General features: G+C 31.5%; 2 protein-coding genes across 2 annotated transcripts in view; both read left to right on the top strand.

Moving 5' to 3' along the window:
- LOC130976130 (oxysterol-binding protein-related protein 4C-like) overlaps positions 1 to 2,814 on the top strand; it is a 7,614-nt gene extending 4,800 nt beyond the window's left edge. The window contains exons 4-7 of the mRNA XM_057900896.1: positions 546 to 642; positions 1,147 to 1,441; positions 1,545 to 1,647; positions 2,450 to 2,814. Coding sequence (XP_057756879.1) covers positions 546 to 642; positions 1,147 to 1,441; positions 1,545 to 1,647; positions 2,450 to 2,701 — 747 coding nt within the window. The 3' untranslated portion in view covers positions 2,702 to 2,814. The remainder of the gene's footprint in view (positions 1 to 545; positions 643 to 1,146; positions 1,442 to 1,544; positions 1,648 to 2,449) is intronic.
- A 30,552-nt stretch (positions 2,815 to 33,366) lies between these two features.
- On the top strand, positions 33,367 to 43,093 carry LOC130976914 (oxysterol-binding protein-related protein 4C-like). The gene is made up of 7 exons (XM_057901867.1): positions 33,367 to 33,569; positions 39,782 to 39,925; positions 40,547 to 40,792; positions 40,889 to 40,985; positions 41,258 to 41,549; positions 42,053 to 42,155; positions 42,746 to 43,093. Exons 1-7 carry the CDS (start codon positions 33,567 to 33,569, stop codon positions 42,995 to 42,997), a joined length of 1,137 nt encoding a protein of 378 aa, XP_057757850.1. The 5' UTR covers positions 33,367 to 33,566; the 3' UTR covers positions 42,998 to 43,093.
- The last annotated feature ends 28,996 nt before the right edge of the window (positions 43,094 to 72,089 follow it).

Genomic DNA, 72,089 nt, shown 5'->3' with positions numbered 1-72,089 from the left:
TGCAGGTGGAGTTGTTTTTTTCCTCCTAATTAAATTTTGAGAATTTTTGTCATTTCAAGCTAAATGCAAAAAAAAAAAGAAAAAAAATCACTTATTGTAAAATCATTAAATTTGAAATATCAAAGATTTTATTTTTCTAAATATTTAACAACTGTGCCAAAATCTTTTTTTTTAGGATATCTTTCTATTTTTGGTGAAATTTGTGACTTGTGAGATGAAATTAATCTTTTGCCATCATTGTGGTGTTCTTTCTTTACTTTCAAAAATCATTCCGTCCGAAACTAAATTTTTTAGGAGGCAAATGATAGTTTACTCAAAAAATTATTAATGTTCATTGGATATCTAGATAAACTGTGTTTTATCTATTAGAATGACAATTATGACTATTTTTTATAATGGGATACATATTTCTCTTTGAAATGTAAGTATTCTATGAAAATGTACTAATAATATTCTTAAAAAATTGAGCGTTAATTATAATGTACCATCCAAGGGTTACTATAGAACAGAACACAACCTTTTATTTGTTGTTTTCATGTGTGCAGGTTTCTCACCACCCTCCAGTAACTGCCCTTCATGCAACAGATGAAAAAGAAAACATAGAAATAATATGGTGCCAGCGACCTATCCCAAAATTTTATGGTATTAATTATCCCATGATAAAGAACAAATATCATTTAGCTACACCAAAATGAATTATAACGTCACAACAATAAGTTTTTCCCATGTTTTGAACTTTGCCATGGCAAAAATAATTAACCTTATTTCTTTCACATTAATGACTAACTGAATGTCATTAAAGAATTAATCAAATTAAGGGACAAAATTTTTCACATCAGACATTTGCTTGACTTTAAATTTTTTATTTTTATTTTTTATTTTTTAATATGTCAAAACAGGGAATTAAATCTATCCATGTCAAAATGTCAAGATTTTTAACATTTGTTAGACAATTAGTTCTCTCAGCTTTTTAATCAAGTGCTATGAATTTGATAATTTCAAGCAAACAATAAAGTTTACTAGGAACTCACAATGCCTGAATTTGGTCATAACTTTGGCATTATTCTATAGTTTTACTAAGTTCTTAACAAATTAAAAATGTTAATTAAGTCACATAGATTCATCACAAATGTAACAAATATGCAGGAACATCAATTGAAGCTCAAGTACATGGTAAACGGCAATTGAAGCTTTTGAATCATGGAGAAACATATGAAATGAATTGTCCTCATCTTTTATTCAGAATAATTCCAGTTCCTGCTGTTGATTGGATTGGCAAAATTAATATAAAATGCATAGAGACAGGACTTGAAGCTGATTTATCTTACAAATCAACTCCTTCTTTTCTTGGATTTGGTGGAAATCAGAAAGTGGTCAAAGGGAAGATCTTTAATTCATCAACTTTGAATGTTCTGTATGAAGTTGATGGTCATTGGAATAGGTATTATATTGTCTTTAAAATTTTTCACTTATCGATTCTCAAACAATTAATTTTATTCTATGTTTAGATTTATGCTAATTTCATAACCATTTTGATGGTGCAGTACAATAAAAGTAAAGGATACAAATAACGGAAAAGTGAAAGTGATATATGATGCAAAAGAAGTCATTAATGGGCTGCAAACACCAATTGTTAAGGATGCAGAGGTAACATATATAAGACTATTCTCTACCCCTATTTCTCTTCACTATGATAATATTGCATGTTATTTGTCTCGTAAGATTCACATTGTATAGGCAACACCTGAAAATGAGTTTTATAAGATCTTATACTTTTTCATCATACTAGCTAGTTTTTGTGGTAATAATTCTCCCAAGAACTTATAATTCATTACATAGCATTTTAATTTTTACATATTGAACGACCACAAAAACAATTAAATTTTCTTTCCTTTTTTTTATTCTTTTTCTTTTCATATCTTGTTTTTCTAAAGAAAAATATAGAAACTTAGGTTACAAATTTCTTAAACTATAAAGCTAATCACAAAAACATCAAACGATAATATAGTGTTTTTAGATAGTGATTTAAATAATAATATGTCACGTTTTTTTAAGATTTAATTATTCTATTAGTTCTTATAGTTTTATCGAATATTTAATTAGGTTTTATACTTTTATTCTTTTCAATTAAGTCCCTATATCATATAATATTTTATAACTAAGTGTCTACTGTGATAAAGACGTTAAAATTAACGGAATATTTTGTTAAACTATATAGAATATTCAGTCAAATATTAGGTATATTCGTTTTGTTTAAAGGAATATTTCGTTAACTCCAGTATTTTTGTCACGGTAAGAATTTAATTACAAAATTTGATATGATATAGAAACTCAATCAAAACAAAATATATAAAGAAATAATTAAAAATTCAATAAAACTATAGGACCATAGAATAATTAAACCTTTTCTTAAATATGTATGACATGAGACTGTGTTGTTTATGATCAGAATGTGTGGCCAACCGAATCGGCTTATGTTTGGAGTGAAGTGAGTGAAGCCATAATGAAGAAAGAATGGGAGAAAGCAAGAGAAGCAAAGCATGCAGTGGAAGAGAGACAAAGGGAACTCTTAAGAGAAAGAGAGTCAAAGGGTCAAACATGGATTCCTAACCATTTTTTGGTGTCTAATACCAAAGAACATGGCTGGGACTGTTCACCTATACATAACTTTGTATCAAATGCCCCCATCATAGCACAATAATCTTCACTAAAATTTATATTCTAAAGTCTGTGTATATATTATATATCTTAATCTTTTTCAAGCATTCAGTACAACTTTTTCCATTATATAAAGAATAAATAGGTATTTGATTATTTTTCATAAGATCACATTTATTTGGATGATCTTTTAATAAAAGATCTTTTTTGAGTTATTTTTTTAAAAAATTTTATAAAAAAATAAAAATAATCTCAAAAAATATTTTTATTTTTTTAGTATTTTTATTTTTATTACTAAAAATTTAACAAATACATTAAAAAATATAAAAAAATCTTTTTTCGTTAAAAAAATATTTTTTTTTATCAATTTTAATGTTATCCAAACAAGCACCACATAAGTCTTTAACCAAAATTGTACTTATAAATTGTTGATTATTAAAAAAATAAATTATATTGATTTTTTTTTTTTGTTAACAATAGAACGAGGCTCAATTTTTTTAATATTGCAAAGAGATGTATGTTTTTCATCGTTATTTTGTCATTTATGAGTTTAACATTAGTATGAAAAAAAGTTTTACTTTTTAGAAGATGGAAAATATCATTGGCATTTTATTATTATTTTTTTAATCGATTAAATACAACATGTCAATGCCATTTTGTAAAGAAATTATTTTAAAAAAATTAAAATTAAAAATGGCAAAGCCATTTTATGTTTTGGTATATTTTTTCTAAACCGAAAAATAGAATATAGTAATATCGTTTTGGTGTGCGAGAATTTAAACTGTGGATGGAGAAATTGGGTGTGGTGGACATTTCATTAAGAAGGGGGACGTAGGTATATTTAGAGAAGTGGGAAGAACGCTAGTAAAATTGATAGATTCTGTTTGGATTTACACTGAATTTAAAAACTTTCTGCTCTAAAGGTAAAGGCGCTGAAGTGCCCTAAGTCCAATCACATTTCAATTATTCTAGAAGAGGAGTTAGTGGATTGAGGTCCTAAACCTTTTAGGTTCTTTGATGTGTGGTTCTCTCATCCATAATTCAAGAAGATGTTCATCCAAGAATGGAGGACAATGGAGGGTAGTAGCGTGGCAGAAAAAATGAAAAACATGAAGGGTCCAATCAAAGCATGGAATAAGAAAAAGTTTCGCCGATCAAGTCTTTTGAGGACTAGATTGAGAAGAGTGAGAAAGAATTGGAAGATGGAATAAAAGAAGAAGAAAATTTGGTAAGAAGAGAGGCTTTGAAAAGTCAAGTGAAGCTATGGTACAAGAGGAAAGCGGATTATTGGAAGCAACAATCAAAAAATAAATTCATAAAGGATGTCGACAAAAATACCAAGTACTTTCATGTGAAGGCTACTATTAGGCAAAGAAAAAGTAGGATTGAAGAGGTCAAGGAGGGAGGAAGAATGGTGAAGGATCCAACAAGGATAAAGCAAATAGCAAGAAGATACTTTCGAGACTTATACTCATAGAAACTGATGCCAGATATATTGTTTCAAAATGGTATTGTAAAGAAAATTAAAGTAGAGCAAGCAGCAAAAATAGAAGATATTTTATCTTTTGAGGAGATAAAATCAGCAGTTTAAGATTGTGAATCAACAAGAGCACCAGGGTTTGATGGATACAATTTAGGATTTATAAAGAGGATGTGGGAGAAAATTGGGGGGGGAGGGGAGGGGGAGTTTACGGAGATGGTTAAAAAATTCTTTATAGAAGCAAGAATGCTGAGAGAAGTCAATACCACATGGGTGACGTTGGCGGCAAAACCAGGAGGCGACAGTGAAATTAAGGATCTAAGACCAATTATCATGGTTGGTAGCATGTATAAAGTTGTATCAAAGGTGCTTGTGGCGTGACTGAGACCACTTCTGGGTGATTTGGTTGAAGAGCAAACTGCATTTGTACAAAAACGTCAGATACTTGATGGAGCCATGATAACTTGTGAGACGATTGCATGGTTGAAAAGGAAGAAATCGGCCGGGACTGTAGTTAAATTAGACTTTAGAAAAGCTTATGACTCGGTAAGATAGAGTTTTGTCGATCATGTGTTAAAAAGAATGGGATTCGAGGTGATGTGGAGAAGGTGGATACAAGAATTGTTTGAAACAGTAACAATGTCGGTTATGATAAATGACTCCCCAACTAAGCTATTTAGGATGGAAAGGAGACTTAGACAAGAGGATCTAATGTCACGCTTCCTTTTTGTTTTTGTTGTGGAGGTGTTAAACAAGCTTATTGACTGTGAATGAGGAACGCATATGATAGAAAGGTTGGAGGTGGGCAAAAGAAAAGTGTCGCTTACACACCTTCAATTTGTGGATGACATGATCGTATTCTGTCTACCTAGCCTAAAAATTCAAAGGAGGTATATGAGAATATTGAAGTGTTTCGGCACGATGTCCGGATTGGAGATAAGCTTTGATAAATCAACCATCATTCTAGTAAATTGTGAGGAAGAAATAGTGCTGAAAATGAGAATGGCTATAAGATGTAAGGTTGGAGAGCTACCAATTCCTTACCTTGGTATCCCATTAGGAGCAAGCCCAAGAAGAGTAAGTATGTGGAAGCCAGTTCTAGACAAAATTAAGAAAAAACTAAGGAGTTGGAAAAGCAAGCTTGTTGTCAAAGGCGGATAGGGCAGTTATCATAAAATCGGTGATCAATAGCTTTTTCATATATTTTCTTGGGCTATTCAAGATGCCGAAAAAAGTGAAAAAGAAGATTATATCAATATAATCTAGCTTTCTCTAGGGGGTTAAAAAGGGAAGAAAAGTAATGCCAACAATCAAATGGAGCGTCATACAAAAATCAAAGAAGCATGGAAGATTGGGTGTAGGGGACATGACAATAAAGAATGCAATAATGTTATTTAAATGGTGGTGGAGATTTTCTGATGAGAATAATTATTTGTGAAAAAAGGTAGTTAGCTCATGCTATAATGTTGATACATACACGAAGGTGGCTGAACATGATGGCAAAGGCTCGAATGGGCCTTGAAAAGATATAGTGAATATTGCAAAGAATAGTGAGATATGAAGAAAAATAAGTAAAGTTGGATGAAAATTGTGGGTAGGAGATGGTTGAATGATAAGATTTTGGGAGGATTTGTGGATTGGGGACAAAACTTTAAAAGAAAGGTTCCCTAGGCTGTTCAATGTGTCAAACATGAATGGGAGTAAGATCTATGACTGTGGTGTATGGAAAGGGTTAACCTGGGTGTGGAACTTCCAATGGCGAAGAAAATTCTTTGAGAGAAAAAAATACAAATGATAGAATTACAAAATATATTGGATAATGTATTTCTTTGTGCAGGTTACAGTGATAGCTTGGTGTGGACATTTGGATTAAATGAAAAGTACACCACAAAGTCATTAACTGACTGATAAACCACTATTTTATGGTTTATAATGTGTTTAATTGTGTGAATTTATCATGATCTTTATCCACTTATTCATATAATTAGCATGCATTTATATTTCATTCCTAAAATTATTACATGATTGAAAACTTACTTCCTAGAGACTTTTAATTAGGTATTTTAATTCTCCTTTATCCCATTCGATGCCGTGATCTGTATGTTAAGTGTTTCAGGCTTTATAGGGCATGAATGAATTGGAGATTGGAAAGGAAGTTTGCAAAAATAGAAGGAATACAAGAAATTAAGGAGATGACCAGCGAGAAGTGACGCGGCCGCATGGCTCACGCGACCGTGCGAAAGAGAGGAAATTGCAGTGACGCGGCCGCATGGCTCACGCGACCGCGCGGATCGGAAAAGCATAAGTGACGCGGAGGCATGGACGACGCGCCCGCGTGGGAAAGCAAAATGCCGAATGACGCGTCCGCATGAATGACGCGACCGCATGGCGTGCGTGATCTGCAGAATTTCAGAAGTCGCTGGCAGAGTTTTTGGACCGGATTTCAACCCAGTCTTCGGTCCAGAAACACAGACTAGAGCCAGGGAATATGTAGAAACAGAGAAGAACAATTCATTCCACATAATTTTTAGTTTTAGATCTGAGTTGGCTTCTCCCCTAGGTTTTTATCACTTGACATTCATAATTAGGATTTTTGGAAGATTTTGCTTTTTAACTTTTGAGAAGAGGCCACCTCCGATACTAGTCATTATACTTTGCTATTTACTTTTTACTTATTCTTCCATATCATTATATTCTCTAGAGTTGACATTGTATTGTTTTCACAAGTTATTAATATAGAATAATATTTTTATTTAATCCCTTTTCATCTTTTATTTATCATGTCTTCCTTTAATTCCTTTTTATATGTTATGAGTTCTACATTCACAATGAGCGAGTAGTTTCCTAACTTGATGGGGAGTTAATTGAAAGGAACCATTGAGTTGGGATGCTTGAAAGGATAATTATAATTGGGTTCATTGTTGGAATGCCCTCTATTCACAGACAATAATCCTTTTCAATGAGCGGATTGTGACTTGTGAATAGAAACAACATTCCAACGTGTTTGACTCTCCCTTATCTAGTAAGGGGTAACTAAACAGAGCAACATTCAATTATCAATTAATCTTGAGAGTACTTCAACAAGAATAGGGCTTTCAACTAATCTACTCCCAGTCAAGGCTTTTATTTAGAATTAATTAAATTCTCTATTTTAATTTCCTGTTTATCAACTCAACCATTTTTTAAAACACCTGATTGATAAAATAGCACATCTCTCTGCAACTCGTTGGGAGACGACCTGGGATTCATACTCCCAGTATTTTAATTTTAATCTTTGTGACAACCCTTTTTTAAATTGATAAGCGGATTTTCGGCTGGTTAAGGACTGTACTTGCAACGTATCTCTATTAATAATTTCTTAACTTGCCAGTTTCCGCCACGTCAATTTTTGGTGCCGTTGCCGGGGAGTTGCAACAGTGTGCTAATTTATTGATTGGTATTTATTTTATTGCAATTTTTTCTTTTTATTTTGTCACTATGAGCTGTACGTTTCTTTCGTTAAATGACGCGTTCACTTCCTGATCCAAGCTTGCCAGTATTTGATCCTGAGATTGAAAGAACTCTTTCACATATAAGACAAGCTTGGCGTCGGCAAGTCCTCTCTGAGGACAAACCTGAAACGTCATTTAATGGAGAAACAAGCTCCCTCTCTACTGATCCAGTTGATTTACGTGCAGGCGACATGGCAGCGCCAAGGAGAGTCACTATCCAGGAGGAAGGTGCCCTAATTTTACACTACAACCATTCCAGGCACACCATCCAGCAGTGGCTGTGGATTTCGAAATAAAGTCTTCGCTACTCAACTTGATGCCCAAGTTTCATGGCTTACCTGCTCAAGAGCCTATCAAGCACCTTAGGGACTTTCAGACCGCTTGTTCTACTGTTAAGCGTGATGGCACTGATGAAATATCCATTCTGTTAAAAGCCTTCCCATTCTCTCTTGAGGGAAAGGCAAGAGAGTGGTACTACACTCAACCCGGAACAACTGTTTCCAACTGGGATACGCTCAGAAGAGAATTTTTGGAGAAATTCTTCCCAGCTGAGGTTGCTGATAAACTGAGGAAAGACATGTCCATGATCGTTCAGGATGAATCTGAAACTCTTTATGAATACTTGGAATGCTTCAATAATCTTCGAGAGGCATGTCTCCACCATATGATTGACAAGATAGTATTGCTCGGCTACTTTACACAAGGCATGAGATCTCAAGATAGAACCACATTGGAAGGTACTAGCAATGGGTCTATGAAAAAGTACAAGACTACGGAAGAAGCATGGCAATTAATCAGCGACTTAGCTGAATCTACTAGGAATCACAGGTAGAAACAAAGTCAGTCAAGAGCTGTTGCAGAGGTATCCACTAGCAAAGAGACTGCTGCTATAGCTCAGAGCTTATGTGAAATGACTAACTTGCTGAAGCAGATGCAACTGAATCAACAACAGCCTCAGCAAGTTCAGCCTTCTCCACCACAGCACAGCCAGCAGTTGGTTCCACAAAGAATATGCGGAATCTGTGCAGATTACAGTCATTATACTGATGAGTGTTCGCAACTCCAACCAGAAGACCATACTGTAGCAGCCACTCATAACTTCTATGACCGCCCCAATCAAGGGTACAATCAAGGTGGCAGCTATAACCAAGGATGGCAGGATAACTCTAACCAAGGTTGGAGAGATAATTCTAACCAGGGTTTGAGGGACAATCACAACAGAGGAGGCAGAGATAACAATGGAAATCAGAGGTGGAATAACAATAACAACTTCAGGCAGCAGAATCAGAATCAAGCCTACAGAGCACCTCATCTAAGACAGTCTCAAGCATCTTAGCAGCCCTCTCAGATCACTTATCCCTCTTCATCTCCTAATGATGAGTTACTACAATCTATTGATCAGAGACAACAGGCCATGGAAAACAACTTTACTGCTACTTTGAATGGTCTGACTTCTACTTTGCAAGCCCTTGTCTCACAGATTGGATCAATGACCAACTTCAACAACCAGTCCTCAAGCTCTGGTGGACTCCCCTCTCAACCATTATCCAATCCAAAGGGTGGTATTAACGCCATCACCCTAAGGTCCGGAACCACATTGCAAGAGAGGAATCAAGAAGAGTCAAACCCATCAGAACACGCCTCAGCTGAAGAGGTAGTGGAATCAGAAGATGTTGAGGAAGAAACTGATATATAGGACATGGCTGAGGAAGAAGACACTAAATCACAGGAAGAAGCACCAAAGGGCGCAGACGCTGCAGCAAACGCCATTCCTATTCCATTTCCACAACTCGCAAAGAAGCCCAAGAAGCAGTTAGAACCTGATCCCAAAATGGTAGAAATATTCAAAAAGGTTGAGGTAACTGTTCCCATTTTTGATGTCATTCAATAGGTACCTAAATATGCAAAGTTTCTAAAAGATTTGCATACATAAAGACAAAATTAATGAATTAGAAACTATTCCTTTAGGAAGTTCTATATCTACTTTAATGGGAAATATACCTGAAAAATGTAGTGACCCAGGCCCATGCATGGTTAACTGTACCATTGGAGGTGTGATATTTTCTGACTGCATGTGTGATTTAGGAGCATGTGTTAGTATAATGCCCTTATCTGTATATGATATTTTGAGGCTCCCTCCCTTAAAAAGGTCGGCAGCTCGTTTTATGTTAGCAGATAAAAGTATTATTACAGTGGCTGGAGTTGCTGAAGATGTATTAGTGGGCATTAAAGGTCTCACTTTTTCCATTGATTTTTACATCCTGGAGATGCCCCAACATGACTCAGAGAAGCCATCATCAATCCTACTCGGAAGACCTTTCTTGAAGACCTCAAAGTTCAAATTAGATGCTTTCTCAGGAACATACTCTTTTGAAATAGACGGCCGAGTAGTAAGCTTCAATATGAATGGAGTTATGAAATACCCTCCAGAAGATCACTCTATCCTCCAGTGTGATATCATAGATGAAACCGTAGCTGAAGTTTACCTAGAGGAGTTTGAAGAGAAGTACATAGGATAAGGTCCAAGTGTGGGGACATTCCCAGAGGACAATGAAAGTACTCTACCACTGCCACCAGCTCCAGATAATTTAGAGCCTGACCATGAATAGAAGTCAGAGTTGAAAGCTCTCCCTCCACACCTCAAATATGCTTACCTTGAAGACAAGCAGAAGTTTTCAGTTATCATTGCACGGGACCTCACTTCTCAACAGGAAGAGCAACTACTTAGTATGCTAAGGAGGCACAAGAAAGCAATTGGGTGGAGTTTAGCAGACATAGTAGGTATCAACCCTCACGTTTGTGAGCACAGAATCTTTTTAGAAGAAGGAGCAAGACCTGTTCGTCAACCCCAAAGAAGACTGAACCCCACTATCTTAGAGGTTGTCAAGAAGGAAGTGACCAGACTACTAGAGGCAGATATTATCTACCCCATTTCAGACAGTGAATGGGTGAGCCCAGTACAAGTGGTACCCAAGAAGTCTGGAGTCACTATAGTAAAGAATGAGCATGGAGAGCTCATAGCTACCAGAGTTCAGAATGCCTGGAGGGTCTGCATTGATTACAGGCGTCTCAACCAAGCCACTCGTAAGGATCACTACCCTCTTCCATTCATTGATCAAATGCTGGATCGCCTGTCAGGTAAATCACATTATTGCTTTTTAGATGGTTATACAGGATATTTCCAGATTCATATAGCTCCTGAGGATCAAGAAAAGACTACTTTTACCTGTCCTTTTAGGACCTATGCTTACAAGAGAATGCCCAAATTGTGCAATGCACCAGCTACTTTCCAAAGGTGCATGATGAGTCTTTTCTCTAATCTTATCGAGGACTGTATGGAAGTTTTTATGGATGATTTCAGTGTTTATGGTGATTCTTTTAGCCTTTGCTTGGATAGTCTATCTAGAGTATTAGATAGATGGGTCAGTACAAACCTTGTATTGAATTTCAAAAAATGTCATTTTATGGTTAAACAAGGTATTGTGCTGGGACATGTTGTATCTAATACTGGCATTTCTGTAGATCCAGCAAAGGTGGATGTTATTTCTGGTTTACCTTACCCCTCTTCTGTGAGGGAAGTCCATTCGTTCCTTGGACATGCAGGTTTTTACCGAAGATTCATCAAGGACTTTAGTAAGGTAGTACTTCCCCTATCTAGATTACTACAGAAGGATATTGAATTCGAGTTTAGTGAGGATTGTAAACAAGCGTTTGATAAGCTGAAAACTGCCCTGACTCAAGCTCCAATTGTGAGAGGACCGGACTGGAGCCAGCCATTTGAAATCATGTGCGATGCTTCCAACTATGCAGTAGGAGCGGCGTTGGCTCAACGTGAAGGTAAGGATCCTTTCGTTATTGCTTATGCGTCTAAAACTTTAGACGCCGCTCAGTCCAATTACACTACTACTGAAAAAGAGCTTCTTGCTATTGTTTTTTCTCTGGATAAATTCCGAGCCTATTTAGGGGACAAAAATTACCCCAATGTTGAGTTAAGAATTCAAAGGTCAATGCATGTATGATAGAATTAAAATAAACAGTTGATACATGAGTATGGAATGTGAAAGAGAATTCTGGGTAGCTAGGTAGGAACTCCATAGTTATATAAAATATATAGGTTATGTTAGAGTTTGAGTTAATTAAAGATTCAATTTATAAGCTCACTTAACCATATATGTATCCTTACCATTACCTTGGCCCCGTTACAACCTTGAAAAGACCTCATGATGTTGCATTGGTATATTAAATGTTGTTGATTGATTAGGAAAAGAACAAAATTTAGGGAGCATGATTAGAGAAGGAAAGAGTGATTACCCAATACACTGGAGAGATTAGAATATACATACATCATCAGTGAGCGTTCAATGCTTAAAATTCTATGTTTTCTGCTTTCATGAGCTACCTTCTTGCATTTTTATCTGTTCTTACTGTATGAGAATTGAATTAGTGGAGCTTAATTTGTAATTTTTTTGAAGAGCTTATTTATTCTTGATCAAGTGGACAAGAATCATATAGTTGCATTCACATATATAGGTTGCATTGCATTACATGAGTTTTTACATGTTCCTACTCATTTATTTATCTCCTTCAACTAAACATGAGGACATGGTAATGTTTAAGTGTGGGGAGGTTGATAAACCACTATTTTATGGTTTATAATGTGTTTAATTGTGTGGTTTTATCATGATCTTTACCCACTTATTCATATAATTAGCATGCATTTATATTTCCTTCCTAAAATTATTACATGATTGAAAACTTACTTCCTAGAGACTTTTAATTAGGTATTTTAATTCTCCTTTATCCCATTCGATGCCGTGATCTGTGTGTTAAGTGTTTCAGGCTTTATAGGGCATGAATGAATTGGAGATTGGAAAGGAAATTTGCAAAAATGGAAGGAATACAAGAAATTAAGGAGATGACCAGCGAGAAGTGACGCGGCCGAATGGCTCACGCGACGGCGCGAAAGAGAGGAAATCGTAGTGACGCGGCCGCATGGCTCACGCGACCGTGCAGATCGGAAAAGCATAAGTGACGTGGAGGCATGGACGACGTGCCCGCGTGGGAAAGCAAAATGCCGAATGACGCGTCCGCATAAATGACGCGACCGCGTGGCGTGCGCGATCTGCAGAATTTCAAAAGTCGCTGGCAGAGTTTTTAGGCCGGATTTCAACCCAGTCTTTGGCCCAGAAACACAGACTAGAGCCAGGAAACATACAGAAACAGAGAAGAACAATTCATTCCACATAATTTTTAGTTTTAGATCTGAGTTGGCTCCTCCCCTAGATTTTTATCACTTGACATTCATAATTAGGATTTTTGGAAGATTTTGCTTTTTAGCTTTTGAGAAGAGGCAACCTCCGGTACTAGTCATTATACTTTGCTATTTACTTTTTACTTATTCTTCCATATCATTATTTTCTCTAGAGTTGACATTGGATTGTTTTCACAAGTTATTAATATAGAATAATATTTTTATTTAATCCTTTTTCATCTTTTATTTATCATGTCTTCCTTTAATTCCTTTTTATATGTTATGAGTTCTACATTCACAATGAGCGAGTAGTTTCCTAACTTGATGGGGAGTTGATTGAAAGGAACCCTTGAGTTGGGATGCTTGAAAGGATAATTATAATTGGGTTCATTGTTGGAATGCCCTCTATTCACAGACACTAATCCTTTTCAATGAGCGGATTGGGACTTGTGAACAGAAATAGCATTCCAACGTGTTTGACTCTCCCTTACCTAGTAAGGGGTAACTAAACAAGGCAACCTTCAATTATCAATTAATCTTGAGAGTACTTCAACAAGAATAGGGCTTCCAACTAATCTACTCCCAGTCAAGGCTTTTATTTAGAATTAATTAAATTCTCTATTTTAATTTCCTGTTTATCAACTCAACCATTTTTGAAAACACCTGATTGATAAAATAGCACATCTCTCTGCAACTCGTTGGGAGACGACCTGGGATTCATACTCCCAGTATTTTAATTTTAATCTTTGTGACAACCCTTTTTAAATTGATAAGCAGATTTTCGACTAGTTAAGGACTGTACTTGCAACGTATCTCTATTAATAATTTCTTAACTTGCCAGTTTTCGCCACGTCAATGACATTGCAACAGGAAAAATATATGGCGAGCCTACAATGAAGTATGTGTTTGACAATATTTGGCAAGGAGTGGTTCCACCAAGAGTAGAAATATTGTCGTGGTTCGTGATCTTGGGAGCCTTAAATACAAAGGATATCCTCTTGAGGAGATGTATCATAAATCAAGGTGATAAAATGTGCGTGATGTGCGGTGATAAATCAGAAACGATGAACCATTTGTTCTTGCATTGTAACTATGCTCTAAATATATGGTGGGATACTTTGTATTAGAAAAATGTATGTTGAATAGGTAGTAGAGAGATAAAAACTTAGTTTGAATATTGGATGTCTCAGAATGTAGATATGAGAAAAACAAAGAGAATGGATAATTTATTTTTTTAATATTATATGAGTTGTATAGAAGTGTAGAAATAAAGTGATATTTGGAAAGAAAATAATACCTTAGAATAGTGCATGGAACAGATTCAGGGACTGGTGGTGCAATGGAAAAGGAAGAAAAAAAAGATTAAGATTGATAGATTGATGAGATTTGAGAAAAGGGAGGAGAGAAAATTGATATGGTGGCAATGTGTCAAATATATGTCCAATACTAATATATATATATAGTTGGAGGATATATAAGAAATTATGCAGGTCAAGTAAAATGTTATATGAAAATCTTGTATCTAAATATTCAAGAGGTGAGGCGGTACTTAAAGGTATGCAAGGAGCTACACAAATTTTACTTGAAGAGTTTGACGCGGGAGAAGAAGAGTTAAAAATGATCATTGATTACAAAGCTATTGTTGACTGGATTAAAGGAAAGGAAGAAACAAACTGGGAACTAAGGTTCTAGAGAAATAAAACAAAGTGCATGAAGCATTTATTTCATATTATTCATCTTGAATACAAGGTGGAAGGATGCTTCAAGGAAAGAAGCAATTGAGAACAAAATGACGACAGAAAAGATTGAAGCGTGGAAAACATGGAATGATGTCCAACATTGATACATTACTTGACTTGAATTGTATTATATGGTGATATATTATTGTAGTACAGGTATTATGGAAGGTATTGGCATATAGGAGGCTAATTGTCTTTGACGGCAATGTCGAAGGAGATCAATTAGCTAAATATATGTCACCTCATAAACTCTTTTTCCCTTTTGCGTCGAGCTTGTAACACAAATGATCAGAAAAAAAAACGACAAATACTTCCAGCGCACAGTAATTCTAGACTTGTCAGTAAATAATGTTGTACCAAATAATAACATTATGTGAGATTTTACATATACTTTTTAAATTGCTCGGTCTGTCAAATGTTGGCGCCGCTTTAGTTGGCGGAACCATAACAGCATGATTCCGCTTCCTCTATGGTCGTGCGGTCCAGGAGCAAAACCAAATTAGTTCTTAGACTCGATTTCTAATTCGCTTGTACCGTGGTCAGTAGATCCAGTCACCGGAAAATCATGAGTCCAGAGTCCAAAGATCATAGCGACATCCTCTAAAGTAATCATACACTCACTATGTGAAAGATGAAAAGTGTTCGTCTCAGGATGTCACCTTTCAACTAATGTTTTTACAGTTAGACTATAAGTTATCATCCTTTCAATATGAGATATATGAAAAAATCAGCTCTCTCTCAGTTGTTCTTCCACTCTGACATTATATGAGTATACTTGGTTTAAGTGTCTATTGTGTAGATTTTTTGAACTCTAAAAACAAAAATTATAATTAACTGTCAACAATTACAAATTACTATGACTAATAATATAAATTAGTATTCATATTAATTACTAACTCCTAAGTTTAGTAAGAACTATAATTAAGAACTACTAAATTATTACAAACCACATAATTAAATAATTATTAACCATTGTTATACAAAATTTACTTATATATAAAAGATGTTGAAAATATTCTACAATATAATTTTCAATACGTGTGATGTCATGTTTTCTCATTTTCGTCTTTCTTTAATTTTATAATAAAAAAAATTATACGAACAATTAATAATAATAACTCAATTCTATTTATAATCGCTATCAAAACATATACTAAAAAAATTAATAAAAAAATCTATTTTTTCTAATACTTATGCAAAATAAAACTAAAATTACTAAAAATGTATACTAATTATTGTTAACAATAACAATTAATAACAATACTATTTTTTAACAAATATTAAAATTAAAACTAACTAATAATTAATAATATTATTGTTTCTGTAAACATAGCTAATAACATATGCTGCTAATAAAGTAATATTGTTGTTTATGTAATTATTAGTGATTAATATTTTTTATAATTACATATTTAAAATAAAATATAATTTACTAAAAATATATCCTAGAACTTAATAATAATAATAATAATAATATAATAATAATAATAATAATAATAATAATAATAATAATAATATATTATTATTATTATTATTATTATTATTATTATTATTATTATACATCCGTGTTCTTTTTAATATTTCAAATAAATCCAAAATTAAAATAAATATAACTATTAATTAATAATATTATTGTTTTTTAAACATAGTTTATTACATATGCTAATAAAATAATATTGTTATTTTTATAATTATTAATTATCAATATTTTTTATAATTAAATTTTTAAAAGAAAAGATAACTTGCTAAAAACATATACTAAGCATTAATAATAATTTTGTTTTTTAACAAATATTTCAAATAAATCTAAAATTAGTAAAAATATATGCTAAACATTAATAATCATATTTCTGTATTTTTTTTCAAGTAATAATTTAGTTTTATTTTTAAATATTTTAAATTAAGCTAAAATAACTAATAATAATTACCAATAAATTTATTTTAAAAAATAAACATTAAAATAAAATGAAAAAAACTGATATTACTTACTAACAATAACTAACAACAACTAATAATAGTTACTAATAACTCTCTAATCCTATATTTTTTTAACATTTCAATAAATCTAACACAAATCAAAATAAATATTAATAATAAGATTTAATCTTATTTCTTTTTAACATTTCAGTAAATTCACTCACTAACACTAACTACCTACTAATAATAACTATGTAAAATAAATTAAAATACTTATTTATATGCAATTACTATTCCACTTTGATGTTTTGCAAGTGGAGTTGGAACAAATTTTAGAAAGTGATAGAAGAAAAAGAAAGGACCGAAGAAAAAAAAAAGATAAAACTGAAAAAAATGAGTGCTCCAGTGAGTAAAACTAAGATAAAATTAATGTAACACATGAAAGAGAGAATGAGAGAGAGTTTGACATATGTTGTGCATATACACAAAATGTCAATGACCTTTTGTGGAAAATAGCAGTGCTGTTTTGTATCGCAATAGCGTCGCCATTTTATCCGTTATCTCTAATGACTACCACACAGCGTATTACACGACATGTTGATAATTTTAAGGTATAATACTATTCGTTTTCTCTCTCTCTAATATTTAAAAAAAAAATTCACAAAAAGATTTATGTGTATGTAAAAACAATTGTATGTCTCTTTTTTTCGATGATTAGAGACTTATAAGCATCTCTCTCTTTCTTTTAGGAATACGAAAGAAGAAACACAGCTTTGTGTGGAGGGCTGCCATCGTCATATTCAACTGATAAAAACGCGATAGTCCTTGGAATATCCTAATATTCAAATCTTTATACTCGAGTCATAAATCAATGATAATAAAGTGGTACAATTCTTAAGGTAAATTTTTAATACATAGTTTATATGTATAATTGAAAGGAGTATTAATCGAAAAGTTTAAGAAGGAGTAAAAATAAAATCGCGAATTTGTAGCGCTCACGTATCGACAAAAAGAAGGCAAAGCATGAAATGAGACGATATAAAGATAATTTCGTCGAGAAGAATAAGATAAAACAATATATATATATATATATATATATATATATATATGTCAGTTATAGTGTACAGATCCCGAGTGTGTAAAGATGTACATATTTTCGATTGGAAGAACACAGCAGCAACACGTGTCCATGAGCCATAAGTGTGGTGCAGCGTAGAATTGAGTGGAGCAAGGGGTGTGCCCACCACGGAGCCAAGCCTCCTACGATGGGTCATGGGATGGCTCCGTTTGGTTTTAATTTGATGAAGGGATGGCCTTGCAATGACTGGGCCGGACAACAAAAGAGTGATGAGATGATGTTGTATGAAGAATATATAGTTGAGGCCTTATGAATCAAATGGAACAAAAAAAATCTATTATCTATTATAAATTTCTAATTTTACAACCCAAATGTGCTACATGTCATTCTCTCATTGTAATTATAATTAAATATTTTTTTCCAAAATTAAAGAATTCTTCCTTCTTCCATGCTAATTTTACAACCAAAATGTGTCATATGTCACTCTATAATTGCAATTGAAATTAAATCTTTTCCTCCAAAATTAAAGAGTTCACCCCTCCTCCATACTAATTTTATAATAAAAAGGTGCCATATGTCACTCCCTCATTGCAATTGAAATAAATTCTTTTCCTCCAAAATTAAAGAGTTCTCTCGAATATTTTCAAATATTTATTACATATAATTTGGAGAGAATACTAATGTTATAATTAAAAGTGAGAATCAAAATTTAATTGTTTTTTAAAAAAATAATTTTGAATTAATTTTATAACTATCAATATAATTTTTTTATGCTAATATGCAATTATATTTTTATATACATAGAGAGAAAAAAATATTATCTTTAAATAACAAGTATAAAAATTAGATATTTGTATTTGTACAACAGACTTAACACCTAATTAAATATAAAGGTATACACGTTAAGTTGTTTCAAATTTTAGATAACAAATATTAAAATTAATTGTTAATAATAAATTAGACATTTTGATATAAAAATAATAACCAAAAATCTGATTATTTGATTTTTTATCTATAGATACGTTGGTCTTCTTAGTCAGAGACTTTTGTTAACCTAGGCCTTTTTTGTGTGAAAGTACTTTGATTTTATAAATCTTTTGTGCCATACATTAGGTGTGTTCATGAGTCGGGTGAAACCGGGTCTGATGTGACTCAAACCCGACCCGAATATGTACGGAGCCTACTTGTGAGACCTGAACCCGACCCGAGACCCGATGAAACCTAGACACTTTCGGGTCACGATTATACTGGATAAATACCGGGTGAAAACTGGGCCATTAACATTACATTACCTTGATACCTTCTTGTCTATTGTATATATCTAATTTTGCAACTAAAATGTGCCACCTGTCATTTTTTCATTGTAATTGAATTCAAATTAACAACCAAATGTGTGACATGACGTTCTGTTATTCAAATTGACAAAAAACATGTACTTCGAAAATCAATAAACTCTCTTCTTAAATTCTCTCATGTATCTCTCTCCTTTTTTCTATTTCTCTTTACTCTTTCCACTCTATATATAATTTGTAATTTATATTTTATATTAGTATTTTAAAAGATCAAAATGTGTCATCAGATATTTTTTATAATAATTAAAATTAATTTTTTTCTTTTAAAATTAAGAAACAGGAACCGTATCCCTAATCCATGAATATGAATTCGTATATCTGTGAGAGACGAAACGCTATATACAAATTCCTAGGAGAGGAATCCTGAACCATAAAAATTCAGTTGATTTGCTTATTCTTTTCTGGGACAGTACAAAACGAGAGAAATTTCGGAAGCTGAACCCCAAATGTCAAACTCAGAAAATTCTAACCATGAAAACAGCAAACCATGTTGTGGGACCCGGAGAACCAAATTCCGTAAACACCCTACCTGAAATCTGAAATTGTAGTTGATTTATTTATCCCGTTTGTTAAAAGAACACCATAACCCTGTATGCTGGACCGTGAACCTTGAACCGTGTAGAATGAGATGTGTATTTGGAACCTGAATTTGTAAATCGGAATTCGTATTCCGAAGTCCGTTAATCTTAAACCGGGATTCGATAAACCCGTTAGTAGAGTGGGTTGAATCATAGATGAAAGGGTTGAATCGGCAAAGTTATTAGTTTATAATTTTATTGGTTTAACCGATAAATTACTTGTTGAACCGATAAAATCCATTTTTCTTGGATAAAAAAGATAAAATAGTTAAAATTGTGAATTTAAAATTTAAGATAGATGTGTTCAGTAATATTTGTGCCAATACATTCTAACTTTAGTAAGTTATTTTCACCAATTTATATTTCAGTTATCACTAAAAAATATTATAAATGTATAGTATTTTTCATATTAAATATGTAGGATGTTTGTTATCACACTGAATGTAAGTATTTTAGATTCTGGTTTATGAGTATGTCGTCTATAATTATGATGTTGGGTTTGTTAGAATAAAATTCATGTAACTGAAAGAAATAAATTACAAAGTAATTACATTTTATAATAACAAAGTATAATTATAAAAAAGAAGCTCTATGGTGGCATTAGTTTTGGTGGCTAAAAATGACATAAGTTTGACCTACAAGTAAAATACTGACACATAGGGATGTTAAAATCCAAACTGATCCAAATTAAACTGATCATCAAATCCAACCGAAACCAAAAACCAATTAAAACCGCACTAATTCGGATTTGATTGGATTCTATTTTTTGCAAATCGCTGGATTGGATCGGATTTCGGATCTACTTTTTATAACCGATCCAATCCAATCCAAGCCGCACAATGTGCTATAGTATTATTAATTTATTATTATATTTACATTTATATTTATAACGTGTTCAATTTGTTATACATTTTTCCACTATTCTTGTATTATTATTATTTAATAAGAATTTTATATTTAAAATATTATTTATGAATTTATTTATTTTAAGTAACCTATAATTTTATTTCTAATGTTAAGTTATCCTTGACTTTTTAAGATATGTTAAGACTTGTTATGTCATTGTTGATTATTTAAAATCTGATGTTAAGAGTTGTTATATGTAGTTAATTTGTTTTATTTAAGAAACCGCAAATCTAAACCGATCCATACCGCTTGTAATCGGATAAGATCGGATCGAATTTTCAAAAAAATTTTATCCAATCCAAACTGCACCGCACATAAATTAAGTGTTCGAATCGGATGACTTTTTTCCTTAAAAGCGAACCAAACTGCACCGCTAACACCCCTACTGACACATGGCAAAATAAATCTATGAGCAATAGAATTCTCTTTCTGTTATAATTTCTTGTGATTATTTTTATTAAAATAATTTCTCATAATTATTCTTAAAATTATAAATTTTATTTTAAAAAACTTCAATAACACCAACATAAATTTTTTGATTATATTTATAATAATTATTTTATTATTACTTTTATTTTTGTAAAATAATTTATCATAATTATTTTGTTTTTATATTTATTTATTTTTAATTAATTTTTATCATTATTATTTTGAATAATTTCTAAAATAACACCAAACTTATTTTGTAATAATAATTATTTTTATTTTTATGAAAATAATTTTTTTATAATTATTTTTTTTGGTTTTGAGAACCTAACATCAAAATGATATTTTGTCTGTTGGTGTCAGTTTAAAAAAAATTAAAAATTATAAGAGATAAGTGTTACTTTCTTAAAACTGTGAGAAAAAAATTATAAAAAAGTTTTTTTGGTAAAAGTCATAATAAAAATTATTATAAGAAATTATTTTTTAAAAATATAAATAATTTTAATGTTATTTCAGAAATTATTAAGAATAGTAAAAATAAAAATAATTACAAGAAAATCATGTTAGTAAAATAAATGGAAGAAATTATTTTTGAAAAATAATTTTAAGAAAAGATTTTTTAAAAATAAAAAAAATAATTATAAATATAATTAAAAGCATTATTTCTGTTTTGTTTTTTTTTTTAATTATTTTATATAATTATAAACATCATTATAAAAAATTATTTTGATAAAAGTAATCATAAGAAATTATAAGAGAGAGAAAGAAAATCATTTTGATCCTAAATTTAAATTTTTTTTGTACAAATACCATTTTCCGTTAATATTTTTTGTTAATAACTTTCGTCAGTATTTTACTTGAAAGAGGATGTAGGCTTTGACCCTTCTAACGATCGTAACTCTACTAACTGAAAGAAAGTAAAATATTTCAACTTTAAAATATAGTAATTAGAGAAGTTTTATTGTGCCATTAGTTTTGGTGATTAAAAATGGTAAAAATTTGACCTACAAATAAAATATTAACACATAAAAAAATTAAATTTAAAGTAAAAATAATTTTCTCTCTTATAATTTTGTATATATGATTATTTTTATCGAAATTATTTTTTATAGTTATCTTTATAATTTTAAAAAATAACTTTTAAAAAATACAGAAAAATAATGTTTTAACTGTATTTATAATTAGTGTTTTATTATTATTTTAATTTATAAAAAATAATTTTTTGTAATTATTTTTAGTAAAATAATTTTTTATAATTATTTTATTTTTATTATTTTTAATAATGTCTAAAAACAACAGCAAAACTATGTAATCCATTTTTAATAATGGCTCGAATTTTCTTTTTTTGGGCCCGAGTTGTGTTACTAATCCATTTTTCTTTAGAAGACTGTGGCAAGTAAATTAATTTTACATTTCCAACGGTTAACTATTTTTGGACCTACGTTGGTTTAACCATTCATAATCTTTCACATGGGGACTAAAGCTTGCGTTTATTTCTCATGCTTGACCCATAGCAACAACTACTTTGCTTACCCCCACTCTTTTTTGGGACAAACTTCAAGGCCCAACAACGACACTAATGGAACCCTCTGCAACGAGAACTCCGTTCTGAGCTAACCTATCTAACCGGCTCAGCCAGCCCTTCCATGAGCCTTCCCAGCTTTCTGAGAGTTACCTGCTCAGCCACATAAAAACAACACGTGTCCACAGCAAATTTAAAAAAGACAAAAATCTGTAAATCTGTATGAAAATGCATCTTTACACTAGATGGACCCATATATATATATATATATATATATATACCCACTAGTCGCGACCCATGAAGTTTAGGCTGGCTAGAGTATAGTATAGAAGCAGTTTGACAACCATATCTCCTAATCTCTTCCAAATGATACACAAGAGCCTCTATAGGCAAGTTTCAAAAGGATTAAATACATAGCATGAGTTCTTTAAAAACAAAAGTGGAGAGAATCTAAGAAAAAGTAAATAAGAGATCTTAGAGGTCTTCACCGTCTTTCAGACAACCCACAATTCACTATTGAGCACCTGGACCTGCATCTGAAAAACAAGAGATATATACGAAATGAGAACTCCCGACCCATGGGTTCCCAGTACGATAAAAGTGTCAAATAAATACAATGCATTGTAATAAAAACTCACTAAGCATCCTAAAATTCCTTTCATCAAATATTCATCCTATGTTCTCGCTAATTCATAAACAGGCAACTATCATAAGAGAATGCTAAATCTAATTCATATAAGCAAAACCATCCCCAGCTATTTTGTCTCAGCAATTATATATCATTACCTCATATCCTCACCTAGAGCAAGTGAGATCACTTCACTGTGTCTACTCAGGGAGCTTAAATTACCTCATTCAATAATCATCAGTTTAAATTAATCATATCATTACTCTCAGCCCTCAACGTCAACTGACACCAGCATGAGGGACCTCTCAGTTGTACAAACACAAACAATACAGGCAAGTAATACACAATAAGGTACAAGTAGAACAAGTAGCACATAATCAGGTAACATAGCATATATGATATAGCAGTCCAAAATAAATAGGCAAATCCAAACAAATCAAACATATGCATATGATGTATGCCTGCCCTATGGCTGATGATATCATCTGTCGATTATATAGCCAACTCGACACGTCCTGGTAGCTAACCATGGACAGAAACACCCATCACGGAGCAAGTAGGTTTTGAACTACAACCCCCTTGCTACTACCCTCTCAACCCAGAGCCAGTGGAATAACCACTACTGCGGCTACTACCTAAGCAGGTGTTTAAAAGCTCAACCTAGAGCGAGTGGAATAACCACTATTGCCGCTACTACCCAGGCGTTACAATCTCTGGCCTGGAGCAAGCAGGACAAACCGCCATCCTTGCTACTACCCAGATATCTCAAACATTGACCTAGAGCAAGCGGGACGAACCACAATCCTTGCTACTATCCAGGTATCTCAAACACATATTCATTCAATCTCAATTCATATTATCAATTATAACTCATCAACAACAATCTCATTTCGACTTCATTTATCATATTCATTCATTCTTTCATAATCACTCTTCATTATTGCCAATTCTCAAATAATGACCCGGAGCAAGCGGGACAAATCATGACCCTCGCTACTACTCAGGTATCACAAATACACATTCATTCAAAACTCTATAATTAAACTCATTTATCATAATTCTCCTTTCCCATCTCATACCCGGAGCAAGTGGACAATGCCACTGCCTACTACCCAGGGTCACACGTCACATTCATTTTCAAACCATCATTTCTACACTTCATCAATCACAATTAATTACTCCAAGTCTTTCTTCATCAACAAGTTATCACATTTCCTAACTTCTTCTTAGTACTAGGCATACTCTAAAAATTTAGGATTTAAATGATGAAAATGGAGGCTAGAAGTCTGAAATTTGGCTTAACTCAAAGATCAATTTTTTGCTGAAAATAGGGTCACGCGTGCGCGTCTCCTACGCGCACACGTGGGAAGCGGAGAAAATCAGGTGACGCGTAAGCATCGCCCATGCGCACGTGTGGGAAGTAGAGAGGTAGGGTGATGCGTGTGCGTCAGCCACGCGTACGTGTGGATGTGTTTTGCACAAAACCGGTACGCTATCATCACAACTCTCTGGAATTTATACCATGCACCTGCATCAATACAGCGACGTGTACGCGTCGACCAGATGCACGCGTGAGAGAGTAAAAATCGTAAGTAATGCGTGCGCGTCGAACTACGTGCGCGTCGGAGTACGTTTTACCAAAAATTTTGCTAAGTTTAAAAGCTGCAGAATTTTCTTTTCAAATCTCAAACTTCTGCCACACATGATTTCTTCTACAAAATTCTTTTTTCAACGATTTCTAAACCGTTGAAAAGATCGTTGAATGAACTTTCATAAAAATCTAATTTTGAAGAATTCCTAACTCCGAGACGGAGTTACGGACCATCGAAGTTGGTCAAAAATTAGTTCTTTACCCAAAAACAGAAATCACCAATTTTTTCAATATTCACAAGCCAAATTCATTTTCACTCATCCAAATGACCACAACCCAATCACATTCACATAATTACACTCAATCAAAACCAAACCTACCTCATCTACACAATTCAATTCAATTTTGTCACCTTCCCCTCCTAAATTCCTAATTTCTTATTATTCCACATTCCTCCCATTTATTCACACACTCAAAATTCAATATCCATTCAATCTCATATGACATCACACAATACACACACACACACATCACTTACCTTCCTTACCTCTTTCCGGCCTCCGGCCCAAGATTCATGGCCTCTGGTCCAAATTCACAATTTAAATGCATATTCCACAAACAAATATTTATTATCCAATTCATCAAATTCTCAACACACCAAACATACAAATTCACACAATTCTCAGCCCAATCATTAATTTACACTACATATCAATTATACATATTAGTACCAACTATTTACACAATCCAAACTTAATCCTAAGGACATCTAGCCTATGAATTCTCATCACACCACACGGTATTTAAATAAAACTTAAACCGTACCTCTTGGAGCCAAACCAATTGAGCCTCTTCTTGAAAGTTTCCACCAACCCTTAACTCCAAGCCTCACCAAGGCCCCACAAGCAATATCAATCTTCCAATTGTGCACCAAAATCACCCAATACTCTAACATAATTAATTTTCACACTTATAATCAATCTAGGGTTCATAAAATTGATAAACCACAAGGGTTAGAGGGTTCCTTACCTTAACCCACGAAGTTGGTTGATGGAACTCACCAATGGCTCATACTAGAGTACTCCTAAATAACCAAAATCATAAACCCATAACCAAACCCGAATTTAAGGAAAAAATGAAAACTGGGCAGAGGACAGTAGAATACTCACCACAAAACTTAGATAGAATTGTAGAGGATAAGAAGAGTGATGTGTGGCTACAAACGGTTTGTCAATCGGAGTTTTGGAGAGAAAGTTACGATGATTTAAAGTTTGATGAAGTTAGAATTTTCTCTCTTCTTCCTCTCTTCTCCATTTCAGCGCCCCACACTCTTTCTTTAGGATTAATGAGTTGAAATACTCATAACAAATATTTATATATGTTGGGTCTTGGGCCCACTTAGGCCTGGTTCACTTGATTTAGTCCGTTGGTCTAATTTTAGGCCAAACCCTTTAAGATTAGAGTTTTAAATCGTATTTTAAATATTTCTAACTTCCCAAATTATAATTTCTCATTTCCTAACCTTATTCACTTATAATTAATTTATTCAACTACAGTATTGGACAGATCTCAATTGGTATTACCGGTCAAATTTTCAGTGCGTATTTTTACGCAAAAAACTATGTTTTCTGACTCAGAAAAATTCACTGAGTCCAAATATCATATTCATATTATCGAATTCCGATTGCTAAATTTTTTAACCATATTCGCTTCTATTTAATTTATTATTTAATTAATTACGGTTTGACCAGGTTTTACAGTCCTCCCTTCCTCCTTTCTTTTCCACTCACTCATTCTTTCGTCTTTTTTTCTTCTTTCTTTCTTTTTCTTTATTTTCTTTCTTTCTTCTTGTCCTCCTTTTTGCTTTAGACCCTTTCTAATTTTTTTTATCCACTCTTTCTTATTTTTTGTCATTCTCTCTCCTTATTTTTACTTTTGATTTAATTTGTTTGTTGTTTTGGATTTTTAAATTTAATAATCTCTTTTGATATATTTTCTCTTTTTATGGCATTTTTTTATCGGTGATATGAGTATATGATGCAAATCTTTCATAAAAGATGCTTTGAGAAAAATATTTAAATTTAGTCAAAGAAAAAAAAATATCTCAAAATATTATAGCACATTTATATAGATCTTAAAAATTAAAACTAAAATAATAGTATTTATTTTTATTTGTTAAAATTTTTTATAATTAAAATTTGTACTATTTTTTTATATTTACAGACACCACACATGCATATAGATAAAATTAAGTAATTATTATATCAGATATCGATAAAAATTATTAAATTTTTTCAATAAAGTTAATCTGACTATATGTAAATTTGGCTACTGATGCCATCGCCATTGATAAGATTGTCGGTAATATTTTATATTATTTTTTTAGTGATATCATATTCTTCTTCTTATTTGAAAGAACTAATCTAAAAATTTTAAAAAAAATTAAGTACTTTTGTTTAATTTTTTTTGTTAGAAACTGATCTGATAAGTAATTAATGTGTAACAAAATAATTAAAAAGTTAGGATGAATTCAATATTAAAATTTATTAAAAAAAAGAGGTGTATTTATTGCTAATGGGTGGTGATTTATTTTTATATTAGCCACACTAATTACTTAATAAAAAAAACCATTCTATATATACATTAAAATATCAAATAATATAGTGATAAAATTTGAAGTGTTTGAATTTTATAGCTCAAATGTACATGAAATCATTCTCTGATCTTTATACAGAAATTATATAAATAAAAATAATTAGAAAACAGAAAAATATTAATCTAAAATAAAATAAAAGAAAGATTTCTAATCACAAAATTCCTAAAATTAAATTAAACAAAAAAGGAAAAGATATAATAATTAATTTTATTTACAAAAAAAATTTATGAAAGAAATAAAAAATCTGATTTTGATTAGATTAAGTCAACACTTTCTCTCAAGCTGGCTTAAAGATATGCTTCAATAACAGCTTGTTTATTATGCTATTAACTATCTTCTTGGATAATTTTTTAATTAGAATATCTGCTGGTTGTTTCGTTGTCAGAACATATAAGATGCAAAATTGTCTTCTCTCAATTTTTTTTTTATAAAATATTTGTCAACTTTAACATGTTTAGTTCTGTAATGTAAAACTTGATTATGGACAATATAAAGTACAGATTTATTGTCATAATACAACTTTATTGGTGGAAAAATAGAAATTTTTAGTTCTTACAGAAATTTCTCTATCCATAGTACTTCACATATTCCATAAGTCACTACTCTAAACTATGTTTTTATACTACTTCATGCCACAACACTCTATTTTTTACTCCTCCAACTAACTAGGTTTCTTCTAACAAAAACATAATATCCAGATGTTGACCTTCTATCCATGATATTCACAGCCCAATATGCATTTATATAGGCTTCTACTTGAAGATGTCCACGATTTTTGTAGAGTAACCCTTTTTCAGACAATCCCTCCAAATACCTTAGTATTCTAAAGACAACATCCATGTGTTTTGGGACAGGTGAATGCATAAACTGGTTTACCATGCTCATAGCAAAGGCTATATCCAGACGTATATAGGATAAATAGAACAATGTTTCTACCAACCACTGATATCTCTCTTTCTCCATTATATTTCTGGTTCAAAAGGCTTCAATTTTAAGTTAGGCTTTATAGGTGTTTCATCAGCAACTTTACAACCAAGTAATCTAGTCTCTTTTAAAATATTTAGGATGTACTTCCATTAGTTCATAAAAATGTCTTTTTTAGACCTTGCGAATTCAATTTCCAAGAAAATATTTTAATGAGTCAAGTTCTTTGATTTTAAATGCTTTGGTAAATTTTTCTTTCAAGTCTTTTAGCTCTAAAATATCATCACCTGTCAGAATAATGTCATCCATATATATAATTAAAATAGCAGTTTTATTAGCTTATGAATGTTTATAGAAAAGTGTATGGTCAGTTTGATTTTGAGTATAATCAAGCCCCTTCACCAGCATTTCAAGTCGTTCAGACCAAGCTTTTAGGGATTGTTTCAATTCGTAGAGAGTCTTCTTTAGTTTGTACACTTTATTTCTTACTAGTTCAACTTCAAATTTAGGTGAAATTTTCATAAACACCTTGTTCTCTAGTTCCCCATTCAGAAAAATATTCCTTACATTCAATTGATATAAAGGTCATTTGTAATTCGTAGCGAGAGATAACGGAATTCGCACAGAATTGAGTTTAGCAACTGGAGTAAAAGTCTTTTGATGGTCTACTCCATTGAATGGTGGAAATCTCTTAGCTACTAACCTAACCTTATATCTCTTTATGCTTCCATTAGCCTTGTACTTAATGGCGAAAATCCACTTGCAGCCAACCAAATTTTTATTGTGGCAGGTCTATAATCTCCCAAGTTTTATTCTTCTTGAGTACATGTTGCTCTTCTATCATTGCTAATTTCTGATTGGTATCATTTAGTTCTTTTTTTATGTTTCTAGACTCAAACAAATTTAAAATTTTAGAAGTAAAGGCTTGATGATTTTGAGATAAATTTTGGTAAGAGACATAATTAAAAATAGGGTGGTTGATGCTGGTTTTGAGTATTTTTTTGGTGCAGGTTCTGAATTTTTTTCTAATGCCCATTGGCAGGTTAATATTAGAAGTAGCAATTCAGAATTACCTGAAAATTCTTGAGGTATTATAGTTGGGCCATCTTTCAAATTTTTAGATTGGATTGGGACAGAAATGATGATAGGCTAGTCTTTAGTATTCTTGGGATATTTTTGAATATGATATCAAAATTTTTTTTGTTGTGGTATTTTTTTTGTTTGGATTCCAACTAATTTTTGCGTAATTTTAGAATTGGTTTCATATTTTTTTGCTATTATTTCAAAATTTGTTTGATTTATGAAAGTTGTATCCTCAATATGTAAGATAGGAGTGAGTTAAGATTCATACAAAAAAAAATCAATTAGACTCTCTCTTGAAGAATTTTTTTTTGAAAATAAATTTTATATTCTAAAAAAGTAACATCCATATTTACATGAAATTTCTGTGTATGAATTGAAATATTTATAATCCTTTTGATTTGAGAAATAGTCAATAAAAATATATTTTTTTTTGTCTTTGGATCAAGTTTAATTCGATATGAAGATGTATGCAAAAATACAATACAACTAAATACTTTTAAAAGTAAGTCAGAATGCAATCTACATGTTAAATTTATTTTTTTAAAATATCTAACGGTGTACAGGAATTTAAAACATGCGTGAGCATTTGATTAATGAGATAGGCTGCTGTTAGAACAACATCTCTCCATAAATATTTTGGAACATTACCCTCAAATATAATGGCACGTGCTACTTCAAGAAGATATTTATTCTTTCTTTCAACAATATCATTTTGTTGGGGTGTATTGGGGTGTGTAGATTGATGTTGAATAGCCTTTTTAAAAGAAATTCATCAAAATTTTTATTAAAGTATTCAGTGTCATTATCACTTTTTAATATTAAAATTTTTGTGTCAAATTGTATTTCTATCATTGTTGAAAAATACTAAAAAACTTTAGAATTCTTAGATTGTTCATGCATGAGATAGGTCCAACATAATTTTGTATGGTCATCGATAAAAATTATAAACCATTTCAACTTTCAATAGTTTTTCAATGGACTCCATACATCATTATGAATCAAGTGAAAATGTTTAGATGCATGATAAGGTTAATTGAGAGTAATAAGATTCTTTGCACAAATACAACTTTCAGTAGGTTTTCGGATATGATGAGGTTTATTGCAGTGGTCACACCAAAGATTGAAAGATTATTTCTGATTTGATGAACTTTTAAGTGCAGCAGGTGTCACGAAGAGTGCATTAGACTCCAAAAAGCAAAGTTTTAAAAACTGAACAGGTTATTGAACCACTCTAACTACTGATTTACTGGTTTTATTGGTTCAATCGGTCAAACTATGATTCAACCGAAAAAATTATTTTATAATAAATAAATTATAAATAAACTGATATCATATAACCATGTAGACAAACTCAACAATTATATTGAATTAGGAGAAATATGAGGTATAGTGTGAATAATTCAATAATCAATAAAACAAGTAAATTCACAACAATTAAGAAGAAAGAGTGGATTAGTGAGAGGATGAGTTTCTTATAGCAGAGAAGAGGGAGAATTGAAATAACAATCAATGAAACAATGCTAGCTATCCCTTTCTCTATTCTCCTATTATAAACACACTAAATATAGTTATAGTCTAACAAATTTTAAAATATCATCCAAATTAATACTACACACTAGCAAGAACAATCTCAATAGCAAGAATCACAATAACAATAATTTAATGAATTAACAAGAACAAGATTCGAATAAAAAATTCAACAACATAATAACAGAAAGCAAAAGCAATCTATATCCCAATAATCACAATAACAATTTAAAAAATTAACAAATTAACATTTTAAAGAAAACACAACAACCCAATAATCTCAAGCACAATAATAGGTATATCAAATAAAAAATAATAAAACTTGAATAGAAAAATTCAACAAAGTAAATAACAGCAACCTAACAATTTAGCAAATTAACACAATACCAGCCTAATAATTTAGCAAATTATCAACTTAACAAGTTCAAAAATAAAAAATCACAAAAATAACAAAAATATTAAAGACAACAAAGCAACAACATAACAGAAGTAAAAGGGTGAAGCATATGAATCTTCTAAATTGAAGCAGTTATATGATAAAGGTATAGACATAGGGTTTCTGGAAAAGAGGTGGCTAGACCGTCACGGAACTAGAGAAGGGGTGGCTAGACCGGCGCGAAACTGAGCCGTGGAGGGTCAAACACAGCGGAGATGGAACAGAGGAGGGTGGAGCGCTGCAGAATTGGAGCAAATGAGGGTGGAGAGTGGTGGAACTGAAGCAGAGGAGGGCTGGAGCGCGGTGGAATAGAACTGACACGGTGGAACAGCGGCTGCGCCACGGAGAAATGACACGAGACAAGTTGCAGTAGGATGACGACTTCGAGCATATGCGATGCAATGCGATGGCTGAGACGAGCAGAGACGACGCTAAAGCAATGGGGCAACGGCTAGACCATATTCGACGGCGGCGGTAACAGCTTGAAGAAGAGAGTAGCGATAGAGGCTAGGATTTTACTTTTGAGAGAGGGAAGCAGAGGGAAGATGAATGAGAGATAGAGAAGGAGACGGTGAGGGCTTGATGCTTCTTTTTATTTTTTTCAATTTTCTTTTTTTATTTAAAATTCAAAACAGTGGGCTGAAATGGAAAACCGGTCGGATCCTGGTTTGGTTTGATTGACCGATTTTCGATCAGTTTGATGGCCCAATTACGATTTTTAAAATAAGCAGTTATGCCATTTATCCGAACCGTTTTTCTTGTCGGTTTTCGATTTGACCGATAAGACTGGTCGGTTCGAACCGATTTTCAAAACCTTGCAAAAAAATTTGTTCAGTCTTGTCATTTTCCATCATTACAGTTCTACGGATTTTCTCTCTTCTAACTTTAGCAAATACTTCTACAATTGAGGGTTGGATTGCTTTTCCAATAATTCTGCCACAAACTTCATCTAGTTTCACGTCTACAAGAAATTGAAATATCCTCTCTTCTTTCACTATTTATTGGTAGTGTTTGGCATCAGCGGCTGAATTTTACTTGTAGTTATTAAAGTGGTCAAGGTTTTACTACACCCGCTTGGCCACTTCAATGTGTGAAATTATTTGGTGACATTGTCACTTCCTTATTGAATTTCTCTAACTTTTAAAGTAAGTTCATAAATTTGAAATTTATTCCCAAGACCAAAATATATCTCTTTGATACTATCTCACAATTCTTTAGCAGTGGTATAGTACATATAGTTACCATAGATACCCTCCTCTATTGAGTTCACCAGCCATGTCATCATAAAATTTTCAATATCCTACATGTTATATTGTGGGTTAGTGACATTAGGCTAACTTCGCTCACGGGTGAGATATTCAATATTTTCTCTTTCACAGATGTACATTTAAACTAATTGAGACCACCTAAGGTAGTTTGACCCATTGAATCGAAATGTGGTGATCTAAACTAAATAAGAGTCACCATTAACTAGTATCTATTGTTCAGCTTTTAAATGTAATAGAGAATGGAAATGATAGACTTCTTTTATTCATGATTAATAATCGAGGAATTGTAAGCTATAGCGGTAAATCAAAGTCCCAATACAAAAAATTTAATTCTAATACTAACTTGAAGTGTTTAAATTTTATATCATGTCAAATGTACAGAGAATCGTTTTTTTATAGAAGAAATATAGAAATAATTTCAACTAAAAAATAAAAAAATACTCACTTAAAATAAAAAAGTAATAATAAAATTCTTAAAATTAAGTTAAACTAAAAAAAAGAATATAATAATTAATTCTATTTATAAAGAAAATTCATAAAAAAATTAAAAATAAAAAATCTGATTTTGATTTGATTTATTTAACATAATTTAATTGAAAACTATTTTTTCAGAAGATAAATATTTACATGTTGAAAAGCTAATTTTTTCAAGGACTAATATCTTAAACAAAAGTTCATAAGAATTAATGTATTTTGACGTGAATTTTTTAGCAATTAAAATATATCCATTTGATTTAATATTTAAGAAAATAAAAATCTTGAAAAGAAATAAAAATCTCACTATATTATTTACTTACCCGAAAATGACAAATAAATGCAAGGCGGTGGAGGGAATATCCTTGCTATATAAAACAAGAAATCTCTCTCTCTCGGTTTGCACTTATATGATGTGTACACAAAATCCTTTGTAGCATAAAAAGCTAAACTATACAAAGGGTTCTCAATTTATTTATTATCAACTTCCAACGAACTCTTATCAAATTGAAGCAGCATCAATATTGTTACTGTTGATTTTTTTCGTCATCACTGTACTACTACTTCTACCAATTTCAATTATGGTACGTACCTTAGCTTCTTCTCTTTAATTATATCTCTCTGCACCTTCAATTTCCTTGCTCCTTTATTAACTTGATTTCTTTGTGTGTGTATATAATGGTGCCCAGAATTAATTAACAAATATATTTGAACAAAGTGTTTCTGATTTTTTTTTTTTTTTGTGCTAAGTTCGTGTAAAAAGTATAGAACAATGTTAGGAGGATTATGATGATGAGAAGAACAAAGATTGTCTATCCTTAAATTATATATATATATATATATATATATATATATATATATATATATGTATGCGTGTGCCCATACCTTCATGATTGATAAACTTGTGTTTTTTTAATTTAAAAAATAAGATAGCATAAGTCAAGATTTTTTTTTTTTTGTTTTCATCTAGGATCAATATGTTCTTGCAATCATTTTTCTGTCGTTATGTGTACTCATTAATTTCATTTCATCATCGCCGCCTCTTTTCTAAAGAAATGCCTTAGAATGTATTAGGAGGACGACAAGATATCATTATTGAAATGCCGAAAGCCGAAAATTTATTATTACAGGGTTAAGAAAAATGATGAAAATATTAATATTTTTGGTGTCTAATATTAAGATGATATATTAAGCTTTAAGGGAACTCTTTATTTTTTTTTTCTTTTATATCCAAAAATGAAGGAGATTTCTGTGCTCCATAAACAATACAAATAAAGTATGAAAATAGACCAAAATCAACTTTATCTCTTCTTCCTACGCCTAATAATGTGACCGTGGGGTTACTCAATACACATCCTGCATTCTTCTAAATATCTATAATAAATTAATAATACAAAAGGATTTAACTATCTTATACTCTAAAAATATATTTACGAGCATAATAATAAACATTTAATTTTAATATATTGAAAGTTGAAAACATTTTATATAATTATTTTATTATATTTGTTTTTTTAGATAATTATTTTATTATTTATACTATTAATATAAAAAATAGTTATTGTTATTGACGTTACGATAAATAATTAGATACACGTATAAAATTATTTTATACTTACAGTATATTAAAATTAAATTTTTTAATATTTTAAAAATATAAAAAAATATTATAATTTTAATAATTTTTAATAAGATGTTTTTATGATTTCTATAACATATACCCTCACAAGTCACAACACAATATAGCCAAATGGCAAAATTAAACCCAATGCCAAATACGAACATAAAACAGAAAACAAACACCTTTAATGCACCCACGTGCATTGGTCCTCGTCGTTGTTCCAATTTTGCCCTTTTAAAGAGTCAAATTTATACGCCCCCTCTTTTTTTTAATGATTTTTTAAAAGTTTTTTTAACCAATTAATGATTTTTTTTTTTTAGAATTAGGAATAAGACTCGAACCATGACCTTTAGTCTTTAGATGAGTATGAAAAGATTATACTATATGAATTATAATTTATTACATATCATTTGAATTATAACCCGTTAAATCACTTTTTAAGTTAGTGGTTAACTTTTATTAGCAATCTAATAAACAAGAACTATAACTCAAATTTAATTTAAGTTTTATATATATATATATATATATATATATATATATATTGAATTCCATTATTTAACTTATTTTTAGTAATATTTTTTTAGTGTTATTTTTTTGGGATCTAATATTCATATAATCATCACTAAAAATAATTATGAGTGTTGGAAAAACTCAACAAAAATTCAAACAAGAATCTATCTAACAATAGAAGCACTAAAAATAATTTTTTCATAATTTGTGCGATTAAATAGGCAATACCAAAAATACTCTAATATGCAAATATAATGGCAGAAATTAAATAATCAAACACTAAAATTTTAACGTGGGAAAACTCCCAAAAAAGGGATAAAAAATTCACGGGACCTAGTTCAGAGAAATCTTTCACTATCAGAATAATGGGTACACAAACAGTCTTCCTAGTGACACTAAAGCATCTCAACAATCAACCAAAATACATCACCAAAACTGGTAGAATCAACATAAATCCTCCACAAAGTGGGTATTTCAAATCAAATAAAAGAGAAGGCAATATAACTAACAAGTTATATCCTAATGTTCATCTCTACACCAAGAATAACATATTAAAATTTCATAAGAAATGGAGCAAGTTTACCGATTCAATCGGATAAAAAATGACTTGCCATTTTCTCCCAAATTTCCTTTTTCTCTTTGTCGTCGAAGCATGGCTTCGTTTCTTTCTTTTTATTCAAAGAATGAAGCTTCTCTTTTCTCTCTCCGGTGGCCTGTGCCACTTTTTCTCTTTATTTATTTATCTTTTTGTTTTTAATATTTTTAAAAAATTTGTGGACCCCACTTGGTTGGAGATTCACCAACAAATTTTTCTCTCACCAACTTAATTGGAATAGCCTGCTCTACCAAGTCCGCCTTCTCTTTGCAGGAATCAAATTTCAATGTAGATAAACTCTTAATGATTATATCTGAACCATTATCATTAGTATGGATCTTTTCAAGTATATATGACTTCATCTTAAGCACTTGACGTATCCAATGATACCTCACCTCTATGTGCTTTCATCTGGAATGAAACGTAGGATTCTTACTGAGATGGATAGCACTCTAATTGTCACAAAATAACACAAACTTCTCTTGATTAATGCCTAACTTTTGGAGAAATTTCTTTTTCCATAAAAGTTCCTTAGAAGATTCAACAACAACAATATATTTTGCCTATGTAGTAGACAAAGCAACACATTTCTGAAGTCAAGATTGCCACGACACAGCTCCCTCGACAAAAGTCATCATATAACCAGAAGTAGACTTTCTTGAATCAAGATCTCCAGCCATATCCACATCTCTATAACCATCCAACACAGGTTAGCCACTTCCAAAGCATAAACAAACTCTGGAAGTACCATTAAGGTATCTGAGAATTCACTTCACTGCTTGCCAGTGTTCCTTGTCAGGATTAGAGAGAAACCGACTAACAACTCCAACGGCATGAGTAATATCTGGCCTAGTGCAAACCATAGTATACATCAAACTGCCAATCGTAGATGCATATGAAATCTTCTTCATTTCTACTTTGTCTTTCTCACTTGTAGGACATTGCTGTGAACTCAGCTTGAAATGACTAGTAAGAGGAGTACTAACAGGTTTAGAATTACTCATGCTAAACTTCTCTAAAACCTTCTCAATATACTTCTGCTGTGATAATCACAGTTTTTCATTCTTCCTGTCACGAGTGATACTCATGCTAAGGATTTTCTTTGTAGGACCCAAATCCTTCAGAGCAAAAGATCTGTTCAAGTCTTTCTTAAAATTTTCAATCTTCTTAGTGTCATGACCAACAATTAACATGTCATCAACATAAAGCAAGAGAATTATAAAATCACCATCAGAGAATTTCTTAACATACACACAATGATCAGAAGAAGTCTTACTATACCCATGACCTTCCACGAAGGAATCAAACTTCGTGTACCACTGCCTTGGCGCTTGCTTCAACTCATATATGCTCTTCTTCAACTTGCATATAATATGCTCTTTTCCTTTAACCTCGAAACCCTCTAGTTGTTCCATATAAATTTTTTTATCTATGTCACCATGAAAGAATACTGTCTTCACATCAAGCTGCTCAACCTCTAAATTCAAACTAGCCGCCAATCCAAGCACAACTCGAATAGAGGACATCTTCACAACTGGAGAGAAAATCTTCTCAAAATTAATACCTTTCTTTTATTCGAAGCCTTTCACAACCAATTGAGTTTTGTACCTTGGCCTGAGACATTTTCATCTGCTTTCAATTTGAACACCCATTTATTCTTGAATGTTCTCTTACCCTTCGGTAGTATCACCAATTCAAATGTATGATTCTCATGCAAGGATTTCATTTCTTCTTGCATGGCTTTCAACCAATCTTCTTTATGCTCATCAGACATATCTTTCTGGTAGCTCTCTGGCTCCCTAGTCTTAGTGTTCATCACATACTCATGAGGAGAGTATTTTTGAGAAGGATGACGCTCTCTAGTAGATCTTCTCAATTCAAGCTCAACTGGTGGTTTAGATGGAACTTCTACATCTGGCACCTCAGGTTAAGGTGTAGGTTCATCATGAAAATCATCACTATCATTATCAACTTGTACATCTCTTCCATCAACAGGAGGTCTAGTGGAAGGACTAGGTTCATCATCAGCAGAACGTCTAACAGTTATTGTTGGCTTATCTGTCTTCTTAAGGTCTTCAATAATTTGGTCTTCAAGAAAAAATCACATCTCGGTTTCTAATTATCTTCTTGCTCACCCGATCCCATAATCTGTAACCGAAGTCTTCATGACCAAAACCCATGAAGATACACTTCTTTGACTTTCCATAAAATTTAAACCTTTCATCTCTTGGAATGTGAACAAAAGCCCTGCAGCCGAACACTCACAAGTGACAGGAGACATCTTTCCCTCTCCAAAATTTTTCTGGAACATCACCATTTAGTGAAACTGAAGGAGAAAAGTTGATCAAATCTACTGCAGTCCTCATTGCTTCATCTTGAAAGGATTTAAGCAACTTTGCATTAGATAGCATACATTTGACTCTATCATTGATAGTGTGATTCATTCTCTCTGCAACTCCATTATATTGAGGAGTCTTAGGAACTGTCTTCTCAAGCATGATCCCATGTCCTTTACAATACTCTTCAAACGGACTCCTGTATTCACCACGATTATCTGTTCGAACATATTTTAATTTCCTTCTTGTTTCTCTTTCAATACTTGCATGATAGTGTTTGAAGATACCGAGCACCTGATCTTTAGATTTCAAAATAAAAGCTCACACTTTTCGAGAATAATCATCAATAAAAGTAACAAAATATGATGCACCACCTAGTGTCTTAGCATCCATAATGCAAACATCAGTGTGAACTAAATCTAGAATATGTGATCTCCTATGAGGTCCAAAATTATGAAATGATACTCTAGCATGCTTTCCTACAAAACAATGAGTACAAGTATTTAAAGTTGTACTTTTTACGGGAAGTGAGTGCTTCTTGGCTAAGACACTTAGTCTTTTCTCGCTCAAGTGACCAAGACGTATATGCCACAAATCAGAAGAGGAATCATCAGCTATATTCACATCTTTTTTGTACAACTTTGCTTGCAGCCGGTAGAGAGTAGTGAGACTATTGTCTTCTCTAGCAACAATGAGAGTCCCTTTGTTAATCTTGCATTTTCCACTACCAAAGGAAGTGCAATACCCTTCTTGATCCAATGCCTTCACTGAAATGAGATTGAACCACATATCTGGCGCATGCCTAATATTCTTCAACTGCAATTTGCATCCCATGTTGGTTTCAAGCCACAAATCACCCATACCAATGATATCACACACTTTTTTATCTTCCAATTTGATCTTATCAAAATTTCCAGCAGTATAGGAAGTGAAAAATTCACGTTTCAGAGTGACATGAAAAATACTCTTAATAAAAAAACAATAAAGATTAAATTACTCTTAATACAAGATATAATGAAATTGATCTTGAAAACTTATTCTTATATAGTATTAATTACTTTTCTTTTCATTTCTTAGAATACTTATTTTGGTAAACTAAAATTTTTAGATAGAAGATATAATATAAATATTCTTATTTGTATCATCATTTAATAATAATTGAATTTGATGTTCAAAAATACTTTGAACTTTAATTTGCAATATTCACATATCATGTAATTGATGACTTGATTGGTGGTGAATACACCGAGCATCTTTATCATAGAGATAATACTTGAAATGTACCCACAACCAACACTAGTTAGATTAGAGCACATGTCATAGCATGTGTAATATTTATGGTTAAGAGTTATTGATTAGGATTCTTTTAATTCCGAGGTTTTTTTTTTTCAAATAAGAATTTATTTTTCCAGTGCAAATTTTAAGATATATTGGAATACTAATTAAAATTTTGACAGTTTTCTGTATTTATTTTCTTGTTTCCTGATCTAAAATTGAGGTAACTGTAATTTTTAATAGGATGAATAAAAGTGATTTTATTAAGATTTAGGGACATAAAGTAATTAAGATGTATAAATTTTTTGAAAAAAATAAGCTACCTAATCCCTTAGCAGAGTAGACTAGTAGTACATAGTTGTTGCTATCAAGTATCAATATCATTGTAGCAGAGAGTAATCAATATTCAAATTTAATTGGAATTAAATGTAAAAGCTGTATTGGGTGATGCGGTGGCAGGACAAAAACATTGTGCTGACAAAGCCATTCTCGTTGGAGAAAGAATCGGATGGTGATTCTGATTATAGAGCTCCAAATCTTATGAAACGAATACTAAGTCTATTTAAGAATGTGCGGCCAGGATCTGATCTTACTCGCTTTCAGGCAAGTTCTTTTTCGCCTTTATTTATTAGTCTTTATATTAGACATAACTCTAATGATTTGAAATATGTTGTAGTTAATATTTTTTGTAAGTTTAGTTTTTGCTAATTTTAATTTTAAATTTCTTATTTAATTTAGTCAATAAAATATTTTATCTAAATAAACACAAAATAATTAATACAACAATTTCTTATATGTATCCAATATTGAATTAACAATTCGTATAAAATATATGTTAAAAATATAAAATATATATTAAAAATAAAATAAATTTTATATATATTTATATACAAATATATAATAACTAATTTTTTATGTATACATATCATTTTTGTCATAAAATAAATGGTGAAATACAATATATATATAACGTTTTTGTATATTTAATATTATCGTGGCAAAGATTGCAATGGAGACTTTTTTTTTTCAAGTGAAACTTCTGTTACCTTGGAAGGAGTTTGAAAGTAATATTTAGAGGAACTGTCTTTCTTAAACAGTTTCTTGTTTATTTTTTTTCTTAGTTGTTGTTTGTTTTCTTTTAAGCCACGAACAAAAATTTGATATCTGATTTTTTTTATATACGCATAGCAATTTTGGATAATGCAAAGATAAAATTGTTTGCAGCTGTCAGCAGAGTTCAACATGCCAAAGTCACAACTCCAATGCTATGGTGAAGAGGTATATTGTGCTGCTTGTGACATGCTAAGCAGATGCAACAATGGAGAAACTCCAGTTGATAGGTTCATATCAGTTGTAGCATGGAGCATTTCTACAAGACGCCCTGTCATTTTTGGAGTTGCTCCTTACAATCCCATTCTTGGAGAGACACACCATGTTTCCACACCAAATCTTAATGTCTTGCTAGAACAGGTCTACATATATATATACATCATATATTTAACTGTGATCTTGGCCAAAATGGTATGAATCATGAATTTTTATGTGGATTATTGTCATTGTGTGCAGGTTTCTCACCACCCTCCGGTGACTGCACTTCATGCAACAAATGAGAAGGAAAAGATAGAAACAATATGGTGTAGTTATGTTGTTCCAAAGTTCAATGGTAATTCATAATATCTATTATTTCTGCATTAATTAATTAATTACACGTTATTGTATTAGTATTTTAATGTTTACTTTTTTTGGAATTTGGTAAAGGACAAAAATATAAATATTACACTAAAATATGTGAAAATAAAAAATATATTGAATTAGAAAGAAAAAAAATCTCTGCTAAGCAAGTTAATCCACATCAATGTACTATGTTACATCATCACAAAAAAAAAAAAAAAACCTTAGAACATGCTTCATGTTATTACTCAATTGTTGAATCAGGTGCCGCAGTGGAAGGTCAAGTGCATGGTAAAAGAGAATTGAAGCTCCACAATCATGGAGAGACATATGAAATGAATGCTCCTCATCTCATGATCAGGTTTCTTCCAGTTCCTAGCTGTGATTGGGTCGGCAATGTCCATATCCGGTGCCCGGAATCTGCCATTGAGGCAGAGTTATGCTACACAAGCCACACTCTGTTCGGATTCCGGGCAAGCCGGAAATCAATAAAGGGGAAGATCATTGATTCAATATCAACAAAGATTCTGTATGAAATTAATGGTAATTGGGATAGGTATGTATATGTAAAGCATCTGTTTTTGAAGTTTTTGGTGTATATATTTATATTGATCATTTTAATATAACTATCTTACGATGGTTATGGTATCTCAAAAAGTATTGCTAAATTTAAATTAGCGCTTTTTAGAAAGTGCTGTTTAAAAAACGTGTTACCAAAATGTAAAAAAAAAATGACTTAATTTTTACCGTATTTGCATAGTTACTGTAATATAATCATACCAAAATTCACCTATTTATACATAATAAATCAATTTGGGATAGTCAGTTATATGTAGTAATTCATTAATCAACGATTAATTCTTAAATAGAGTTTAAATTTTTTTATAAATTAGTTCAACTTGCCAAATTAAAAAACACTGTGAGAAACCAAATTTATATATACTAAAAGTCTAGAAATGAATTATCTTGATCATCAAATGTTCTATTGTCATACTTTGTGCTAATTAAATTGATGTTTTTTCTCCTCACCTTCTTAAACTTATGCCTTATGCTATGCAGTATTGTGACAGCGAAGGATACAAATAATGGAGAAGTGAGAGTGATATATGATGCAAAAGAAGTCATTTCAGGGCTCCAAACTCCTGTTGTGAAGGACTCTGAGGTTATTATAGTAAAGATCTATTTAACAGTTTTGTACATAATTATATAACCTATTTGTGTATCCTATAATCCATATAATTCAAATATAAGAATATAATAAAAAGTAATAGCAATAGATAAAAGTAAATGACAGGATAACAGGTTCCCTAAAAATTTTTCAATAAATTTTAGCCCTAAAAAAATATTATATAAAGGGAATGAAATAAGAAACTAACAAAAAGATGAAATAGTATTGTAATTCTTCCAAAATTTATTTGGTACTTTTATTTATAAGTCTATCTTAAAATTGTTAAAAGATTTGGTATTTTTTTTAATAGATTGTTGGTGAAAATTCAAGTACAGTTAACTTTATGTAAAGTTGATAGAAAAGAGTTGTTAAATAATTTATTATGTTTGACTAAATTATTATCTAATAACTCTTAATTATTAACTTTACGAGAAGTTAACTGTACTTAAATTTTCACCTAAATTGTTAAATAATACTTAAATGACTTACTAACAATGGTAAACATTAAAGGAGTATTATGATATTTCACAATTAAGGAATAATTAGTACACTAACAAATAATTAAATTAAACCATGTTGTTCAGTGTGTGTGGGGAAGTGAATCAGCAGTTGTATGGAGTGAAGTAAGCGAAGCAATCATGAAGAAAGAGTGGGAAAAAGCAACAGAAGCAAAGAAATATGTGGAGGAAAGGCAAAGGGAGCTTTCAAGAGAAAGGATCACAAAAGGAGAAACTTGGCTTCCTAAGCATTTCACTCTCTCTCACTCCAAAGAAGGAGGCTGGAATTGTTTTCCAATTCAAAACTGGGTCCCACCCTCTCCTATTCAGACCTTGTAATTTCTTTCTTACAATAAATAAAAGTATACATGGCAGAATTTGAAATTAATAAAAATATGCATCAAAGATTAGTAAATATTAAATTTTTATTAATAGCATGACATTTTTGTCTATCTAAATAATTTCTAAAATATATACTTTAACATTCATAAATCTTTAGTATGTAATTTTTATTCATTTTAAACTTTTTGGTATATATTTTTGTTAATTATTCGGTCTTTTTATCTTTTTTTTTTGTATTTTATTGCGTATTTTAGAACAACGGTATAATGATTTTGGTCTTTAAAATATAGGCAAAAAAATTTTTTGCCTCCAACTTTTTTTAGCATAAAGTTTAAAATCAAATTTGAAATTATTTTTTTTACTTAAATATTAAAATTTTAGACTAAATTATCCATAACAAAAAATTATAAAATAAAAAAAAGAAAGTGTTTCTATTTCCGAAAAAGGAAAAGGAAAAAAGAAGAAGGAAGAAAGGGAAAGGAAAAAAGAAGAAGATATCTACGATTCACTTTTGCCTCCACTTCTACCGTCACTTCGGTACGATTTTGGTCCTTAAGGTAAGGACGATTTTAAAACTAAATTAAACTTTAGAGACGATTTTGTATATAAAAAAGTTTGGGACGAAAAAGATTTTTGCCTTATATCTTAGGGACCAAAATTATACTTAACAAATTAGATATGATTTACTTTGTGATTGATAACCTTTTTTATATTTATTTTATTTTTTAGAATCTTACAAAAGAAAAATGAAAATAAAATATTTATTATTTTTCACTTTTCTTTTTATAAAAGCATGAAATAGAAATGAATCAAATGATTGAAAATAAGAATGAGAACAATTTTATAGGTCAAACATGCGCTAATATTGGCAAATTCATTGTTAGCTAAACAAGCAAGGATATTGTATAATATTGTCAAACTCTGCTTAGTAACATTGGATATTGTACTAAAGAAGGTACTATATTTGAAGGATTTAATGATTTAATTAGATACATATTCATAATACATACGATTAGTTATAAAAAATATTATACACATAAACGAAAAGTCGATCACTATATATATATATATATAGACATATATATATATATATATATATATATATATATATATATATATACATAAACACAAAAATATACTTAAAAAAGTATGTGAATTGAATGACAAAATTAATGATAAAATTTTTATCCAAAAAACGTATTAATTTTTTGTGGATTTATAAACGAATTTTAAATGTTCAAACTATGTAATAATATTTTTTACACCACTTAAAAGTAATTTAAATTAAATATATAAAATACTTGTTTGGATGCTATTAAAATGATAGAAAAAAATTCAATGAAAAAAAAAGAATTTTTTTAACGTATTTGTTAAATTTTTAGTAGTAAAAGTAGAACTATAGAAATACTAAAAAATAAAAAAAAAATTTTTGAGAAGTTACATCTTTTTTAATTAAAATATTTTTTAAAAATATATTTTTCATATAATAAATAAACCAAAAAATTATTTTTATATTGTTATATCCAAACATAATTGATAGATAAAAAAAATTTTTTTACATGAGATATTCAAATATAAAATGACTTTTACTTTTCTATAAAATCTTTTAAAATAAGATAATTTACAAAAAATATTTTTTTAAAAACTCACCCAAACAAACCCAAAATAGACTTACACTAATATTTTTGAAAGATTTGCAAACGAACTCCAAGCACATATAAAAAATTAGATAATTTATACCATTTTGAAATATAATTTGCAATGAAATTTAAAGAGTTCAACAAAAAGATATTGCAAACTTTGATTTTATTGTGGTTCAATACAATCATTTTATCTATGTTCAATCTTTTTTTATTGGATATCATATTATCTTGTGTAACAAGTCTCTCAACCTTATTAGAGATATCTAGTCTAAGCAGAATTTTGAAAATCGAATCGGATCGATTGGTTCAATCGAATTAATTAAAAACCAGTATTTAAATCGGTTTGAATAAACTTATAAATTGTCTGTAAAAAATTGGTTATAGAATTAGTCGAACCGATAGTTAATTGGTAAACTGACAGAACTGTCCGATTTTTTAAAGGGTTTTTGGTTCAAAAACAAACCCTCTAAAATAATGTCGTTTCATCCTAAAAAAATTGGAAAAAAAACGGAAAAACTTAAGTGAAAAGTGAAAGCCCTAAATCAAATCTCATTCATGTTTCCAGTTTCATCCCCGTAACTTGTAACGACCCAATTTCTGGTACGTCATGATCATACTAGAAACTGAGCGCTACCAACTTGTCTTCCTAATTATTATTTATTATTTATTATATGAGCCTGATTCATTGTTAAAAGCGTAATTATTTTGCGAGGTACTTTTTTTTGAAAACGTTTGGATTAATAAACAGAATCATTCATAATCAATTCACAAATAATAACAGATAAAATAGTTATAAACAACCACACTTACTTACATTTCAAGCAGATAACAACGTTCAGTTATCTAGCCTTTATTTAGAGTAGAGATCTTAGTTAGAACACCCCTAGAAATAGCTAGATAATAAGTATATACATGTATATACATGCAACTTCCCAGGCCCTGACATGTTCAAGAAGTCCCTAAGCTGGAACCCAGGCTAGCCTAGAATCTATACTCACCTAGTCCCTCTAAACTACTAAAGCGAGGGAAAGTACATTTTAGGTCTTCAAAACTCAATTCAGGTGGAACGTCATCAAAAGGTGGAACATCTTCTACTACTCCTCTTCATGATCATACGTCATCTTAGAGCATATCACTGGTACTTTATTGAGTGGCCGCATAACAGCAGCATCGTATGGAGAACTTAGGTTAAAGTTCATAGATAAACGGGGAATAGATGTCGGCTGGTCCCACGGTATATACATATAAACAGAGAATGGGATTCACCCTAGACTCAGAAGACTACCTAGAGCTGAATCCTCTTTACGAACGATCATCAACGAACTATGGAAGGGTACTCTTGCTTCCATCTGAAGAAGAAAGGGAGGGAGAAGGGGTAAGAACTGGGGAGTTCTTAGTAGGGTCGGGGTTAATAGTTAAGTTTATTAACTTTGTGTTGCTCAGCAGAATACGAAGAAACAGTTAACAGAAGGTATAGATAAACTGAGGAAATAGAGAAAATAGAAAACAAATACAAACAGAAGAATACAAGGAAATAAAACACAAACACAGAGAATAAAATACAAACAGGAAAAGCATACATTCATACAACAATCATAACAGAGGAAATGCACAACCAAGAATGATGCATGTCTGTCCTATGCAGGCCATGAGCTCATGTATCGGTTTACACCCTGCAGCCCGACATTACCAAGGAACTAGTCCTAGATATGGCTTCATCTCTGTAGGTAAACTTCGGCCTATAGAAATGGTGCCCCTGTAAGTGAACTTCGGCTTACAGGAATAATCTAAACACAACACAACAACTTTCTATAGGTGAACTTCGGCCTACAGAAATAGCACTCCTGTAAGTGAACTTCGGTTTTACAGGAATAGTTTAAACACAACACAACAACTTTCTGTAGGTAAACTTTGGCCTACAGAAATAGCGCTCTTGTAAGTGAACTTCGGTTTACAGGAATAGTCTAAACACAATACAACAACTTTCTGTAGGTGAACTTCGGCCTACAGAAATAGCACCTCTGTAAGTGAATTTCGGCTTATAGAAATGGCAACTCTCTGTAGGTGAACTTCGGCCTACAGAAGCAACACCCTGAGCTACACAATTGATATTCATTGTAGGTGAACTTTGACCTACAGGAATAACAACTTACTGTAGATGAACTTGGGCCTACAGGACCTCTAGGGCCAACGGAAAAGCAGTAGATGAACATACAACAGAATATCATGCCACAAGGCTTAACTCTTTATTTTTATACTATTTTCCTCTATTATCTTATATTACTCTTTTCTCTTTGTCTCTTTACTCTGCTCTGACTACTCTGTTCTCTGTATCTCTCTACTCTGCTCTGATTTCTTTGCTTAACGTATGTATTTAAAGCTTATGTAAATTTCGGTATGAATAGTCAGCTTGTTCCAAGTATAGGTTCATTAAGTCTATACTGAAAGAGTTTAACTTTTCATATAATACCTAACCTTAGGCGCAACTCAAGAACTAACTATGTTGCCCTAGTTCGTTCACTAATCTCTGTTAGTTTCTGTCATTAAAACTTTACAGACTTTTTCTTCGATTTTCATTTCTTCTTTAACTTTTTATCATTCCTTTATCTTTGCCACACTAATATGTTATTACCACTCCCTAAGTGTTTTATGAAGGTAATTATGAGATCCTACGCTTAAAGTTATCTTTCTAAAGCTTTTACGAAAAACTGTCTTTTTCGCATTATTTTATTATTTTTAATTAAATAATATTATTTAATATTTTATTAGTATTTATTACTTTATTATTAAATTTTCAAAAATTACCCCTTTTTAATTTTTAACCTTTAAAATTTACTTTTTACCACCCGTAACTTTTAATATTTCTACTTTAACCACCCTAACTTTTGGAAATTACAAAATAACCCCCCAAACACCAAAATATTTACTTCCTTGCCCTTTTATGGATCAAAAAGATATTCTTTATTGTTCTTCACAACACTCAAAGTGTTCTTCGTAATTTCTTCAGATTCTTTCTCTATTTTCATTTGTTTTTCAATCTTTTCAGCAACCGATTTTTACCATAATTCAAAATAAATTAGCAGCCACCAAAATCCCATATTTTCTACTTGATTTTAACACAAATTGAACCCCAATTTAAGGTTAGGGTTTCATTTTTCAGCAGTTCCAAGAACATAAACTCATTGCTTGAATTTCATCAAATTTCATCAAAATTTCACCAAAATTTTAACAAGAATCACTCATATAAACAATCAGTTTCAAGCATAACCAAACCATATCATAATCAAACAAATAAAACAAAATTAATCAAGATTAATTTTACCAAATCCTACCTTAATTTTCTGCCCCAAACCCGGTTATGTTTTTAGGTGTTTTTTTTTGCAGTTTTTCATCCTAAAATACATCAAGAACAACTTTGAATCCATAAAACCTCAACTGACCAAATCTTAATCAACATGTTAGGAAGGAATTCCTCACCTTAAACATGCTGGAAATTGAAGATTCTTGGCTCACAAGTCAAGCTAAGCAAGAGATCTAAAGAGGAACATCAAGAAAACACATATTTTAAGCATGCTTCCTTGAAAACCGAATTCAAAAGAGAAAGGGACAAACATCTAACCTTATTTACAGCCTTGATAAGTTACATGGTTATGTAGAGGAAGAAGAGAGGATTATTTTGGTGTAATCAGAGTTTTAATTTGAGTTTTAGTTCAGAAGAAATCAAGCTTTGAAGAAGTGTCATGAAAGTTTCTCTCTTTTTTCTCTTGTAATTTTTGGCCAAAGTGAAGAACTGAGACATCCTTGGAGGTCTTGGGGGTGTAAGGTGAGTTTTGATTGGTTGGCTTGGAGGTGGGTTAAAATAATATTAAAATTTCTCAGGTGTATAACTACTAAAACTAGATGTATCAGAACACTTGTAAAAACATCTCTAAAAATTCTTTTCTGAGCTACTAGCATAAATGACACTAGTAAAATTTTTAATATGAGAATATAACATGTATAATGAGGCCTTACCATTGCTAAAGTCATCAGAGAGTGCTGGGGCTAAGTTGCACCAGTAAACTGTGAACCCGGTTAAACCGATTTCCTGTTTTTAACTAAACCTGACCAGGTAACCTTATAATATCATTCAAGAAACTTCTAATACTAATATAATGATAATATTATACTATTATCTTTCTTCTCTCATGAATCGAGTCCGGTTCGTCAAACTGAGACTAATTACGAAAACCAGAATCAAAACTCCTAACCGATACAGCTCAAAAACTAGGTTCTTCGTGACTGTGTTATCAAACTTATCTCAACAGAAGTTCTAGCTTAAAGATGACATAACGACAATGAGGATTGAGATGCTTGATGATACAACAGAGGTGTTCCTTTTACTGATCTTCCGGAGAAATCCGTGCCTTCAAAAAAGATCTCGCGTACTCGAAAAACCGGGTTGTTACATAACTCATCTCCTCTTCTCTCTTCTCTGAAACTGAACCAATCGCACAGCCACCACAGCCTGCAGCCACCGCATCCCGCAACCAATGCAGCAACAGTTTTGACCACCGTAGCCCCCACCGCGTCATTATCATCGCCGAGCTCGTGTTCTCTGTGTTCACCGGTGTTGCGTCTGCTGTCGTCGCCGTTGCTTGTCTTCTCCCTCGCCGCCGATAAGTAATACTCTGTTCGCAGTTTTGCACTTCGCAGCCATCTCCTCGGCGTCTGCTTGCTGGTTTAGGGTTTAGCAATTGATTTTGATAATACTTGTTATTTGTTGGTAATTGATTTGCTGATTAGTTGGATTTTCTGAGATTATTGTTTGCTGGTTTAGTAATTGTTTGCTGAGGTTATTAATTTATTTGTTATTTTTTCTTCATGATTTTGTTGCTGAGGTTATTGATTAACCAGCAATTATTTGCTGAGGTTATTGATTTATTTGTTATTTCTATTGATGATTTTGTTGCTGAGGTTATTGTTTGCTAGTTTAGTAATTGTTTGTTGAGGTTATTGATTTATTTGTTATTTCTGTTCATAATTTTGGTTGTTTTTAGTTATGAACTTTGATGTTTAAAATTGTTTGTGAATTTTTAATATTAAATTATAAATAATTTATTATGTGAAATTATAAAATTTAAAATTTTATTAAATTAAAAATTATTGAATTTATATATTTAAAATTATATATAAATTTTTTAATAATTTTATTTAATATTTAATTAAATTAATTAAATTTCGATTGAATTCTGGTCGAACCAATAAACTATTAAACCAATAATTTTACTAGTTTAATGACCAATCCGATTCTAGCCACCTCGGGTCTAAGAGAACCTTAAAGCAAACACAATTCCAAAACACTTGAAAGCGCTTCAAAACTCTTTCTTTTACAATGTGATATGCGAAGGATTAGAATCTAATTTTTTCTGAAAAGAATTTACGATTACAAAGGAATTTCTATCGATAAACATAATTTATCTCTCATGTTCTAATAAGAAACACTTATAAAACTGAAGAATTGAAATCAATTTGATAGAATAAGTTTATGACGATGTATACTTTTTAAACAAAACACTAATAATCTCTATTTACAGAGTCCTAAACCGTTATGGAGTTAGAACTGATTGGCAAATGACTAAGAAGTAAATAATACATATTTTTTCAAATAAACTTCTAAAAAAAATATTAGTTTTTCAAATTTTGACGGTTTGAAATTGATTTAATTCAAACCTGTCAATCGTAATCTTTAAAAAATAAATTTAAAAACGTGCTTTAAAATATAATTGAGTTTTTCTCAAATCAATTTGAATTTGATGATTTAAAATTATTTTTAAACTTAATTTAAAATATTTTTAACTTAAAAAATAAAATTAGTTTTATTCTAATATGATTTTAAAATTCTAAAACTAATTTGACTAAATCTTGAATTTTAATTTTATCAGTTGTCACCCTCATCATTACCTATATTCTGAATTTTATAACGAGAAAAAACTTTGAATTTACAACATTCTTCTTCCATTAAGTGTTTTTTTTTTGAGAAAATGGCTAATGCTTCCAATTATTTTTATATTGTTAATATTTTAAATTTATTTTTTCATTTATCAAATAATATTTTTATGTATAAAATATGATTGTTATTATCAAATTATAAAAATACCCTTTTTAGAATAAAAAATGAACTCATCTTAAATGGATAAAATATTAAAATTGTATATATGGATAAAAATAACTTTAAAAGAGTAAAATGATAAAAGAAAAAATTCTCAAAAAAGCAACTTAGATAATATATATTAGTTTAATAGAAAAATCCAATTGTCAAATGAGGCTAATTTTTTTTATATATAGAAAAAATATTAGTGTTACATAATAAAATGAATGTGTATAAAATAATTACACTATTATAATATTAGTATAAAATACAGTCTGCGATTTGATTTTTTTTTTAATTTTAATCCTGCAAAACGCAAGTTGCATTTTATAAATCATAGGTTGCGTTTTGATTCATTAATATATTTTAATTCGAAAGCTTTGCCTATAAATACTATTGACATTCATCTTTCTTTTGTACTTGTGATTTTTTTTGTGATAATTAATAGCATCAAAAAAATTAAGCTAGGTGAGGTGAGGTGAGGTTGAGACTATGAAAGGTATTGTAAATTTGCAGTGAGATCATATCAAATACATATAAGGGAGTGACTTTTGTTTGTGAATATCCGTTTCTTTCGTTTTTACTATTCCATGCACTATAAATTTTGTAGAGTTATAAAATGGTTTTTGTGAGAACATATAAAGTCACATTTTAAAGAGGGTGAGCAGCATTTCATATAGAAATCATGTACAAGTATTTGGTGATGGGCTAATACAGTTTGAAATAATGTCCATCACTGACGATACATGTATACAGTAGATGTTCTATACACTACAAAAAAGAGAGCTATTTTAATATCTTTTTTTAACAGTCATAGTTAAGTGAATATATATATATATATATATATATATATATATATATATATATATATATATATATATTTGACAAATATTACAAATATCAAATTCTCTCTTTTTTTATGAATAATTTGACCGTAAAAAGTTACTGTTCACTTTTGATGGTCCTTTATTTTCAGCTTACTCCACTATTCCTCTTCTTTGCTTGACAACCCTGCTCCTTTTCTTCCCTTGGCTCCGTCAATTTTGGGATCACCCTGCTCCTCTTCTTCTCTTGGCTCCGGCTCTCAACTTGAGATCACACTACTCATTATTCATATTCAAAATCTCAGTTTATTCTTCAATTTCAAGATCTCATCTCATTCTTCATCTCCAAAATCAACTTCATCTTGTTAGGTATTTATTTTTCCTTTCTCAAAATTTTTTATTATTTCATAAATCTGATTTAATTTTTATTTTGATGCTTCAAATTTCAAAATTTTTTCATTCAAACTTCTTATTACTAATACATACTAAGGTAAGTTCATATTCCTATATCTATTCCCTAATTTATATTTTCTGATTTGGCTTCTTATTGAGCTGTTCTATAATTTGTATTTTTTTATTTTTTGTCATATCTAATTGCTCTTGAATTTGTTCCTCATATCTAATTTGTGTAAATTGATCGGTAATTTTAGTAAAATTTTTGCTCTTTTGGTAAATTTTGGTAATTTTGGTAATTAAAAAATTTTGCTTCCTAGGTCATCGACGCTTCTTGCCAATTAGACATAGATGACGGCGTAAAAAAGAATTGTTTGATGGCATAAAAGAACTTAGGCGTCTTCCCAAGCAACTCTCTGGTGATAATATTCTTCAACAAATTTTTAACTTAGAAGGTTTAGTAGTTAGTAATCATAAAGATATTAAAAAAAGGAAGAGAAGTGCAGCAGGAAAAGAAATAGAAAGTTTCAATCCATAGTTGAAGAAAAACATCTTCTTTGAATTGTCATATTGGAGGACTTTATTGTTGTGTCATAATTTAGATGTCATGCACATAGAGAAAAATATATGTGACAATGTTCTTGGAATATTGATGGATATTCCAAGAAAAATAAAAGACAATTTAAATTCTTGTTTGGATATAAAAAAGTTAGGTATAAAGAAAGATTTGCATCCTATTAAAAAGGGAGAAAAGGTGTTGTCATTACCTGATACTATTTATAAATTGAATAATAAAAAAAGGAGGAGTTTGTGTAAATTTTTACAAAATGTCAAAGTACCAGATGGATATTCTTCGAATATTAGGATATGTATTAACCTAAAAGAGAAAAATATTTGTGGCCTAAAGACTCATGATTGTCATGTTCTTCTAGAGTGCTTCCTTCCGCTTATTTTATGGGATCTTTTCTCATCACATGATGTGTGTAGTGCATTAATAGGAATTTGCAGTTTTTTTTGAGTTGTGCTCAAAAGTTCTAACAGTGAAAAATCTTGAAAAGATTGAAGAACAAATCATTAACACACTTTGTAAGTCGAAAATGATATTTTTGCCTTTATTTTTTGATGTCATGATCCATTTACCTATCCATTTGGCAAGTGAGGCGAAGATCGGAGGACTGGTCCATTATCGATGGATGTACCCTATTGAGAGGTAAATATTATTTTATCATGTAATTTTTTAGATAAAATATTCAATAAATTCCTTTACTTATATATTGTCCCTTTTGAACAAAGGTATTTACGTAGCTTAAAAGCTTATGTACATAATCGAGCTCATCCAGAAGGTTCAATTGCGGAAGGATATCTTTCAAATGAATGCTTATTATTTTGCTCAAAATACCTTAATAGTATTGAAACATAGCATAATCGAGTTGGAAGAAATTAGGATGGTACAATAACTTATGGTTATAAAGTTGAAATAAAGGATAAAATATTACCGATTTTCAAACAAAATGGAAGATCCACAAGAAATTGTAAAGCAACAAGAAGATTGAGTCTAGAAGAAATAAAGCAATCTCATATTTATATTTTGAAGAACTATGATCAAGTTACTCCTTTCATATGGTAAGCATAATTGTATTTAGATAATATTTAGCTTTTATTTTATAAGTATTGCTTGAAACTTATTGGCCTTTATAAATGCAGCAAACATAAAGAAATATTGGAAATAGAGAATCCAAGAAATATTCAAAAACGACATGATCAAGAATTTTCAGATTGGTTTGAAAGTCATGTAAGTGATGAACCACTATTTTATGACTTATTTTGATTTGAATCGAGTGGATTTTATCTTTACTCACACTTATCCATATAATTTGCATGTTCTTAAGTTTCCTTCTGAATTTTGTACTATAATTAAAAACATGTTTCCTGGGCCTTAAAAACACTAATATTTAATCCTCTCTTATTATCATTCGATGCCGAGACATATTTGTTAAGTGATTTCAGGGTTTATAGGGCAGGAATGGCTTAGAGGATAGAAAGGAAGCATGCAAAAGTGGAAGAAACACAAGAAATTAAGGAGTTGAGAAGCTGGTAGCGACGCGTCAGCCACGTGATCAGGAGTGTCGTCCACCGACGCGTACGCGTGACCCGTGCAGAGTTCAACAATGCGTACGCGTGGCAAGCAGCACGTGCCTCAGTAAAGGGAATACGCTGGGGCGATTTCTGGACTGTTTTTGGCCCAGTTTCAATTCCGAAAATGAAGACAAGAGGCTGGGGAGTGGAGCTGTAAGGGGGATACCATTCATTCATTGACACTTTAGTTTTTAGATGTAAGATTCTAGAGAGAGAGAGAGACTCTTTTCTCTCTCTAGGTTTTAGAGTTTCTTCTTTTATTTTCAGTTTCATCTAGGTTTAGGTTTTACTTCTTATTTTGATTCAAGTTCCTCTTTTAATTTCTTGCTATTACCTCTTTGCTTTCTTAGTTTTATATGTTGTTTCCTTTACCTTGTTGCTTTATTGTTCATGACTCATTGTTGATTTCAATTTCTTTTTAATGCACTTTGAGGCATTTTATGTTTATTGTCATTTTCTTTAATTTGTGGTTATTGTTTTCTTTCAATTGTCAGTCTTAGATTTTACTGCTACTTGTTAATTTTCTATGTTTTTATTTTGTGCCTTCCAAGTGTTTGATAAAATGCTTGGTTGGATTTTAAAATAGATTTTTGTGTTCTTGGCTTGGATTGAGTAATTTGGAGACTCTTGAATTGTCAAAGTCTCTTGTTGATTGGTGATTGAAAGTTGCTAGTTGGCTTGACCTTCACTAAATCTAGTCTTTGATTAGGACTTATGAACTTAAGTTGATTTTGCTCACTTGACTTTTCTTCAATTGTTAGAGATTAACTAAGTGAGAGCAAAAGGCAATTACAATCACAATTGACGATGATAATGAGGATAAGAATTCCAATTCTCAACCCTTGCTAGAACTTTTCTTAGTTGTTAGTTTATTTTCTTGTTATTTACATTCCTTGTTCATCATTCAAAAAACCCCAAAAGTACTTTTCCACAACCAATAATAAGTATACTTTCCTGCAATTTCTTTGAGAGATGAACCGAGGTTTAAATACTTCGATTATTTTTATTGATTTTCATCGTGACAAACAAATTAAACGTTGACCGAGGATTATTTGTCAGTTTAGCACTATACTTGCAATGCGATTTTATTGAGAAATTCTTTACCGACATTTATCCTCCGTCAAGTTTTTGGCGCCGTTCCCGGGGAATTGCAAATGTGTGCCTTATTATTGGTTATTGTATATATTATGAATATGTTTGCCTTTTTCTTCTTTGTTAGTTGTTGCTAGTTTTAGGAGTTTGTTTTCATTATTTCTTATTAGCTTTTGATTTTATTTTGTCTTTTCACCATGAATTCTTACCACTTTAGTTATGAGTTTAATTCTAACTATGTTGTAGGAAATGAGAATTTCAATGAGAACATGCATCAAGGATGGAACAATCAAAGGTGGAAGGAGCCTCAAGCATATGAACAATCTTCATGGCAACAAATTCCACCAATGTACTATGAGCAAGAACCATTCCATGATGCATACCAATCTAATGGCTATGGTGAACCTCCTTATAATTATCAACAACTACCACCATATGCCTATGAACCCCCTCCTCAACATAGTTTTGAACCATCATACTCACAAGTCTCATACCACCAAACACCTCCATATGATCCTATCCCTTATCCACCAAACCAACAACCATCATATGAGCCATATGAACCATACATAGAACCACAATAATTCCAACATAATTATCCCCAAGAACCACCACCTCTATACCATTACCAAGATGAACCACCCCCCATATATGATAATTTTCAACCGCAAGATGAACTCTCTTTTTCACCACAACCCTCCATGGAAAAGTGTCCATATCCGTCATTCTAGGAGCAATATGATCCTACTTATGTTAGCCAAGTGGAACAAGAGTCAAGAAATCGTATCAAGGAAGCAATGGATCGGCTTCAAGCAATCATTCGTCAAAAGGAGCAAGAAGAAGCCTAAAGGACGCGTGAAACTATCATGGCTAACATTGCTAAAATTCAAGCCACCTTGAACTCATGGGATACATGCCACAAGCAAAGTATTTCCACGGATGAATGTAAAAAATCAACCGAAGGGAGGAACATGAAGGAGATTTTAGAATCTCAACATGAGAACAAGGAAATGGAGTGTGTGTGCAACAAGTGGAAAGTATGGAGATTTTTAAAGAAGAAGAAGTGGTTGAAAGCCTAGGCGAAGTTGAACAAAAGGTGAATTCCAAGCTTGAGAATACTTTCACACCAAGTGAGGTTATTGATGATTTTGTGGAAGTTGTTAAACCTTCATCCATTGAGCATGAATTTCATGTTAAAGAGGATAATGTGCAACCTCTTAGGCATATTGTGGATGATGAGAGATTGGAAGAGGTTGAGCAAGCGATAAATCCTATTATTGAAGATGATTTCACACCAATTAATGTGCTATTTGAGATTGTTGAACCTTCCTCATTGTGTTGTGAAATTGATGTTGAGGAGGCTAGAGCACAACCTCCAACACATGACTTGAACAATGAGGAATGTATAGAAGAAGTTGGTGAGCAAGGAATTGAAATTGAAGAAGCTTGCCAAGAGGTAGAGGTAGTCAAAGAAGAGCACAAGGGAGTGGATCTTGCAAGATCATTGGGACCACCCCTTCCTAAGTCACCATCATCCATCCTTTCATTCAAGTGGATAAATCTCTTATCCCTAAGTTTTTTTACTTGAATATGGTTTTTTTGAAATGGATGGTCAACTTAGAGCTTTTTGTGGATTGAATAGTGAAGGAGAGTTGTGTTAGTTGGCAAAATGATGTTAGGCTCATTAAGGTTGAACCCTTAAGTCATAAGTCCCATGGTTAGAGGAATGCTAATTGTATGGATCTAGGAGGAGAATTTGGTGCCTCCTAAATGAGAATTTGGCTTGCTTCTCACCCAATTGGAATTATGAAGATCAACTTGAAGACGGGTGTAGAAACAAAGTTTAGGATTCCGGCATACATGAGGATCAATTTGGCTTGTGTGAAACTTCATCAAAGTTTGGAGCTATTAATTTTGAACTTTGGAGCTTATTGGAAGTCCAAGCATTGGTGGGAGTTCAAGAAAGAATACAAGCACAATCCACCTTGATTAGAGCTCCCAATTGTCCAACTTAAAGACAATAATTAAAAGTGTTAGGTGGGAGACACCCCACCATGGTAAATTCTTCCCATTTTCCATTTTGTTTATATTGGTAATAAGTTGAATTTTTATTTTTAGTTAGGTTTATTTAGTTTAAGTTGTGATTTAGCTTGTTTAATAATATTTGGCATTGCTTTGGTAGCTTATTAGTTTCTCAAAAAGCTTTTGAAAAAAAATGGGGCACCCCACGCGTGCGCGTGATTGACGCGTACACGTTGCTGGGATGCTACTGCTGCATGGTACAAAAACCAGAGAGTTGTGATGGAACCGTGCGAGTGCTATGTGATGAGCATGAGAGTTCTCCACGCGTACGCGTGACTGACGCGTACGCGTGACTGACGCGTACGCGTCACCTTCTCTTTTTTGCTTCTCATGCGCATACGTGACTGACGCATACGCGTCGCCTCCTCCTTCTGGTATGCGTGGACGACTCATCCGCGTTGCTTTTCTTCTCCCATTTCTTTCTTCTTCCTTCTCTCCTTTTTCTTTCCTTTAACTTCTCATCTTTATCCTCTTTTATTTTCTTTTGTTTATTGTATTTGCATACTTTCATTCCTTGCATTTTAACTTTGATTTTATAGCTTGTTCTTATTTTCCTTCTTAAGTTTACTATTTTACCATTGGTGTTGAATTTTCCTATGCAACTGTTGATATTTCTTGATTTATTTTGGTGCTTCTTGACTTGTTTGATATTTTGTTGACATGCCCTTTGCTTATATTGCTTTCTCACTTACATGTTGTAGCTACTATGTAGTTGAGAACATCCATTATACAACAAGTTCCATTTTATTGATCTTATCCACTATCACATGAATATTCATACCAATTCATAAAACCCATGCATTACTCAAAGAATTCACCCATTCCAACCATAGCTTTCATATTAAAAATCATTAGACCATTACCTTCATTCATTAATACCATATCAAAATCCACCTTCCACCAAATTCAATTAACTCATATCAACATAATCATCAACCCAAAATTAATAATTACAATCACACATATTCAACATTACCAACAACTCATACTCATAAATTCCAATACAAACTCAATCATAAATTTATCCTACATCATCAGACAACTAATCATTTCATACATTTATCCATTTCAACTTAGCCTATGGTTCCCTAGTCTAAGTTTTCACAAAACCTTATATGTTAAACACGTGAAACCTAAACTATACCTTGGCCGATCACTTTATTCAATTCAAGACAGTCTCACAAGCTAGTACACAGCCCCCAAGCTCAAAGAAACCAGCCACAAACTAAGCTTCAATCACCCATAAGCCTCCAAATACTCACTTTTCACTTCCAATGCACATATATGAACTTAATTCATACCTAATACACACATATAGTACAAATTCAGATTTTACCTAATGGATTCAAAATTAAATTTAAGTTTAGGAAAACCTTACTGCTCCCACACGCGTAGCAACTCAAACCTAGTAAGCTCCACAAGCTAAATCGAACCTAGAACATCAAAATTGGCAAAATCTCACCATAGGGTTTCAATTTCAAGAATAGAAAGGGGATAGAGATTCTGGAACAAAAATGGAGCTTACCAGTGAAATTGATCCGATAGAAATGTAGAGCTCGACGCGTTGGACGCATGGCCGCGAACGGTGCGACGATTGGAGCTCAAACGGGGAAGTTATGGTGGTTGGGGTGTTTGATGAGGGTTATGGAGTTTCCCTTCCTCCCCAATCTGTTTGGCGTTGCTACATGAAATGGGGAAGAAGAAGCTGCTGCTTCTTTTAAGTTTGGGTCCGGTTGGACCCACGGGCCCGGTTTGGGCCCCAGTTCAACCGGTTCGGCCCTTCTGATCCAACTTTGGGCCAAAATTTTAAAATTGGTATCAAAATTCTCATTTTGACGAGCTCTATCCTATTTTGATATTAGTTTTGTATTTTTAATTTTTCTAATTAAAATTCAAATTATTGACTAATTATTTACCAATTTAAGTGGGGTTTGCAAAATGAATTCTTCTTATCGGAGTTATGACATCTACTAAAGAAAAGGTATTTTGAACCTTATGATAACCTTGAAATTGCTCGAGCTAATATACCATTGGAAATGGAAAAAGAGGATTGGGATTACCTTGTGAATCTTTGGATTGATGAAGGCTGGCAGATTTGTGTTTCACATGACATAATAATTGTTAATTGACTTAAATTTAACTAGCATCTTTTATCACATGTTATGACATATTTTGTTAATTATTAGAAAATAAGTCAACAAAACAAGATAAGTTGAGATGCAAATAGCATTATCCATACCACTGGTGCTAAGGGAGCCTAACAAAAAGCTGAAGAGGCAGTATCTAAATTTGACTAATTTATAGACTTAATTTGAAGATATTTATTAGTCGCTATATTTATAAAATATGTTATTTGCGGCTACAATTTGAGCAAACAGGACAAAAAATTGACCGTCTTCGTCTTTGAGAGCTTACGCATACCCGTGCTAATAAACAAGCTTGCAATGAAGAAACTCAAGAAAAACTTGTAAGATATGTTATCACATGTTGTGAGTTTTGTTTATTACTTTGATAACTTCTCAAAATTATTTCTTTCTTCTTTGTTTAAATAAGTTCTACAAAAGATAGAATCATTAAAAAATTAGTTGTGCTTTGTCAGAAGTACTAGTATATTAAGAGCTATTTTTGCTTCAGATTTTGTTGTGAAAGTCTTGAAAAGTTGTGTTTGTTTTGTCCTTTGTTTAATATTTTAGGTTTTGGTGATTGGTTAACTATTAAGTCAAATTTTAATAAATAGTATTTAGAAGCTTAAGACTTCTATAATCATCTTGAAATTTCTGAATTTTTATGTTAGAAGATTTATATAAAATTGGTTTAACACATATATTATTTATTATGATAAGCCTTTGTTGTGTCATTCTAATTAGGCATTAATTTAGGTTTGTTATGCAATGAAAAAATTGGATTAATTAAGCATTAATTTTTATAGTAAGCATTTTATATTCATGTTTACATATATTTTTATTGATTTTATTAGGTTGATTTAATTCCTTTTAGAATTTACTTAAGGAATTATCATCTCAAGTAAATGAAAGAATATTAGAGATGAATGAACATGAAGTGATGATGAAAGTATTTGGACTTGAACGACATGGACGAGTTCATGGTTATGGGGCTAGCTGGCATGACACCTACATAGTTATGGGGTCCTAGATCATTCATATTTTCTGATTTCCAAATAAAGCTTCAATGTGCAGAAAAAAAAAATATGAAGACTCTAAACTAGAGGTGGAAGATTTAAAGAAAAAGGTAAATCATATGGCAGGAATACTTGAGCAACTATTGGATGGAAGGTTGCCTATAGTTCAAAGTAATAACAATCCTGCTTCACTTGATTAATGGCTCAAGACTTTGATGAGTTTATGAGTGTGATTCATATATATAGCACTATACAAAAAAGAACATTAATATGATATTATGATATTGAGTATTGATTTTGGTACTCGGTGTTAATTATTGTTGATATACTTGTTAAATGCTACATAAGGAATGCTATTTGTACTAGTTTTGAATCATGATCAATGATTAGAATTGCAAAGATCTTGTTTGATTTTATACGATAATTATATATGATAAAGTGAAAGCATATTCATGTTATAGTGGTAGAACTTTTATTTTGTCTATTGTTATAGTCATTTTTATTTAAAAAATCAACAATAAGTGAAACTTTAACTTTTGTAACAATGAATGTCAAAAAAAAATATATGATTGAGTTTTTTTTATGGTGAAAAATTGTCAAAAAATGTCTATGATATAGTATATTTCAAGGTTAATAATTGTAAAAAAATTTTGTTGAGAATTTTTTATGGTCAATATAAGTGTCAAAATAAATAGTAATTTTGACGGTTAATAAGTATAAAAAAATATATTCTCAAGTTTTTCTAACAATATTTTTGATAGCCAATATTTATCAAAATAAGATGATGCTTTTTTTTACAATTATTTATATGTTAAAAATATTATTTTTGACAAAACTTTTATTAACATATTTCTATAGTTAAAATAGTGTCAAAAATTATTTTTTTGATGAATTTTAATTCTATTTTGACACATATAACCCTAAAAAATAATCTATATTGTTGTAGTGATATTTATTAATAAATCTAATTTCACGTGCCGATGATAGAGTTGTACATTGAGTTTGAACTACATATGGGGCTATACACGGTTGGTGAGAAGGTGAATATGGATAAACTCGGGGATATAGCTTGAGAAGAAGATAATAACAACAATGAAGAGGAATTCGAAGTCAACTATGAAGTCGATGATGAAAATGATGAAGGAGACTGTAACATCCTATATTTTTGAAAATTTAAATATAAATAAGTTATGGTTTATTTTATTAAGTTTGAGCTTTATATATTTAGAAACTATTTTATTAAAAGTAATTAAATTGGTTATAAGATAAGTTGATTTTAAATCAATCAATATTATTATATAATTTTAATATAATTGAATATTTTGTATAATAAAAATTAGAATTCGGTAATGGAAGAATTACACAATTTAATTTAAGTAATTGATATTTTGGGTTTAAATTGTATTTTATAAAATGTGATTAACATGTTTATTTTAGAATTTAAATTAGAAACAATCATCTAAACTTATTTGTATATTAAAGAATAAAATGTTATATGTTTCTAAAGTAATTTTGTGGTATTATATTTTAATCCTAAATTATTGTTGTATCCCAAAGATTTTGTAAAATTTATATACTATTTGTTTATGTTTTACTCTAACCCTAGCCATAAGTTCCTTACTTTTATATGCACCGCTATTATCTAATATGTATACTCCCATGACCACGCATGTACACTCATACTAATCTCTCACTCATGCAGCCATGTTCACTCATTCACATATTATGCACACCACAAAACATAGAGAGGGAGCAACACGATAGGGAGAGAGATAGGGAGAAGAAGAGGAAGAAGGCAGTGACGGCCAAGGGAGAGCTGTCACCCAACGTAGAGGGAGAGAGTTGAAGTCGCTGCTGTCGCGCGTGGAGAAAAGAGGAGAGATGTGAGAACTAGAGGAGGGAAAGAGGGGGACACGATGGAAAAGAGAAAGGAGAAACAAAATATAGTGGAGCTTATCGTTGGGAAGAGAGGAGGCAACCCTGGTGGGTGTTGCCACTATTATTGAGAAATGGATGCTGGCATTTGATGGGAGTCATCGTTGGGGTCATATGACAACGAATTTGGTAGAGTGCATAAATCCTGTCCTTAAGCGTACGCACAACCATTTTGTCACTGCCATAGTTAAATCTACTTTCTGTCACATAAATAAATTGTTTACTTGGAGAAGTGTCAATGCTCATGAGAGCATTGGCAACTGACTCACATATTCAGAATTTGCCACTCAACAAGTTGAAGAAGGTTTTTAATGTGTAGGAAACATAGTTATGAACCGATTCGACAGGCACAATGAAATATTTGAGGTTCACGAAATGCGAGATGGTTCTATATACACTATTAATATTGCGCAACGACTTTGCGATTGTGGTCATTTTCAGGTCGAGCGACTTCCATGTCACCACGTTCTTGCATGTTGCGCCAACCAGCGTCGTGATTGACAAGTATATGTATATGATATGTACAAGATGTCAGAAATTTACAAAGTCTACATAGGAGAGTTTGTCCCGATGGGTGACCTATCTACTTAGCCTAGATATGATGGAGTGAAGGTGAAAGTTGAAAATTTCATCTCTTGTTTGCAGTGTATCATATCTACGAGAAGTCCACATATCAACCTAAACTCTGTTCCTGTCACTCCAGTTAGGATAGTGTGTTCGTGTCAACCACCTACAATGATCTTGTCCAATCCAAAATGCTTCCTCTGGTGTACAAGCTCGAATTGGCATCACACTTGGTCTGCCGAATGACACCAACAGAGACTTTGTGGAGCACACTAATAGATGTAAGGATAGGTCATCAGGAACCATAACTCCTATATATCGCCGCCATATAAATTGTACATCAATAAATACGACGACAATCAGTTATATTATTAAACATAAATATTTTTTAATAGAAATCGTTAAAACGTACGTCATTCACACCTATGTCATCTAGTTGTTGCCTATATTGCGCTATAGACCTTCCCACATAATCTCTTAGTCAGTGCCAATAACTCCACCTAAATTAGTTTACATTGGTTATAATGATGATGACGATGATGAAAACCATTAGTGTTGCCTAATTGGAACGTCACCTACTAGAAGCTCACCGCGAGGAACAAGTGCTATCCATGGCATGCGCTCCAATACCTAAACAAAAAGCAGAATAAGAGGGTCATCCATCTCTTTATAATTGTTTCGCCATGCACGAAACAACAATCTGTATAGATGTGCCAGACTAGCTACCCCCAAAGAATAAAGTCGAATCCGATGGAAATCTTAAATAAGAGGTAAAAACTTCGAGTTGGCAGAACTGATCGACTTGTCTGGGAACACGATAATTCCAAACAAGCATAATGTGTGAGCTCGGACATACTGCTTGATAGACTCTTGGGTGTCTAATGGTTTGGTGTCTCTTCGTTGTCGAATCCATGCTAGGTTTACCTTCCCCAACGTGTGATCGTGCGGACTAGGATACCTACCAAAAATTGCTAGGCAGTTCTCGACCAAGAACAAGTGACTGCTATCCATTCTTCCTGTCATGGGGTCCCCATTAACTGGTAGGCCTAGAATATGTGTGACGTCTTTTAGGGTGATAGTCACTTTGCCGACAGAAAAGTGAAAGGTATGCGTTTTCGGCATCCATCCCTCCACCAAAATACTCAATAGTGCAAAATGTCTTTTCACTAAGCCTATTCACAAAATGTGATGGAACCCGATTGATACTAGATCGGTTGCAGTTATCTCATTATAGGTTTCTATCAGATCAAGTTTTTTAATTTGGACAATAAAGTTCTAGTTGCCTGCAATAGGAAAAATAATAATACTAATATTATATTAATACTATCATAACATTAAACAACAACACAACAACGACAATGATGATGATGATGATGATGATGATGATGATGATGATGATGATGATGATGATGATGATGATGATGACGACGACGACGATATAATGACAATTGTTTTAATATATATAAGGTCATAATAATAACGATGATGATGATGATAAGAAACAGCCTATACTACTACACATAATAATAATAAAACCAGTAATAATAATTATAATAATAATAGTAATATTAATAACATTAACAAAAATAATATAATATAATAAGAAAAAATAAAAACATTTATAAATTGAAGATTATCCAGACGTTTAATAACATGCTCTGCAGCTGATGTAAAATCACGAATCATTTTAACTTAATTAAAATTAAACAAATAAAAAAAATTGATGCAATTGATAAAAAAAAAATTTTTCTTCACTACCCTCTTTCTCACACATGTGCGAAGTTCTTCACCCCCTCTTTCGTTAATGTGCAAAACGCAGGTTCAACAACGAATATAAAGGGTAAGTCAAGGAGAAAAGCAGTCAAAGAATTGGAGGGATACATGTCGCACATACACGAGCTTTCAGTACGGTGCATCTGCAAAATACAAGTTATGTTTTGCTTCGTCTCATGCAAAGTTGGTCAAACGTGTAGTACTTGGAAACATGTGTCGAGCATGCATTCACTCTCATGCATAACGCAGCATGTGTTTTGCAAGCCCTTTTTTCTTTTTTTTTTTCATATTCTTTTACAACAAACGCATGTTTCATTTTGCAAGTTTCGTACATTTGTAAATTCACATATTTGCATAACACACCATGATACAATATTATTGAATAACACCATTTTTTTCCTTCTTAAATTAATTTTTGGTAACATGACCTCATTTCATTAATGAAAAATGCTAAAGTGGCAAATGATGTTAAATGAATTTTTTATATATTATCTTTTATTATATAAGATAAATATACTTTTTTTTATTTTGTATAACAGTATATTATTTTGTATATACTTTATTGGTGTTTTATTTTGTAATTTAATATTTATTTACATTAAGATGTTAAACTATTAATTTATTCAAATACTATTCCAATTTTTTATATAAAGCATATTTTTATCAATTTTTATATGTTATTTTTAATTTAATCAATAAATGTTAATTTTTATTACAAAATTAATTAATAATATTTATTCAAATATTTAAAATAAAATAATAGAATAATTTTATGTTTTTTAATAATTTTTTATTTAAAAATAATTTTGAATAATATAATATAAATAATATTTATTTAATTATAATTCATTTTAATATAAAAATTATTAAATACAAATCACGTTAATATTAATTTATTTTTTATCAAAATCAAATTTAAAAAATCAATTTGATATAAACTCATGTTTGTAAACTTTAATCTAAATCTAGAAATGGTCAGAACTTATTTTTAATATGGATAATTATTGTGTGTTGTGCAACTATATTCCATTACGGTGATTACAATGTGGAGCTGCAAAATACATCTGAGCCAACATGTATATAGAGTAAATCAAACACACATGTAGCATGTGCTAAGCGATGGCAGCAGCTTTTCAGAGAGTCTCTCAACGCGCATGTAGCATGTTTCAAGCTGTGGCAATAGCTTTTCAGAGAACTTTGACACGTGTTGAGTCCCCCTCAACACGGATGCAGCGTGCTGGTGCAGTAGGAATAATGGAGATTCTTTTGATTTTCGAAAAATCTGCACAACTTTTTAAAGATTTTTGCTGCTTTTTGACTACTACAGTTATTGCGTGTTGACAGTGTTGGCATGTAGAAAACATGACCTCTACAAAAACATGCAACGCAGTAAGATAATATGGCTTTAAAAACCTTCCACAGTGAGTTCACTTTTCACTTCTTTAGATGCTATCCACAGGTAATATTTCTACCTAAAAGAGAGTTGAGAGAGTTTTTACTTTGGAGAGCATAGAGTGTTTAAGGAGAAAAGTATAGCTATTCAGTATTTTATTGAGAGTATTTAGTGTGTAATTTATACGTAATAAAAATTATATACACGTATTTAGTAAAAATGGTACGTGATTATATGTCGACAAAAGAACATATTATCAATTATTTGGCTCAACATAATTGCATAAATTTATTATTTTTATTAATTTAAAACTTATTATTTAGTTAATATCTTGAATGTAATTATTTTGATTAATATTATTATTAATAATATTATTATAGTTAATTATTTGATTATTTTTTTAGAATTATTTTGATTAATATTATTATTAATAAAATTATTATAGTTAATTATTTGATTATTTTTTTAGAATTTTTGTGATGATAATATTATTATTATTATTTCAATTTTTGTTATTATTATTTTATTTCCTGTTATTATTTAATTAATTATTAATAAATATAATTTTTGGGATATGCTGTAATTCATTTTGATTTTCTATCGTAAAATAATATTTTATATTTATTTTAATTATCAAAATTAGTAAATAATATGCATACATAAAGAAATTTTTCAGATTTCTGTATGGTAATTTAATTTTCTTATTTCTGTTATAGTATTATGTATTACGTTATTTTAATTTGTAATTATTAAAACCAATATTTTTATAAATATTAATAAAAAATTAGAATTTTCCGTAATTATTTTTATTTTATTTTTAGTTACAATATTATTATTTTATTATTTTATTCTAATTTGCATTTGTATTTATTAAAAGTAATGAATAATATAAATATAAAATATATTTTTTGTATTTATTATAATTATATTTGTTTTTCTTTTAATATTTTTTTATTTTATTTTAATTTGTAATTATTAAAACTAATATTTTTATAAATATTAATAAAAAATTTGAATTTATGTAATCATTTTTATTTTATTTTTTGTTACAATATTATTATTTTATGTTTTAATATTATTAATTTATTTTATTTTGTGATTATTAAAATTAATAATTAATATAAAATTTAATATTAATTTTTTTTGTATTTTGGTTCTACCAAGCTAATAGAAACCTTCTGCCCGTAAACTTGATCCATTGAAGACGTGGTATCCGGTTGTTGAACAAGTCTTACAAACAACGAAATTCTACCACATCTCAAGAATTAAGGAGATCAGAGGAAATGACACATTGCTATCTGCTCTTATGGAAAGGTGGAGGTCAGAGACTCACACCTTTGCATTGCCGGTCAGTGAGGTTATGGTGACACTAGAAGATGTGGTACATATATATGGCTTACCGATTGATGGAGATGTTATGACCAGATGGATCGATAGCTCTAATGCATGGATTGAAACTCTATAATACCCGGTGAAATATCTTGACACTGTCCACCTCTTCACTCCCGTTATACAGATGTTGTGTTTCTATTTGGACTTATGAACCAGGCATCTTCTGAACCATTATCGAAACCCACAATGATAAAGCTGGGTAAAATTCTTCCCATTCACCAAAACTTTGGCTATTGACTTCTACTTTGCCAACCAAGCCTTTCGGTAACTAATGGTGTAGTTGAACGTTGATTGGACTTCCGCAATTATAGATTTCACCTTTATGAATGGGTTGGATTTAACCAATGGGTTCATAGTCTCAGCAACAGTGTCTGAGGAAATAAGTAGTGTGCTACAAACGGGCAGGTTTCTACTAATTAAGGAAGCTTTTCAAAACTTAATTTAAAATAGCGCATGCCAACTTTAAAACAACTTTGTCAAAAATTAAACAATGATTTCAATTACAATCAAGCAACAGAAAAATTTGCCTTACAATATCCTTAAAGAGGAATCACAACGTCTTTAAAAAGTTCAAGACAAAACTCCGAGAGTATACTTGAAATCACTTCCTCACAAGAACATTAAAAAAGATTAGGACGTACTAAAAGGTAATCAACTCATCAATAGAAATTCTCGAAAAAGAATCTTTAACTAAGAACTCTGGTAAAAACAATGAGAGGATAAACGATGCACGAAATTGAAACAAATCAAGCTGACTCATATAAGGATGAGATTCACAAGAGAAGGGAAGCTGGGATTGATGGTAGTGCTCACAAGAGGTATAAGAATATTTAAAAATAGAATCAAGTATGACATTCATAGAGATGAAAAGTTTAAAGAAGAACGAGTCCGTTTATAAGAAAAAAGCTATGAGTCCAACATTTTCAAAAGAACAACAATGGCTTAAACAATATAGTATGCTAAAGCAAACTCAAATAAAAATAACTTAAGTGAAGTTTATCAAACGAAAATCAATCGGGATGAAATCGAAAAATCCTTTCTCTCCAGAATTTTGAAAAATACTTAAATCAATAATCAAATTAAGATATGCATTGAATTGTAGTAAAATTATTAGAAAGTCAAATTCTATTTAAAGTAAGTGTAATTTCGTAAACTAGTAAAAGTACAGGTGAGGCATTAGAGATAAATAGTTGTTAAACTGTATAAGGAATTTTCAAAGTTTTATATAGATAGGTGTATATCGAATCAACAGCAGTTTTATAAAAATTTCAAAATTGGTTGTAATTAATGTCAAGTAAGAGAAAAATTGAGTCATAATTTCTCTAAGAATAGACTCGGAATCAGGACTTAAAAGGCACAACGCATTAAGACAAGTTCAAAGCTATATCAAAGAACACATGAATCAAGAAGAGGAATTTAAACAGAGAAAGATAGATACGACAAGGATTTCAAACAAGCATATGCAATTAGGATCATACAAGAATGCATATGAATAGAGGAATAGGGTTGAAAAATCAAACTACTTTTGAAAATGATTAGCAAACAAGAACTTCAAGTTAGGCTATGAAAGAACAAGTTGACTCGAATAGAATTCAAGACACACAACTGAATAACCTCGAGAAGTAGTTTCTAACATTCCTAAAACCCGCGATTCACTTTACCCAAAACTCGTATATCATCTATGATAACCCATTAGTGCTCTCATATACATAATTTGCTAGTATTAAGCCGGCCAAACTTAATACCAAGAAGTATGCAATGCCAGACTAACAGCGTTAATCAATAACCGTCATGTGCAAAAAGCTCTAATTCTCATCATTCGACAAGACTATTGCATGACAGACACTCAGAGTATGCAATTGGAGTATAGTCAATCTATTCCTCAGGCTCTACAGGAAAAGCTGCTCTGATACCATAATGTAACACCCTAACTATCAAAATGTTACACTTTCGGCTGCGCCACTCTAATAGCTCGGGTATTCCGACGTCTCTTATAATATTTAATACTAAAATATCAGCCTGTTTAAAACTCAGTACTAAAATATCAGCCTGTTTAAAACTCAGTCCGAATTTTTCGAAAACATACATTCATACTTACAATATAAGTTACAATACTCATCTAATATACATACATACATACATACATACATACAAATATATATATATATATATATATATATACACACATTAATTTACAAGCATCTCATATCAAAATCCTATCTCTCTTATAAAAACTTGCAAAGTTAAGGGAGAGGAAAACATATATACTAAAACAATACAAAAACATTGTCTAACAGAAAAGAAATAAGCTCTTCCGAACTTCGTCGTCCGTAACCTGAAAAGGAAAAGACCTGTATGGGAGTGAGAACATCATCCTCGAAAGGGTTCTCACTATAGGGTTGCAGAATTACTATAATAGGATACGCGAGATAGAATCGTTACAGTGATTAATAATCGCCTTATGCATCTTTTCAAAAGCAAAGGTTTACTATAAAAGAAAATTCTGAAATCTTTTCTGAAAGAGAAAACTGTTCATTTCTTAAAAATTCAAAAGCCTTTCAAAATGTTTATCTATGCTGAACCAGATTAGTCTTTATACTTTTCTAAACCAAGAACATCAACCAAACATGCGCTCCGGCCCACCTCATGGTCAACCATGGCCCTAGGCCCAAACAATCCAAACAACAACCAATTACTATAGTCCAACAGAATCCCAGTCGCAAACACAAGGAGGAAAGTTCAATCACAAACAAACAATTACTTCAAGTAAAACAATTAGTAGCTAACCACAATTAATCACAAAGGCAAACCAAGTACAATATGCACACCCAAACAATATCACATAGATGCATATGATGAGTGCCTGTCCTAGTGGCTGATGATATCATCTATCGATTATAAAGCCAACCCGACAAGTTCTGGTAGCTAACCATTGGACTGTCTCTCTGTCGTGCATGCCCAACTCGAGTTATTCCCAATCATAATTATAATTCACATCCAACACCCTCCCTGGTGTATATTCACGGGGGCGAGTTCATCCAGAACTTTCATAGTGTCCAGCCGTACTTACGACATAGGGTCAGCAGAGTATCGAGTCTCCACCTGGAGCACGTGGTGGCTAGCCACTGGTTTCACCTAGAGAAACTCGTATTTCAGATAGGTGAAGTGCAACAATCACAATATCAATAACTCAGCATATATGCATTTATTCTCAGCAATAAATCAACATTCATTTTAGCAATCCGGCTTAAATTCATGATTCATCGTCAGCCATCCGGCTCATAACATTTTCCGCAATTCGCCATAATTCATTATCATACACAGCCATTTCGGCTCATAACATAATAGCACTTCCACCATCCAACATCATCAAACTCATAAAATCATCATTCAAGCCATAAATCACTTTTTCTCAATTCACTTCACTTTGAAGTCAGAAATCAATTTCTTTCAGCCTTGGATTTAAAATTTCCATTCCTCAAATCATTTCAGGGTCATAATTTCTCTAAGAATGGACTCAGAATCAGGACTTAAAAGGCACAACGCCTTAAGACAAGTTCAAAGCTATATCAAAGAATACATGAATCAAGAAGAGGAATTTAAACAGAGAAAGATAGATACGACAAGGATTTCAAACAAGCATATGCAAGTAAGATCAAACAAGAATGCATATGAATAGAGGAATAGGGTTAACAAATCAAACTACTTTTCAAAAGGATTAGCAAACCAGAACTTCAAGTTAGGCTATAAAAGAACAAGTTGACTCGAACAGAATTCAAGACACACAACTGAATAACCTCGAGAAGTAGTTTCTAACGTTCCCAAAACCTGCGATTCGCTTTACCCAAAACTCGTATATTATCTATGATAACCCATTAGTACTCTCATATACATAATTTGCTAGTATTAAGCCGGCCAAACTTAATATCAAGAAGTATGCAATGCCAGACTAAAAGCGTTAATCAATAGACCGTCATGTGCATAAAGCTCTAACTCTCATCATTCCACAAGACTATTGCATGAAAGACACTCAGAGTATGCAATTGAAGCATAGTCAGTCCATTTCTCAGGCTCTACAGGAAAGACTGCTCTGATACCATAATATAACACCCTAAGTATCAAAATGTCACGCTTCCGACTGCGCCACTCTGATAGCTCGGGTATTCCAACGACTCTTATAATATTTTTAATACTAAAATATGAGTGTGTTTAAAACTTAGTCCGAATTTTTCGAAAACATACCTTCATACTTACAATATAAGATACATATATATACATATTAATTTATAAGCATCTCATATCAAAATCCTATCCCTCTTACAAAAACTTGCAAAGTTAAGGGCGAGGGAAACATATATACTAAAACAATACAAAAATATCGTCTAACAGAAAAGAAATAAGCTCTTCCAAACTTTGTCGTCTGTAACCTGAAAAAGAAAAGACCTGTAGGGGAGTGAGAGCATCATCCTCGAAAGGGTTCTCACTATAGGGTTGCAAAATTACTATAATAGGATACACGAGATAGAATCGTTACAGTGATTAATAATCACCTTATGCATCTTTTCAAAAGCAAAGGTTTACTATAAAAGAAAA

Source organism: Arachis stenosperma, chromosome 4 (assembly GCF_014773155.1).
Source record: "Arachis stenosperma cultivar V10309 chromosome 4, arast.V10309.gnm1.PFL2, whole genome shotgun sequence".
Classification (NCBI taxonomy): Eukaryota; Viridiplantae; Streptophyta; class Magnoliopsida; order Fabales; family Fabaceae; genus Arachis; species Arachis stenosperma.
Note: the sequence above shows the minus strand (reverse complement) of the source record. Positions and strands in the feature narration are given on the sequence as shown.

Coding starts and splice junctions, on each gene's coding strand:
- LOC130976914 (XM_057901867.1), top strand. Junction 40,986..41,257: donor TGTTGTTCCAAAGTTCAATG/GTAATTCATAAT, acceptor TTGTTGAATCAG/GTGCCGCAGTGGAAGGTCAA. Junction 42,156..42,745: donor CTGTTGTGAAGGACTCTGAG/GTTATTATAGTA, acceptor CATGTTGTTCAG/TGTGTGTGGGGAAGTGAATC.